The sequence below is a fragment of the Hylaeus volcanicus genome, chromosome 4 (genome assembly GCF_026283585.1).
Source record: "Hylaeus volcanicus isolate JK05 chromosome 4, UHH_iyHylVolc1.0_haploid, whole genome shotgun sequence".
Lineage (NCBI taxonomy): Eukaryota > Metazoa > Arthropoda > Insecta > Hymenoptera > Colletidae > Hylaeus > Hylaeus volcanicus.
In genome coordinates, this window is record NC_071979.1 from 9,930,342 (window position 1) to 10,002,430 (window position 72,089).

General features: G+C 43.0%; 2 protein-coding genes across 3 annotated transcripts; both read right to left on the reverse strand.

Moving 5' to 3' along the window:
* Nucleotides 1-12,346: 12,346 nt before the first annotated feature.
* On the reverse strand, nt 12,347-22,795 carry LOC128875284 (putative fatty acyl-CoA reductase CG5065). 2 transcript variants are annotated; one of them, XR_008456776.1, is made up of 6 exons: nt 22,571-22,795; nt 20,541-21,017; nt 18,743-18,970; nt 14,805-17,057; nt 14,474-14,739; nt 12,347-13,802 (listed from the first exon to the last, which is right to left on the reverse strand). XR_008456776.1 is itself a non-coding variant. In XM_054120741.1 (4 exons), the coding sequence occupies exons 1-4, from the start codon at nt 22,753-22,755 to the stop codon at nt 16,724-16,726; spliced, it is 1,224 nt and encodes a 407-aa protein (XP_053976716.1). In that variant the 5' UTR covers nt 22,756-22,795; the 3' UTR covers nt 14,764-16,723. The 2 variants fall into 2 exon arrangements, 1 of the variants encoding a protein (XP_053976716.1); XM_054120741.1 differs by lacking the exons at nt 12,347-13,802; nt 14,474-14,739 and having other exon boundaries at nt 14,764-17,057.
* Nucleotides 22,796-28,036: 5,241 nt separating this feature from the next.
* Nucleotides 28,037-30,425, reverse strand: LOC128875166 (mesocentin-like). Its single transcript, XM_054120540.1, has 4 exons — nt 30,121-30,425; nt 29,399-29,613; nt 28,998-29,279; nt 28,037-28,491 (listed from the first exon to the last, which is right to left on the reverse strand). The coding sequence occupies exons 1-4, from the start codon at nt 30,423-30,425 to the stop codon at nt 28,037-28,039; spliced, it is 1,257 nt and encodes a 418-aa protein (XP_053976515.1).
* Nucleotides 30,426-72,089: the final 41,664 nt, after the last annotated feature.

Sequence of the window (72,089 nt, forward strand, 5' to 3'; positions counted from 1 at the left end):
CATTCCTCTTACGCAATTATTGAAATTTCTCAACCCTACTGTACTTATTACGTAATGAGAATCGAAGGCGGTGGACGACCGATTAACCGACTCGCGTGTCAAATTATCCAGCGATCGTTTTACTTCTACACGGTAATCGGTCGGTCTAATTTTCTTCGCCGTCGAGCTGTTGACCAGCCCCTAACCCATTAACGTAAAACCCGTTATCGAAGACAGAATTATGGTTTCCGTAAAAAGTCACAGGCGCTGAAAGAGTCGCTTCGCGGTAGCTATCGGTGCCGCGTAAAAACCCTAAATTACGCTGGCCGATGTCCGTGTAAACGCAAGCTTTCTCGACGGAACTTTCTCGACCAAACTCCCTTATTTCCTCCGTATTTCTCGATTTTACTGGCCGTAAATTATTTTTCACTAACCAGCGTGTTCAATGAATTACTCGCGCCAGTCCTCGTCGATTCTTAGAGGAACGAAACAAGTAAACCTCTTAAAATTTCATTAAATTCCTTTGTATTCTTTACTCAATTCTTCTTTCTGATGTCGACTATCGTTATCTTTATCGCACTCTCTGTACGCTTTCACCGCTTGCATTACGTGTTGGAGCACGGTAAAATCCGGAGCAACGGAAGCGTAGCTCGATTGCCAAGAGAGAAGCTCCAGGCGGACTCTCGAGTCTAATTACATAGTGTAGATAATTAATTAGTAGGACGGTTCGACGGGGATACAGGTAGAACAGCGTCTTCGATCGAAAGGAGACGTCGAAGGTGACAGAGGTCACGGCTAATCTAGATGTAGTGGTTGATTTCTAACGAGCACGGTGGTCGAATTCGCGTAACGATATTGATGCAACTGCAAATATAATGTGGCCTGGAGTCCTGCCAGATACGGGTCAACGGTTACCGTCCGTAATAACATCGTAAATCTGACAGACGGATGCGAAATTGGGAAAACGCTCGACCGACAGAGAAATTTCGCACGAGGGGAGTTCTATCTCGCGATCGTTTCGAGTTATCGAGTCGGTGGTCACGGTCTTCCCGGAAACTTCAGACTCCGCATCATCGAATCTCTAACGAACCAATAATTTCACTAATGACGCTCGATCAGGAGCTGTTTGTCGTACACCTGCGTTCGATTGCAATGTCGGGAATCTCCATTAACCGCTGGTACACGCTCCTATTCCCGTCCGTTAACCCTTTGACTACGAAGGGCGCGTATATTCCTCCATAGAATGTCATATATATATATATATATCGAAGCAACGAATACGCTCTACTCGAGCCAGAAATGGGCGAGTCCACGGCTTCCCGAGATATCAATCTATCTCGAGGAACAAAGTGCATCGTACTACCTCTGCTACACAGTCATTACACTTAGTGTTTTCACTGGATCCGCGAACAGACGAGTTGCAGGAAAGTTGGACAGGAGCGGCGAACCGTCCAGCATGAGCACGCGATCGCTCGGAAAATTTTTGCACGCGATCGTCGAGCACACTTCCGAGCGAAGACCCACCCAAACCCTCGGGATTCTACGTGCACCGGCACCGCAAACATAATCAGCGGCTGTCACGAAGAAAACCGCGTTACGAGGAATCGTGTGTCTACGTAACGCGAATCAGCTACGATTACATACCTCGAGCTCGAAGAGCAGGACCCAACGCGGGCTTGTTTCTCGAGACGCGTCGAGTTTCTCGTCCAAAGAACCGGACAGTCGCGACGAATGAAAAATTACTCGAACGTATCGTTTATCTTCGCTCTCGTAACATTTAAGAATAGTTAACGAAAAACTAGTCGAGAGCAGGTGTCGCTTGTAACGAAGCTTTCATACAGCCATTGAATTTCTTCATCGCGACTCTTAAATAGGGACATACTTTGCGACACAGAAAAATGACCGAAATAATTAAACTTGTGGAATCTCTAGCGTATTAAACAGTCGCTCGACTATCCTATCTTTCTTCTCATCGTTGCTATTTTAGTTATTAAAAAGTTGTCTACATCGAAAAGTTTTCGCCAGTCGAGACAACGAAGAAACAATCAATGGAATGAAAGAGATTCACTTTGATTACAATACTCTAGAAACGAGTGCATCGCGGGTTGAGAAATCGACGCAAGAAACAAACATCCCACCTTGTATTTTTGTCGAACGAGAAACGCTTTACCTTTAAACGAAAGTTTCGTGTTAATTTAATTATCGAACGTTTCGTTAAGAGTGAACAATTCGTTAGAGATTAGATGTCGGGAAGGCGCTAAAAACGTAAAGGATCGTAAAGGATAGATTAAGGACGCTAGGAGGGTGAAGGGAGGGAGAGCGTCTCGGAAAAGGTGAAACTGCAGAAACGAAGAGGAGAAATAGTCGGTACCCTTTGAATTGCTCAAGATTACGTTTTGCAGGCCGAGCAGTTTCTCCGGTTCCGTGGGCTTGATAAATGCTCGAAGGAAAAAAACGATGCCAGGACCTTTAATTTTTCACTGGCGCGGAAAAGAACGAGGTTGCTCTGAATAACGCGGTATACGACTCCTAAGAGTCGCATGGCGCGGCGCGACCGCGGTGTCCAGGGGAAAAGAAGAAAGAACCACGGATGAGAAAAATTCTCGCGATTCTTATAAATCCCGCTAACGACCGAGCATCGATTTTATGTTCGTCCTGATACGAGAACTCGCCCTTCTTCGTCTCGTGGGGATAGAAGACGCCGGATGATCGCCGATGTTGATTTTTCATAGAACAAAGAACGCTCTGTTACATTGTTACGCAAAAACATCGCTTTGATTTTTCCAATATTTTCTCCACTTTTTTCTCATTATCTCTGATGAGATTAGACCCCTCGGTTATCGATGAAATAATGTCGAATTTAAAGCGCACAGGTGCCCCAATCGGTAACCTTTCCTCTTTTATCCTCGCAAACTAACAATTCGATGATTACTTTTTCAAATTCTCTGTGTTACGCTTCAAAAATTCTGTCACTTTTGTCCTTTCGAAAATTCTAAAGGAATCGATGCAAATATCGTGGATCGGTTCAGCATCGAGGGGAACGTCTCGTTGCCTGAGCATTTCAAGAAATTCGAGAAGATAAATTCCAGCCTGTGCAAGAAAATACAACTTTTAAAGAAACGCAAAGACGCGACGAGATTTCGCGAGGACTCTTGGCACGCGTGCAAGAAGGCTATTGTCTTTTTATGCAAGCCAAAGAGGAAACAGTTGCGGCGCGAGGTGGCCAGAATGGAAGAATTAGAGATAAAGTGGCTGCAAGGCCGCGGACAGTGCAGTGCATGGAAAATAATGGAACGGAAGGTGCTCGCAGGCCAATCGAAACAACAATTTACCAACGGCTATCTTTATCTGTAATGGTCGCAGACGGAAACTCCGATAGAACGGGAACGGAACTACTTCTATCGCCGCGGCTTCTTCCGATGACGACAGAAATTGTGTCCATTCCTGGCGCAACGATACGGTGCTTCCATTCTCGTCCCGTATATATAAAACAACGAACGATACGAAACAATTTATGTTTGTTTTTTAAAGTGATTATAATTCTAGATTATATGTATTTACGAGATACATCTTCCATGTATCGGAAAAAGAACGCACGAATATCCTTAAAACCGTTTGCAAGATTTTCAGGCTTGACCAATCCTTTAAATTAGAAGCGATCAAAGGTTCCTTTCCACCTTTATTTTTCAACTCCTTTTTTTCTTAGTGTGGTCACGGCATCATCCTTTTTATGGTCCAGTTACGAATTTTAACGATCCAAAGTCTATAGCGACCACGTCTGGTTCCTTCGTTCCTTTCAGACGTTCTTTCATCTCTCGACAAAGTCTCTCGCACACCATGTATTCCGTGAACCTCGCACTCACGATGGATCTTGGAGCATAGGTAACTGAGAACGTCTTTTTCAATGGTTGGTCGCATCCTTACAAATGTAAGAGATTCCACGCGAGGAGAGATTGTTTTACGTCTCGATTATCCATCGAAGCGTTGTTTGTATTTATCGTGATTAGCAAAGATATTTGCAACTTCCATGATTTTGCTGTGAAACACGCTGACGGTAATGTACATTACAGTCCAAACGATAACAAAGCGAGGGCAACGAATCGTTGTTTCCAATCTGCTGAAAGAATTCCTGTGCCTCGTTACCTTTTTATCTGCTTTCCGCTTGAATCCACGTTTCTGCTTTTTGAGCGCGAGACAAATCGCGAGCGGCTGATTTATCACCAAAATCCCGGGGCAGTCGAACGTTCCAACTCGCCAGGGTGCTAAATTAACTATTTTCACGGTGCGCCAGCCGAAAATAGCTGACACTCGATTTGCTCTGCTCGAGATCGAGAACCGAGGACACGGTCGAAGGTATGCGATAGTACGTTCGACCTCTCTACAAACTTCCGTCCTAATATCCGCGATCGTGAGAGAAGCGCTTCCGTACTTTTGCGATTTACGTTAAATGATCCGACTCGCAACAGCTTCCTTTCTCGCGTAGAAAAGCTCGTAATAGAAACTTCACAGCTTTCGAAGATGCGGGCGCTGACATTTCCGGATTATTTTTTTAATAAAGTTTTGTGAACTCCCTCGCGTCCACTTTATTTCAATTTATTCGAATTATGTATTTATCGTAATTGGTCCGAGCGATTAGCTTGTAAATCGATTAAGGGCTTTAACGAAAACGTTTAATATACGAGCAGAAAACATACGTTGCCCATATCCCGAGTTTGAAGCGCTAGAAAGTCGGAGCAAAGTTCAAAACAGAATCACCGGAACAACCCAGCAGACAGGCACGAAACTAGTTTCACCTACTTTGCCCGGGAAAATTTTGCAAGAACCAAGTTGGAATTCGTGACGGTAGAAAGCGTTTGAAGGGTTCGACTCGCGAAATCCTTTCCGTTTTCATACATCCGTGTTAATTCGATGCCCGTATCGATGCATCGATTACTATCGAGTGCTCGTAACGCTGTTATTTTGATCGATTTTCCCATATTAACAGAAAAATATCAATAAATGGTTCGAGAGTTTAGAGTGGATCCCGGATATCGTGGTATCGATATAGCGACGAGGCGATTTAGCTCCAAGGCGAAGCTTCCGTTGCGAGAAGAATAATACATCGAGACTGTTCGAACTCTCTACATCGACGTTTCATGGAATTAGATAGGATATCCAGCTCTGTGTAGGTTCCTTGATCGAATGTGTGTGCTCGCGCGTGTGCATTGCCGTAGATCTCGTTCGGAACAATCGTTTCTGCTTTGACGATTCGTTTGGTCTTCCACAGAACGAGTACAGGCAGCCTTGTGATTTATCGTTAAAAAGCCCCGCTCGAAGAAACGATGCAGACACGCTATACTCGATTGTTATGAGAAAAATGCCCGTAGCTGATATCCGAATGCTAGAAACGTACCGTACTATAATATTTGCACAAGTTATTTTTCCGCGTCTGTTTTCGTCCCAGAAGAACCAAAAGTAGATCGATCAATTTATTTATCACCGTTTCATTTATAAATGGAACGTTCGTTCTCTGTTAATCGATAACGGATATTTCCAGCACGAAATCAGGACGTTGAAGGGACAAATTCAGAAAAGAACCAAGTCGATTTAAAAATCAATTCGCTTGGAATTGTGTAATAGAAAGTGAATCGAAAGGAGGGGACGATGGGCTACTTTAATTACGTTTTTATGCGAATAACGAATACTAAAACGCCTCTTGGAGACATAATCGTTAAGCTTTCCCAGTCTACGTTGGATATACACGTAGGTACCGTATGCACCTACACGCTATGCATGTGTAGATAATGTTATATAGTACATCTAACGGATGCGCGACTGGATGCATCCGATTTCATCTTCTCCTCGTTTCTGCTCGGATAGACGCTTCCGTAAATTCATGCCCCATTCGCTCCATTTCGTTATCTTTTCAAACCCTTCCTCCCGTCGACTTTCTTCGAGCATCTTTCAAAACGAGAAGACAGAATGTAGCAACACGAGAAGACAGAAAACTGGAGCATTCCACCAAATCGCTGAAAGTAAGATTAATTTATTCAACTGATCAGATTTCAAACTTAAAAATGACTACAAGATGGAGGTACCGAGATAGCGATGGAACTGGGGCGAAAAGTTCTTTTATAGCGACACTTTACTCTGTTCGTCGAATCGCTTTCTTCCGCGAAATCGAGTCGCTCTCGACAACGAGAATCGCTAAACCGGGAAATTCCGTTTGCTCGTTAATCGCGTCTTCGCGTCTGTAATTTCCGGGCTCGCCGATAACTTGCGCCCGCGACAGCCTCGGAACAAACAAAGTCGCGACTCCTATAACGGGACGTCGCGAAATCTCGCGGTAATTTACAAAGCTCCAACGGGGACGCTATTTACAACCTCGTAGTTGGTCGAACGGCGTAATTTCAGTTCCGGTATCTAAGGCATGCCCCGTAAATATTTGAACGCGATACGACGAAACAGCGTTCGCGGGGCCAGAAATCGAAACCGGTGAACCGAGAGCCAGACTTCTATCCAGGCACCGGTACTCTGTTTTGCCGAGCCAACACGAAAATACGTCTGAATCTTTAACGACCCCACCGACTCGGGGATCGACTCGTTCTGGCATTAAGACTTCTCTCCTTTGCGTGCGCCGTTTGCACGCCAGGAGCTCCGCAGTTCCACTTAAGTGTAATGATACACGGTTTGTTGGAGCTTCGCGTATTTAAGACGCCGAGAATGCGCAGCCGCTCCGAACGCGAATTGCTTCGGGTACGTCGTTTGAACTCGTTACAGCGGCTAGATAGATCGTCTAACATCTAACGAAGTTCTCTGCAGCAAAGGTAGAGAGATCCGTGGTAAGAGGCAGGAGACGCGAAGGGATATTGGTCAAATATTTAAATGCAACTACCGAACGTACAGGTACCAGTTTATTTATTACACAGAGAAATCAAAAGTCGGTTTCTATCTCTCGAATACTACAACTGATTGCACTGTAATGGATTCCGATTCTTTAAATAAAAGAGTTGAAACGTTCAAGTCCTCGAGCCAAAGGTGTACAAGGTCTTGACATAGTTCTTTGCGGTCCCTTTGCAAGCAGAGCTTTGGGATGGCCGCAGATTTATGCGCTCGCTCAACCACAGTCGCGCGCTCGTCTTTCCTATGTAAATACCGAGCCATCTTGTTTACGCGAAGCTAAAGGATATCGCAAGGTAAAACACTGTATTTTCGGAATCACCCTGCTCTCTATGCGCACTCGGGGGACGATGCTTCAGCTCGAATCAGGCCGCGTTCGTTGAAATAATGCGCTTGCGTTGTCGCTTCGGATGCTCGACAGTTCACCACGCATGAAAAACACTATGTTTCTTGAGCTTTGCGAGAGACTATTTATTCAGAGCGAAGATCGATGTTTCCTTTCTTTATTTATGACGCGATTTTCGCGTGACTCGAGAGGGATTACATTTATTTCGTGGAGTCGCTTTTGACAAACAATTTAACTTTAATGTTCGCCACGCAGGCTAATGATAAAAATATTCTAAAGGCATGTAACCGACGAAATCCCGAATTGATTATCTCGTTTGATGTTATAACGACGATAAAGCCCCTAGTGCTTACGCCCTTCTGGCGTCGGAAAGTGGTTAGACCAGAACCGAAACTTTTGATTGCTATATTAAAATTCATCAAGCTTGGAACTTTTGTATTCGATTAACACTTACGATGGTGTCGGTTGTCTCTGCGATATCGGGAACTTAACGATTCCAAAAAAACAGTTTTTTTCAGAATTTGTGTAATTTTACGAGTTGCAAAGGACTGGCAGCAATGTTTAAAATTGCCTAATAGAAGGATAATAGAAATATTTGTCAGCGGAGCAACATAAATATTCGAGACTATTCGAGAAGAAAATGTTACGGCTAATGGATTACACCGTGAACCGTGTTACACAGGCTGTTTAACTTGCGCCAGTTATAAATGAAGCAACTTCTCAGGAGACAGTTTGGGAGGAGAACCGACTCCGGGGCTGTTGCAGTGAAACTTCTTCTAAACGCCACTTTGAAAAGCAAACGAACAGTGAAATATGAGCCTCTCGGTTAATTTTAACGGTGAGCAGATTTCAAGCGAGTCAACGACAGGGAAGTAACTTCCCTGCATACATATATACATGTTAGTATTGTACGTACTGGACAACAACGTATTCGACAAGATAAAAGTATCAAACTATTCTGTGAACGAGAAGAGTGGTGTAATCGACTTTTGCACAGGAAAATTGCTTAATTTATACTACCTACTCAAGGTGCCATAATAATTATCATACCTTTCTGCAGTCCGAAAGATTAGCAACGTGTAATGGAGGAAAAGGGTGAACAGAAAAGAAAAATCGATATCGAGAGAAAATAGCGTCGAATTAAGTGGCTCACGGGTATGGTCTCGCGAAAAGTGGGCGTGCCGCCTCCTTTCCGCTTCTTCCACTCCGTTGAATTATTAAGCGGCTCTTTAACGAGCAGCATTCGGCAGTAGGAATATTATCGTATCGAAATTCGATGCACGCGATGCATGGCCGTACTTTGAACGCGATTCCTACGGAATGAAATGATCTCGTTAAAAAATGGGAAAGGATGCTCGATACGAATGAGGAGAAATGGACAGCGCTCGGTTCGACCCAAGTAACCTCGAAACATTAACGAGATCGTGGACATCGAGGAATGAATGAAATTGTTTGGTTGTTCGAAAATAAAAAAAAATTTCAGCAATCTAGACCGCATACGAACCAGAGGAGAGAAAAAAAGCGAATTATATGGATCGATCAACTATTCAACTAATAAACACGTTAATATTAAAATTTAGCATGAAAAAATTAACGTGATAGGTTCAAGAACGATTCGGAAAGCTTGCTTCGCACGGTAACGGGACGAATTGGAATGTACGCTACTGAAATGTCAGGTCCGATGAACCGTTAGTAGCGGCATTGATATCAAGGTGCGAATTAAACGACAGCTTCTGTTTCATCTCCGAGCGGAAATTAATTTCGCTCACCTTGCTACCTGCCAGCTTGACTACGGATTGAGCGCATTTTAACGAGAACGCTACGTTCCGTTTTACGTTCCGCTTCGACAGATTAACGGTAACGAACGCTGCTGTACTCCTCCCCCGCCTGAATTTGCATTCTGAGACCGGATCACTTAATGGTCGCGTACTTCTCTCTGTTTTCCTGCATCGTAATATCGCGCATCAAGCGAGTTAATTATATTCGCTTCCTGTTTAGTTTAGTATCGTACCGCGGACAAGTATAGTATTTCTTATGCTCGGTAATATCCAATGAAATAATTCGCAACGAAATATAATTTTCTTATAATACATACATTCATCGCGCGAATAATCGACAAAGTAAACCGAGAAAAAGAACTACTTCGAGGATTGTAGCAAAATCTGTAGGCGAAGTCGAGCGCGTCGATATCAGGGATGGTTCTGGAGACGGTTGTGACGAAGCAGGGTTAGTTGATAATTCAAACGTTATCGGAAGGGGACACGCGCACTCGTCGCGTTGCCAGAGACCGTGTTCCCGTCTAGGCGAAAAGACGGCTTTTCCACGGCTGGTGCGCCGCATAAATGATACATAAACACTGGCCTGTAAATGTGTACATAAGCACGAAAAGCGCGAAGCCAAGCGTCGTTCCGCGTAACGAGACGCTCCGCGAAGCTGGGCAAACACATATAGAAATTGGAGCCTACCCTTGCGCCTCCCTTGACTTTCCTTCCTTTGGCCAAATTAGCGTAGGTTCCTCCTTGCTCATCGACGGACCGAATTTATTCACGGAATACATTTATAAACAAAGAAGATGTAAAATGTCTAGTTACGTTCTTTCAAATAAAAAAATTAATTTCACAGATATCTCTCGTCGTTACCAAGCATATATTCTCACATTTTAGATGCGCGAAGTAATATTTTTCCAGGGAAAAATGGCGATTTTTTTTATTCCTTCTCCGAATGAATTACAATCTCGCGTGTATAAGCACGCGGTACACAGTCGCGTCAGGCGTTCGTTACACCTCGATTCTGGATATGTGTTCTTCCATTTTGATGCACGCAGAAAGATGCACTCGGTTGGCAACGGTTTTACACTATTCGTAGTAGTGTTATATGGAAAAGAAATGAAAAGCAGCGAGTATAAAGGACGCATTGACGTTCCGAAACTTGTTTTGCTTGTTTTTTCTTGCCGCTTCGATACTCGTGCCGCATCGACGGGGTTTTCGCGAAAAGAACTACAGCCCCGCGCTATCTGAAAATAAAAAAAAATTTTACCGGGATGCTTTTAGGTATGAAATTGCTTGCTCGAACGCGCAGAGACATCTTCTCGTCGCTGTTATTTCTCCGCTCAACGACTCGACTGCCGCTCGTTAATCGTTCGATACGTTCACGGTACTGGGGCTGTCTTTGGCAAACCGTTTTGTACTCTCGATCGATGAAAAGAAGTTACCGATCGAACGAACCTTGCACAGCGTTTCACCCATACTTTTGGAATGTCTTTTGTCCACACCTGAAGGAGAATGGGTGATTCAACTGTTCGACACGGGTCGCACGCGTACGAGAACCTTAAATTGAGACAAAAGAAAACAGTCGAGTATTTTCGGCGATCTCGTACTCCATGATTCGGTAACGAGTAACTTTGGTACAGAGAATACCGTAGGCACGTTTCGTCTTAGCCTTTCGTCGATGGGAAAACATGTATGCACGAGCATCGAGAACAAGTATTCGAATAGGTAAAGAATAGGAGAGAAACAACGTCTTGTTTAACAGAGTATCTTGTACCTATACGGAGCAAGGATCGTTGGAAGCGACGCAACGCTTCCCAGCTTCTCGACGACCCGTTCGGATAATACGGCAGACAATAATAATAATTATTCGCCCCGCAGTGCTCGTAATTGCCGGGTGTAACTCGTGATTTCACGATGCCCGCCGCATGTACGAAGTTTGCCGGTGTACGCCGCGAGCACAGAAACTTCCTCCGTAATGCGGTTATTCCGCGCACTCCCTTTCCGACCTCGTCTAGAAGTTGCAGATGAATTAATTTTCGGACACGTTTAATCGGTTGTTTTGTTTTTCTTGGTATTAAGTATTTCGTATCGTTTCAACGAGTTTCCACGGTGATTACAGTTGGAAGACGGTTCTACGAGTAACGTTGCATCGGCGAAGTATAGTATTTCCTACGGAGCCCTTAATTACACCGCGAAATCAAAGTTTATATAATCTTATTAATTATGCAGAAAACGTTTGCTAGCGCGCTTCAGCGTCTAAGAGATCATCGTCGTTGAACCTCGGATTATTCGAAATCTGAGCAGCATACCTACCCGCTACTTCGCAAGTTCAACCGAAGTAGAGCACTGTTTATTCACCCAAGATCGTCTGTTTAACGCTGAGTATACCAGAATTCGGAGTCACTGCGTGAGAAAGTTTGGCCAGCAGCCGTAGTTATAACTCCCGTCTACAGAACTCCGAAACGGTTCACGCTTAACGTAAATGTTTTTTTTCCCAATCATTTACTCGTAGGTTAACGATCGCTATGCGTGGACCAAGTTAACATATAGAGAAACAAGTACTGATTTTTGTTTCGATCGCGATACTTTTCTCCCTTTTGCATCGTCTTGAGACAAATTGAGATAGCAAAAGGCAGGAGGAGCGAAACTCTGTCTTGGCCATTGAGTCCAACCGCGTAAAGGAGGATTTTCAATTAAGGTATAGCGGCTTCAGAGCGACTCGACGGAGAAAGAGGGAGCGAATGCAAACGGTGTTCTCGTTGACAGCCGTCGTCTGGATAACGAAAGAGGAAAAGAGACCAGTAAAAAAGCTTAGCTTAACGCGGGGAGGGTGTAGATTAACTGACGCGTCCGTGGCTCGCACGCGGCACGTTCCGGAATGGGAAAAGCTGCTTAGTTGCTGGAGGAGTCTGCAGCCTGCACCCTCTTCGGTTTCGCGCAACTTTGCCCGAGGGTCTTACACAATGCCAACTATAACTTATGCGCCACCCCTCCATACCCTTCCACTCTCACCCTCTCACCCTCCTCCTCCTGTTCCCTCCTTCGGTTGAGAGTAGTGGCTGCATTACTCTTTCATACGCCTCAACCCTCTCGCGGTTTACCTTTGCATACACGCTCGCGTGCCTTGGTTGCGGTCGTGTCTATTCGCTTTTCCTGTGCGACGAGTGCGGACTCTTTCAATGATAACGCTGTTTCCCAAGTCGTCTCAACTGGAATGCGTTTTCGAAATCGGTTCGGGATCCAGGAATAGCCCAGGGATCGGCAATCTTTTTCCAAGATGGACCAAATAGCAAATATTTTGAAGTTCGTGGACCAAGAGGTCAAATCGAGGATATTACGTATACCAACGCGAGATGAAGAAATGAAATTGTAGAATTTTATTTGTATAACTTTTTCGAAGATAAATCTAGTAGCTCGATTACCGATAAACGCGCAAGGAAGCGTAATCCGTTGCAAATACTCCAAATCCTCTACCGCAAGTTGAGAAACTCTGTTCCGGAGAGGCGTACGGTCGCAAACGCACTGCTTTTTCCGTAACAGTTCCTACATTCGTATTCATGCGAGCTTTTTATCCGCTTTGTCTTCTTTTGCTTCTGCATGGGGGATCATGTTCCATTTTTCTGGCCCTTCTCCGTTTCTCGCTGCATTTCTTCGTTACGTCCACCTTCGTTTACCTCGTTGTTAAATAGAGAACGCGAAGAAACTTGCGTGAAAAGCGTCGTACAATAATATTTTTTGCGCAACAGTCATTCAGAATATGAAAATATATTCTCTGTACGGTAGGGGTTTTAACAATTCAGTATACCTGCGTTACAACTAACGGGTATCTATCCTCTATGCCTCGCAGTGTACGGATCTTAATTAAACGGGGTCGCGAAACTCTCCACTTGGAGATCTCGAGTCGCTAAAGGTATCGAGAATCTCGAAAGAGAGTTCTAGAGCAAAAACATTAACGGGATCTTTGAAGTTGGCGAGCTCGTTGCGTTAATTTCGATAAGATCTTCGACGCTATTAATTCAGCAGATCGGCAAGATAACGCCGATACTCGGAGCATGTTCTCGAGGTAGCTCGCGGCTAAGTCTCTGTCGGATACCTTCGTCTTTGTTTCCATCCCTGAAGTCCCGAGACACGAGAGATTTAACGTCTATTAAAGTCGAAATGAACGGAGAATTTGTCCGAGAACTTGGAGAAAATGTGTTTTCGAGAGTAACTTTGGTTCATACACTGCGTTACCTAAACGTTTTGCGACATTTTCTTTTTGAGATAACTGAGTTTGACAATACACGGAGATTCTGTGCACGTGTATTGTTCCTCTGCTTTGTTTGTGATCCGATTTCTTGCGAGTAACGAGGAAGCGATTACCAAATGCCGCGGCCGTGCCCGCGCCGGCGCCGTTCCGAATTGGTTGGCTGTTCCATTGTAATTGGTAGATTAATCGTGTCAGCGGCGACACTATTTCCTCGAGAACGTTGAAGGAACGGCGGAAGAGGAAACAAAATGGTCTGCCGTGTCGTGGGATCACGCGAAACGGGTATCGCAAATAATAGAGACACGTAGCTTCAGCTTCTTCCAATTAATAGCGGCGTGGCCAAAGTGGGCTGCGTCGTCCTGGAGATACCGAAACGGGTCAACCAATGGAAAAGGCTTGTCGAAGAAAGGACGACAAAAAGGCTGAGTTCTTATTCTTCGGTTCGAGTCGACTCTTGGCAAATCTCCCCTTGGTCTGTAGGACTTGTCCATTGTACCTTTTAAAGTCCAGGGAATAACGGCTCTGTCCGGACTATCCGGCGCCTCTTCTAGGAATAGCTCTCGCCACGGAAGCGTTTAATCTGAAAAGGTAACGGGCGTGGATCGCGACGATCCTACTGTTTGTCTACTCTAAACATTTCGATGTACAAAAACCATCTTCCGCTGGTGCAGACACTGCAACGTGTTCAATCTTCGGAAACGAATAAAAGTCGGGTAGCGATTCGCGGTGCGCTGGTCCGTATCGAGGTTAGGCTGAATATCTCGAACGGAGAGACAATTTTAAAGAAGCGACTCCCTCCGTAAGGATCCGTCGAGTTATGATAATTTCCAGCTTGGAACCGATAGGCGAACAAAAGTCACGGTGTCGAAGATAAGACCGGGAAGAGCGGAAAAATCGTTTTTCGTCGAATCACCGTAGCCGCGTGTTATTCCTACGCGGAATCCCGTGAGAAAGACATTGAATAAGCGACGCGTTCATCCGGGAAACGCGGGAGAAGTTGATCGACAGGATGCGCATGGTTCAAGAAACGGACGCGGTTAACGCTCGCTACGCTCGCTAAAATATTTCTATGGAAATAAAGCGAGCTGAATGGATTTGCCGGGGCTGCTTTGATGTTCCTTTGCTGGAACGTGGGATTTTGTCGTTGTAGGCGAGTCAGGGTAAGCTACTTTTCCGGAGATGCAATTCGTATACGTAAATATATATGTATACATCTTATTCATTCCAGTTGCAATGAAATTGAATACATACTTTCACCAACGTCCTTTTCATTCCATCATTTTTCAAGCTTTTCGTGCCTTTTGATCCGTCCGTCTACCTCGCCCTTCTTCGCCCCATATTTCCCTTATTCCTCTTCATATTTTGCTCTCCCTTTCTCCGTCTCACGCTGTTCCTGTTCCTCTGTTACGCAGCCAGCCAGCTCCTGGAAGTTCGTTTCGTAGAACAGACGTCCCGCAATTATTATTACAGGGGCACAGTTCCAGCCACCGCGTCCAATTATATCTCGCGGAACTAATCTGTAAGTTTCTTTGTTAAATTTCGCGCTCGCAACTGGTAACAGGATTTTAAAAGCATAACTCACCGCCGCGCCTTCCGCTATGTGCAGTCACGCGAACCAAGTTTCTGTTGGGAAAAGGGCCGCGCGAAACGATCCTGGTTATTGCTTCTTGGTTACGTTGATGGGAATATTAAGGACTGCCATCCTTTATGATTAATATGTAACCTTGCTCGATTCTACGGTACCGATCATACTAGACCGTTCAACAACGGATTACGTGGCACCATTCTAACCATTGGATAGGTAATTACTTTTAATGTTTTTCCTACTTCTTGCCTTATCGTGTATTAATTCTATATTTATCTTTAAAGAAATGTTCTCTAAACGACTAAGTAACGAGAAAAAATATTTTTGGTATCACATTGCAACGCAAGACTTTCGTAGCGGTAGCATCAAAGGAGTGGATCTCGTCAAATGGTAAAGTTCTCGAAGTAAGCATTCCAAGCGTCGCAAAGTCATCGATGTATCCGTGGAGAGATTCGAAACTCATTTACCAACCAAGACAAGTTCGTTTGGTATTTTTGAAGACAGCGGGATCGACGAATTCGATAAACGCAGCGCGGTGTAACGCGTTACGTAAGGGGAAACACGCTAGAGATATATGTTTCTTGGCTCAGCGCGAAGGCAAGAGGATGTTCTGCTACAAACTTTCACCAGAATAGCATTCTCTCGTGTATAGGCGGCTTGCACGATTCTCACGAATATTTGCCATGCACTCCGCTCGACTGCAGTCATATTTATACATTCGATACTTTGAATACCAACGTATTCGTCAAATATGTTTCCGTACGACCTCTTGCCATCGATTGTTGAATCGGCTCTCTGGTATTCGCGGATTCACCTAATTTTCTTCCTAAATTCGCTACGCTATTTTTAGTTCCTTTTTGTATCGATCGGACTGCAGTTTCTGGCCGGTGAAAAATAATTTTGTTCTATACCATTCCATTAATATTGATCAATCGCGTCCTATCGCACGGTTCTTACCGTTAGAGACAGGACGAGTGTCTGCGAGCTATCCCTGTGACAAGGATAAACGCTTGAAATTAAAACTGCTCCTGTCTCCGTATTTGAAAATTACGGAAGCATCTTGCCCGTAGAGATAGCCGGAAGTTCTTTCCAATTTTACGTTTCTTGCGAACAATCATTTGTCTTTAAAGTCGGACAAAGTGTCGTAGATCTAGAGCTTTAATTCAAGGTGTACCGGAGACTTAGCAAAAACTACATAAGAGAATCCAAGGAGAGCAAAGCTTGCGAGGAATCGGTATAAACGTTCAGGAATGTTATACCGAGTGTCTGGGCGGACGTCAACCGGAACGAATTAAAGCGACGCGTTCGAGTCTTCTTTTTAAAATGCATAATTGATCGAGGAAAAAGAAGGCAGAAAGCGAAGCAATGAAACGACGTTCCCGCTTCCACTCCTATGCAAACTTTTCGTTCAATTATTCGGCCAGCAGCCTTAGCAATACCGTTGTCCGTGGTCCGCAAGAATAACATTCAAATTAACTCGTTTGATCCTAGCGTTATTATACGGTTATATTTGTAGCAGGGTTTCAACTAAGGTAGGGGAAGAAAAAGAAATCGGACTTCCGTTTCTAAATGATGTTTTCTTTTCACAAAAGCTGAACTTCCTCGAGAGGAAATTACTTTGCGTTTTACTAAGCCAACTCGCGACCGCTGGCACAGTTTTTCTTGTCGATTTTGTGGAAACACTGGTTTTGCTGGAAATGCACTTTTAGTCGCAGAATTCGTTAGGTGGATTGGGTTTTCATTCACGTTTTACGAATTCTTCGTTTAGGGGACATAAACTCACGTTTCTTATTGTAAGATAGGGGCACAACGAAGGTCAAATTAACGTGTTTTAATTATTCCTATTTAAACGCAAGGATTAAGCGACCTTCAGAATTTAGTATAACAATAACGATTCTTTCGAACTCGGAATTCGCTTACAGTCCACGTTGTTTCACGGGCATCTGATGTCTGTAGAAAAAGACGACGTAGAAGAGAACAAGAGTAACAACGAAGAAGAAGAACAGTCGAATGGCTCTTAGGAGTCTGACATTGGCCTCGCCCACGCAATGCTTCCTGGTGGCAGCGGCAACGCAGAGAACGTAATTCTCGATGTCGATTTCCGCGGTAACCGGAAATGCATCTTGGTCTTCTGAGGTGAGATGTCGCTGAAGCTGGTACACACGATTCCTCTCTGCTGACCACGGCCTCGATGAAATTGACTCGAGGGATCGAAGTGCATTACGAACTCTCTCGTGCTCTTGTAGAAGCCTGCGGAGAAGCAAATATTTTTACCATCGCAACCGATCTCTCCTTTGCTCTCCTAATGCCGTACTCGCTCCAACTGTTACTCCTAACTCCTTGATTCGCATCCATTTCTTTCGATCGCATTTCTCCCATTTTTGGTCTGGTTTTTCTCCAGCTCGTTTCATTAGAAATATTCACGTATTTACCGCGGTCACAAGATGCTACCTCTCGATTTCGAACGTAAGACAGCTGAAACGAGAACGTGACTCGAAAGCGCGGGAAAGCTGCAGTTATCGAGTCGCGATCGTTTCAAGGTTCGGGTCTTTGGAATCGATTCTCGTCGATTCCAACTAATTAAAATTTCATTAGCCTTCGTTAACGAGTCCCTTGTGTTCTCTTCGAACTCTTTCTTCATATTCTCTATTCTTCTCATTTAATTTCATGAAATAAAGGACGAGGCCTCTCGTTAATACCATTCCCTTAGCAGGACGAATTCAATGCGTACCTACGTCAAGAATTATAATTGAAAACTACTTTATATGTCGGGCTATAAACTAACGTATATGCAAAAGAGTGCATTGTTGAGAAACTTGTATGACGTAACGTTGATAAGCTGACTGGGACGAATTTACAATTTTCCGAAGAGAGGTGAAACTGACTTTACAAAGAAATTACCATTAACGATTGATATGCAAAAAAGGTAAAGGTACAATCCCCAACAATAAGATAGCACACACTATAACTTCAGTTGAATTATATTTCCAAAATAATTTATTCGAATAATTGGTACACATTTCGTCGATATTTCTTGGAATGTACAAATTGGAGATCACTGTGCTCAACGTCTACGAGCAAAACGCACACGCGGTTACAATTTTCTTCGATCCGTACAGAATCGTGGCGTGTGCTATACTTTTGTCGTGACTTGTATCTTAATGAGAGAGGGAGAAAAAAAAAGAAAGCGAGAGCTATCGCGGGTTTTCGTGAAGTTTTCTCGGCTTTAAACAAAATTCGCGATTTTTAAAATCGGAGAGCGAACCCGCGAATCTCGCGCAAGGAAGCGAGTTTTCTTACGGCTATTCGTCCTTTTGCTTTCTTTTACTCGGCCCTCGCGTTCTTTTCTTCCTTCCATCTGTCTGGTCGAATACCGCGGAAAACCTGTTTACTTTGGTATTCAGCTAAATCGTAGTTCGAGATAACTTTTACTTTTTTACGATTGCATCGCATTTGCCAAGTGTGCCGCGTCCCGTTCTCAGCCTCGGCTTCCGCGGAGTGCATCCCTTGCTCCTCCGCGAACACTGTGATCAAACTTTTCTGAAAACCTTCTTCGATGGTTCTTTCCTGAAAACTTGGCCCGTGGATTTCTCCTTCCCACGCTGGCTCGCGTTAGATAACTCAGCTCCTGCACTCGCGAATTCTTTCCCGAGAATTGCTTTCGTATAGCCTCGTGGAGCTTTGTCATTCATTTTCATATTACCGTAGAAGCATTTACCTATATCGATTAGTTACAATAATCTCTCGCTGTACTCTACTCGCCTAATTATGTTTTATTCTTAGAATGTTTATTCGACAAGGATCCACAACAAAGGTCGATACGCAACAATTGGAATATGTGCTTACTAGGGCTCTCGTATAAGAAATTGTTTTTGCTTAACAATGCATGGACCCACATCACCACCCGGATATCGTAAATTTCCAGTTCGTTATACCTTTTCTTCATTCCAAACAGGCCGAGAACCGTGTCGCAGAGCGTGGATGGCAACCATTCGAAAAGGAGCACCAGAACCCAATGGAGAGCTGCTACGGACGTCATTCCACGAAATCCAAAAGTCGGGTATGTAAACTTTCGGTTGCCTCGTCTACCCTTCTTGATCAGCTCGCCCCATGTGCATCCGATCGTTGCGGCGTTATATACTACAGGTCTATCCACGTTTTTCCTGTGACAAAAAGAAGGCCGTAAATCTGGAAATATTATATCAAGAGAACAATTCGACGATAGTCGAAAAAAGTATTTTCCATGAATTAAACAAGAAAACGAGATCGTGAGATTCGATTTGAAATAACAAAGATCGTCGACAGTGCTTTGCTTGTATTAATCGATAAAAACGCAAGGCTATTACCAAGAGTTAGGTAACACACATCGCGCGTATCATTTACTCGTTTCGTGATCGATGTAAATAAAAGTTGGCCGTTTAAAGGGTATATTCTCCGACACGAACATCCCCACAGCGAAGGGAATGCGCGAATTTAAAACTCCATTCCGATGTGGAGGATTAAATCATGGCCGTTATGTTCTACCTCCAGCCATAGCCGGCTCGCCTTTAAAAAACGGAGTTGTCGCCGGGCAGAGCAGCGGAACAATGATACGTTCTTTCATTATTACCGTCATATTATCGTCCGATTCCATTTTAGAGTTGCATAAAAGTGGTCGTACATTTCAAACGCTCCACCGCACGGACGAAACAATTTGCATTTTCTTTTTTCCCCGACTGGATTTCTTTTCTAAATCATCGTGTAACGAACTGCAAAATAATTATCTGCGCGCGGCGAATTTTTTAATTAATATCTTTCTTTCGTAATGATAGGCGAAATGTTTTAATTCTAATTTATTTCACTCGAAACCCTGCGATAATCTACGAGCGAGATTATCTCTAGGTGGACTCATCCGGTAAAATGTGTGCGCTTATAAATTTATACATACCTATGCGTTGAATACATCGATCCTTCCCCGTAAAAGGTTAAAGGTATAACTGTAAACACGCTTTATCTTCCTCTGTTACCACATAATCTGCAGAATGGTATCAGTTCCCGTGCGTAATACCTCGTAGAACGATATCCAGAGCTATTCGAACCGGTAAACCGCCTTAATACGACTTTCCACCGCCACTACTCGTTGCTCCAAACGTTGCGCGCTCCGAATTGTTAACTTTTGCTAGTACACGCAAAAGAGACCCGCACGCCGTCGAGAAACGAAATTGCGATCGTTTGATGTAAACTTTAATTGCAAAGTTTTATAATCCGTCTCAATCATTTAAACGGTCCGCAGAAGAACTGCCATAACATTTCGTAATATTTTTACAACATTCTTCAAAGATACGCTCGAAACTAACGATTGTTTCTCCCGTCGATCATGATGCCTGTGTGCTGTTAAAATACCGTTTTCTCTCGCATCGGTTAACTTTCTCCGTTTGTGTGCCAGATAAATCGATAAAATAGAATCCAACCGCCGAGAAAGTATATTTAATCTAGGTGTCCGGAGGAAAGGCCAGTTTTCCAAAACACTCGAGGTAAACCTCGAATTCCTATCACGATGAAATACATCGTCTTCATCGTTCGATGACCATTCGGATCTATTCAACGACGAGTTTGTCGTCCGTGAAATTTCTTGAGTTAGAAGTCGATACGTTCTACTCGCGTAAGAACATTTAACCCGAATCGTATCGCATTAACGGAGAAGTTTGATCGTGTATGGCGGGGAGTAGTAGGAAGGAGGAATAGAGTACTTACGCGATGCCTCGTTCCCAAGCAACCGCGATGAGGGTGTTGACCGTCAGGTCGATTGGAATGATTTCCGCTTGAAACTCAGACTTGCCCAGGGCGAGTCCCGAGCCTACTACGAAAGCTGTCGATCCGTTGAAGACGTCGACAAAGCCTGGCATAGGCTCTCGATATGGTGGTCCAACCAAAGGCACTCTAACTAGAGCCAGTGGTATGTCAGGCACTCGTTCGTTCTGCAACGTCTCGGCGATTTGACCCTTGTGACGAAAGATACTCGAAACTGCTGCCACTGTCTCCAGTTGAGGCAACTCCTGACAAAACTCAAACACGGCGTCGTGAGGACCAGCCGCGTGAAACACCACGCTGACATTCCGCAACGAATCCTTGTCTTCCTCGGATAAACCAAGATCATCGAACAGCAAATTACCCTCCAACGCCTTCACGCGAGAAATCGCGTTTGGTTCCTCCTGTCTTAGTCTATCGTACCTGTAGCAAAAAAATAAAATACTGGCTGGAAAATACATATCGTAATGTAAACTGCATTGTGTTTGCATTGTGGAGTTAATGGAATGCAATAATCGTGTAACGTTTACGCTGTTTATATTGTCGTAACAGTGGAAAAAGCCACGGACTCTTCCGGAGAAAGGAGCAACAGTCTCGATTGGGGGGAATGGGTTATATTATGAATAAGTAGAAAGTGGACAGCCACGCGTAATTTTGCCTTACGAAGGCTGTCTGTGACCCAATACGACTCCAGTGGAAAGTGTTTTTACGCTGAACACTGCTTCTCTTTATACAGTATTTTATAATAATAATATAAAGGTTGCGATTATCCACACGTCCACGCGTAGATTTAAATCGTACCAAGTTTTACACGCAAATCAAACGATGAAATTTCTCCGGGGACCGTCCATTCGCGGATTTTAATTTCGTGAAATTTAAAACGCGTCGACGAATTTTCGTCGAGCTCGTAAACGGAAGATCTCACGGCGCGGCGGTACGGAACGCGCTTTATAATCGCGCCGAAAGGACGTCGACGAGGAAAGCATGCTAATGAAAATAAATTTCCCCGCCGCTGGAAATACTCATCCCCTCGTAGCCACCGTCGAGTTTTGCCTCGCGTGTCTTACGATGCAACCCGGGTTCGTTACGTTGGACGATCACGTAACGCTGCGATCCAATTTATACGTCTACGCGCGAAAATATGCTATGCCCGTACTTTTTTCGCGTTATCCTATCATGATTTCCAATCAAAACGTTAAAAAAGGATGCGTTCCTACGAAGGGGAGTAATGAAGAGTTCGCGAAGCTTGCTTTGATAATTTCGGAAATAATGTTATAATAATAAATTGACGCGAAACCCGCGGCAACCGTCGAATATCTAATGAAAAGCTCATCCGCACGCGCCGTTGCGTCTAATGAACCCTTGATTAGAATGGAACACCGCATCATCTAACGAATGGTTGATTAAACTCAGACGCGATGTCTAACGAATACGCAACGTAATATGCAATGCTGATTACCACGGCCCGATATTATTCGCAACCAACATATCTAGATGAAACGGACTTGACGAACGGATTAACGAATGGATAGCACGCGTAATCTTTGAAAACATTCTCTAATTTCCAATGCATAATTTGACGATGATTTGAAGCACATAACTGAAAGGAATAGAGATCAGTTAATATGCATTGCAGCATCATGTCTTCCTTTACAATCGCCGTTAAAGACGACAAACGGATTAATTAACTAAATAAACACACGAATTTCCCGGAAAGCATACCATCGCTTTGTGCTCATTTACTGCGCCAAATTTGAATACTATTAATATTACACACGTAATAAAGAGGCCATTGGGGAACCCGTGAATCCCGGCTAAACGTAACGAATTTGCATACGCATAGTACCAATGTAACCTGATTTTCACGCAACAGAATTCAAAGCAAGTTCGAAAATATCTAGAATCATTCGACGAATTTCACGTAACATCGATTTAAATAAACGATCCTAGACGAAAGAGAAAGCAAGTGGTCATACCGTGACGAGAAGAATATTTTCTTGATCCTGTCGTCTTTGTTGACGTCGTCCCGCGATCTGATTACAGCGTACACCTTCACGTCAGGGAAGGAACGTAGGATCTTCTCGAGGAGCGCTCGTCCCACATCACTGGTAACTCCTGTTAGGAGCAGCTCGCGATTCGCGTACCAGTTGCGTAGAGTCATATTGATCAACTGACCGATGGGAAACGAAAGGAGTACCACGCTGCACGGCACATTCCACTTTCCGTCGGTTATGCTGTGCCATTCCACCACTGTTGCACTCTACCCAGGGCTGAATTAAACTACAAAGTCTGGAGAATACGACTCCGTCAGATGAAGGACCTCCACAGATTAGGCGAATAGTCATTTCATTTGTAAAAGTAAAGAGTAAAACATTGAGAGCCTTGTTTGTTGCACGAAACCGATAGGTGAAGAGAAAGTGGACAAGTAAAGTTAGAGATAGCAGCGAATATACGATGTGCAGGGTCTAGAAAATCTTAATCCGACACTGATCTACCGCTAGATCCAAACGATCGCACGACCAGTACCTGGCGAAGACGAGGAAATTGATTCTCCGAGGTCGATGCTCCGCTGACGCGCAAACAAACTGCTTCTTCGCTGGAGCGCTTTCTCTTTACCGAGACTTCGGATTTCGGAGATTCGATCGGAACTTTCGATGCTTCGTTCGTTCGAAAGTTTGCGGGTAACAAAGTGGAAACAGCGACGTACTTCTCGAGAGTTCTCGAATGAAAATAGTCGAATTACTCGAGACGGTTTTTTTTTTGCCTCGCGTAACATTCGCGAATGGAGACCGCTAATTATCAATATACAGTCAACTGTATAGTAAGCAGCTGTGTAGTCGTTTTGTATACCGGTTTAATTCAATCTGTGGCTTAAGATGTTCTCTCTACAGGTTTCCCTTTTAAACACGATGTGTCGCGGTCGTTGTTACAGTTGAACTGATGACGACAAACGGGGAACGGACGGTCCTTGATCGTGCACAGACGCTTCGCAGACTTGAGGGACATCTCCATGTAAATGAGACTACCGGTACGGTTCCCAAGATTGCCAGCATCGCGGAGTTTGCATGGAATCGAGCCCTCGTGTTTGCTGCTATGAAGCAAGACTTCGAACGTAACGCGTTCATACACTCACAAATGTCTCTAACGTATATCTAATAGCGAACTTCGAAGGATAACATTACCGTCTTAAATTGGGGTTATTCCGGTTTTCGTTTCGCAGAGATTGCTGTGCGCGGCAGGAAGTGCGGTAGAACTCCGTTTATTGGAACTTGTCGAGGAACAAGATAGTTTGGATAACATCCTGGCTTATTGTAGCACAGCTTTACCGATTCTCCCTTCTACGAACAATATCTCGTTCATATAATAGAGAGACGAATATTCTAAAACAGAATTCGAGTACATTGGATTCGTCTAAACGGAACAAAGCTTCTTTCGGGTAAACGGAGAGAGAATTAAATTAAACGAGATTCTATTTCAAATCGTGTCAGCTACAGGCTCGACTCTTTCTCGTTTCCATTCGAATTGCGCATCGTGGGTCGTGAAATCGTTCAAAGCAGCTGCTCGCGCGAGAAAAAGGAGACGTTAATAGTAGATTTCGCGTCAACGAGGGTATCAGTGTTCTTCCGAATAAATATTAAACGGCATGCCGTGGAATTTGTTTACCACGCCTAGCAGGAGAATTCCAGATAAACGAAATAATCATTAATTTGCATTTAAACAACGAAACGCATAGCAAGCGCACGTAGTTGTATAATTCTAAACAGAAGCATCGGTAGTCTGGTTGGTAGCTAGTCCTCTCATCTTTCTATTTGGTCGACGCAAGACTCCTCTATAAATTTCTCGTCAGCCTTTTCTCTCTCTATCGCTTTATTTCCATCTATGAATATGTGCATCCTTTTCCACGCCCACGCGTGCGTTCCGCCGCACAGCAGCCTGTTCGCACTGCCCCTGAACATGTCAGTTATAGACTTGTTGTTTGCGAATATAAAATCGGCCCAATTTGAAAGAAAACGTGCAGCCGCCGAGGCGAAAGATGCGCCGACGCTCTGATGGACGTTCGTTATCAAGGAATGTCGATATCCATCTCTCTATCGATGCCAATGTTTACTTCCCGTCACGAATCCGTTGCAGTGTGCCACTCACTTGCGTGACGTCTTTTTCGATATCGGCGTATTTTCGAATCGAACGTTGATTTTCCCCGTTTCCCGTTTCCCGCTTCCCGTTTTCCGTTTTCCGTGTTATCGCGAATTGCAATATATTATATATGCGTTTCATGGATACATCCTGTTAAGGGAGTATACTCATTTAGAAAAGATAAATGTATGGATTTTTTTTTTTTAGGTGAACTTAGCTGAGAGATTTACAGATAGAGAAATTTTAGAATTGTAATAATAGTAATTTATATACGAGTACAAACCCGCTTGATATTTTATACACCGTACATACAAATACGGACCAGCATATGATTAAGTTTACGTACGAGTTCAGCGGATGCGCATTTGCGTAGAACTGCTAAAACTGAGTTACCGTGCGAGAACGTGGTGCCATGGAACAAGTTGTCAGAATTATTAAAGTCATTTACAGCTGGGCGCATTCTGCGAATGTAATTTTGTTTCTCTAGAGAAATCAGCTATGGGGAAATATAGAAAAATCTTCATTTTGATCACGTCTATATTAAAGTGATTTTAAGTACATGCATCTGACATCAGTGGTCAGTTGGCAGTAATTTATAGCTCGATTTATTATTGACTACGTCAAATAATTCCCCGATGCGCACATGGCGAATTATTGCTGGAAATGTTCGTTACAGAATGGGGCGACTCATCCTAGGATCCCTGTCACAATCATCGTAAGCGGTTTGAGGATTTGCAATTCCGATCGTGAGTTCGAGTCGACATCGATTACTACTTACTTAATAGAACGCTGCTGTTGAAACGCCGACCGAACAAGATTGGAAAATCGTTGATTGAAATAAGCGATCGAACTCATAACGTGTTTAATCATCATCTCACGTTTTTACTTTGTCTAATACTCTACATTATATCGTGATCGTTCCTCTTATCGAATTAGTTACTTCGATAACTGGACACCGTCTTCGTAGCTTCCAACGATATTATGGTGAACACGGTATAGCGGTTTGTGTTAGACAACGCGCAACGGTGCAACGATGTAGCAGTGCATAGAAATGCACCGAGTTTCAAGCAAGATTAGAATTTTAAATTGGCCCGGTGTATGGACATTTTGCAAGGAAATTTTTAAAAATTATTACTTTGGTACGACAGTGTCGTATATTAACCACGCGAAAGTGTAATTAAGAGCTATGTAATAACAAACAACTGTCGATCACTATCGATTACGTAAGTACTTCCAGGTGGAATGGAAAGTGTGCGACTGCTACTTCGTCGACGCGGTCGTTTCCTCGGGTATACGTAACATCGGATCGAGACGGTTTTCTATAACTTGTAACATGACCCAAACTGAAAAGAAATATTTATCGAAAACGATCTTTGGATATTTAATGCATCACCTGTACTTTGAACGATGTTAATTCTACGAATGTGCAAGCGAAAATTTCATATAACATGTGTATGTTACAACTTTCAGTAAAATTAGTTAAAACTGTTCACAGTTATCTCGGTGGAAACGTACACAAAATATCCTACAGCTATATTAATGTTTAAAACTTTCTTGATGGACTGCACTCGCGTTAATGAGAAAAATGTGAACGTTTAACATTTCGTATTCGTTTATTACAGAGTAATTGGATACAGTACCGTATAATATTGCTCTTGATGAACATAAAACAACAGCAAGAATGGTATACAAGAGACTTGTATACTTCTATTTATTCGCGTCTAAATTGAGTTTAAATTAGATTAATAACAGCTATAGCTCGTTACCTAACAACTTTCTGCGCTGTAAACGTATAGGTGTATCACAGGTGTTTATGAGATTGAAGATAAACGATAATATGTGCAACGGTACACGGAAACACAGATGCTTCGCGTAATTTTAATTTCTAACGATAAAGTTGCTAATAATATTTGACCCATCAAGTAAGGCGGAAGACCAATTAAACTTTTAACTATTCGAAAAAAGTACATAAAAGTTACGGAGGATTACATTTAACGAGAAGTTTTTCGAAAACCGTGAACGTAGGGCGAGATTTTAACTTGATGGAAGCTGCACAGCGCTTTAGTTAGATTAAATCTTTTTATAAAGGCAGATGTGCGCGAAACACGAAGAACAAACTGCCAGTTAGTTAAAGAATTTCCCAAAGAATAAACTCCAGACGGTTAAAATTAAAAAGAAAAAAGTATTGCATTCAGCTTGATATCAAAGTCGAAGCGTCTTGAGAATTTCTCCAAGACGAACGAACGAACGAACGAACGCGCAAGCGAGCGAGCACCTTGGGTTTTAGATAAATTTTCCAAGGAAAAACGGTTTACGTGTAAAATGATTGGATCCTTTTCGAGCTTTCTCGCAGAGAGAGCTCGGAAGCCGGAAAAGGCTTAATAGCGTACAAAAGTGACGACGTCTTTGAACCCAGCCACGCAACGGTTGCCTAATTCCGGAAAGTGCTCTGCCCGTAGGTGAGATCGGTTTATTAAACGGCGCGCGGTTACATTCCTTTTGCGAGTGTACAGTACACTCTCAATAGATAAAACGCGACATAACAGTCATCGTGTATTTATAACTAGTTCACTGAGTAACAAACCATTCATTTAATACGAATATTTTTATCACTCGCAACACGCATTAAATGTTTTTGTTTAATGTCTAACATTTCTATCCGCGCCTATTATACTAAATACCGCAATCCGTGGTAGAGCATCGTTTTTCCGTTGGCAGGGCGAATAACCGTCGAGATGGGCCATTTGCGATAGCGTACGAAACACATGGAATCGCGCTATTATGCGGCAAGATTAAAATTTGAATTGTTACGAATACAAATTTCAACGTTGCGCTTCGCTCTAAGTATCCGGCACTTTCCAACCGGCAATAATGCAGTTTACGGAACCGGAACGCGTTATCGTGTACACGCTGAAGCTAAACAATGGTTAATCCAATCGCGCAAACAGCGCTAATTTCCCCTCCTACTAATTAAACTTTAACGAGGGGTAAATTATCGCTTTTAATCAAATGGCGTCAACACAGAATGAAGGCGCCCTTCAACTGTTTCAAACTTTGTTATATCGGCTTCCTCTAATCCTTTATTTGATCAGTGCAAACAGCTTGTTCGAATAGCAAGTTTCAAGTAGCATTACACGTGGATGTTTTCGTTTAACAGAATTCGAAATTGTTTTCATTTTACTCTGTATTGTGTAAATCAATTGGCGCCTTTTGCCGTTAATACTAAGAATAATAATAATAACTACGATAACAATAAAAAAAACATTCCTACCGATCGATTGTTGCATCGTAAGAAAAAGTTTTATCGTTCATCTTACTGCTGCTAATATCCAGAAACGCGTAGAAATGACCAGAAAAACAATCCTACAGTCGTTAATTAGACGATTGCCCGTCGACTTCGTGATCGTATCGACAATCGTCTCGAAAACGCTCTTCGTCTTCGTAACGTTGGCGTCGATCTCGCTAGCCGTCAACATGTCTTCCACGGCGGAACTGAGGACACACGATCTCTGTTCTGGATCGTAAACGTAACCGAATCTGCAAACACATTCGTAACCACCCGGCATATTGATACACGTTTCACCATCCTCCGAGGAGCAGTCGTGTTCACCCCGGGTGCATTCGTTCACGTCGATGCAAATGCCGAATCTCGAGGACCATTCGTAGCCGTGTTCGAGACACTGACAACTGATATTTATTTGATTCGTTATCAAGCTTACAAAGTCGTGATTCTCTTGTCGATTTAACGAGCATTCCCTCCGCACTGTAATAATTAAGAAAGAAATACGATCACTTGATTTACGAAACGATTACATTTCAAGGTGTTTATCATGACATACGTGCAGTAAATAAGCAGATTTCCATTGGCAATTCGTTCGTAAAAAGATCGACGTTTCCTCACATTTATAGCGAATACATTGCGAAAGCAAGGACAACAACCAAGGAAAGCAAATAACATGCAAAAGGAGAGATCGAAGAAAAATGTGATTGAAAACGAGAGATTAATTAATTTGACTCGACGGAAACAGCAAATTTAATTATGAAATGCAGCTTAAATATTATTGCCTCGAACGAAAATTTAACTTGTATGTTTGAAATTTACGTGAAAATTAATAGGCATACATATTGTCGAGACCGTTAATGATCGCGGTAACGAGGTACACGGTCGAAGTAACGCAATCTCCCCGAAATGAAATTAGCTAAGGTATTTAATCCTGAAACAGAAGCAATCCTCTTAACGACATAGGTATTAAGGTAGTTTCTACGCACTTGCGGTGTTCCCAGAGTAGCAAGGATTGAGAGGCGACTGTTCGCAATCAATTGTGTATCGAATGTGCCTCATGGGGCAACAATGATCGGGGCAGAAACTATAAAGCGCGCAACCGTACGGTTTCGTGTCATCGGCTCGGGGATCACCGTTGTCTGCTCCATATTCGATCTGGCAGTTTGCGTGATTGCCACAGGACTCTCCGAAAATACTCAGCTCTGGCACTCCGAGCATCGTATACCAACACATGTAATAACTCACGGTAGTTCGCCACTGGAATCGTTCTAAAACAGAGCGAATTAATTTTCTTTTAAGGTGCACAGATGATGATCGAAGCGCGAGGATAATATCGTTATTCTCTTTTCTTGATTAGAAGAGTCTCGAGGAAGGTTTGGGCGCTTGCCTATTGGACCTTGGAAAGGAACCATGGTTAGATTGTCACGCCTCTGGGCCATCTGACAAGCCTTTTGAACGGACAGAAGCTGTTTGGTATTGTTCGCAAGATTCCATTTCTGTTCTTTCATGATCGTGACGGTGTCGTCTTCTCGCCTGAGGGCGGTAAGCTTAATAGTCCTTTCGAGATATTTCAGGCACTCGAGGAAGCTCGCATCGCAGTGCCTGCACACAATGACACGCATCACCGATACCAGAATTCTTGCAATTTCTGTGTCGCGGTCGTGTTTCGGCATCTGTTTCGCGGAAATTCGACATCGGCATCGACATCGAATAACATCGTTTGATACCAGCGAGCGTGTGCCACAGCCAATAACAAACAGAGAGCAACGTTCTTTAACCCAGGAAACCTTATTCGATATACATTAATGCATATTTCGTTAAGTGAAAATAGGTAACTCGTACAACCGATGGCAGTTAGTTCCTGAAACTGACGCAAACGATTCGTTCCGATATCTATTGTAAACGAACTAATTAAAGGGTAATCGAGGCCCGCGAATAGAATATAGATTTCTCTTTGTTATGCTAATTTAGAGTTTCGCATATTGTCAAAACATTTACGAAACCTAGCAATTATACCGAGGAATCGACAAACACGAGTCAACGATGTAGTTATCGAATAATTCTACATCCAACAAAGCATTCGAACGGAGCACGACGTCGAGCCAATACCTGCGTACTTCCCAATGCAAAGATCTCAAAGGTGGTTTAGGGAATTCCTCGTAAAGTCTGCTCGGTGAATCCTCGAGGCTCCTGTAATAACGCCGATCGAAGTCCTGGAATTTGTGCGCTCGAATATAGTACGCGACGTCTCGGATAACCTTGTTCTTGTCCCAGTTAGCGTCCCACTCTTCGGTGCCATATTCCACGTCCGGCACGTCGGTTATTTTTATATTGGGATCCATAACCTGTTCCGTCATTGGCACGGTTTCGATTTCCCCGTCCTCCTCGTTGCTCTGCGTTTTCGTCGATGCCATCTCTGTCGTCGATGCTGCAATCACCGATGAAGGCGTATCGTTAATGTACAGATGAAAAAGCGCAAACAATATTATGTTCATATTGCGTCGATCATGTACTGTTCGTTGTAAAAGTCAAGTACAACCTTTCTGTTTCAACAACGATCGCGTGACATCGAGGTCGTCGCGTTTTGTCGCGCGATGTCCTTTTTTTTTCAAAATCGTTCGCAGAGAAATTATGGATGACAGCTCGATTTATTTCGAAATAGATACCTAACTGTATTATGAAACTTTCGTCGAGAATCTGTAAGCAAACTTTCGGAGAATCTGGACTCGGAAAGCAACTATTCTCCGTGGGAATGACTGGGCATTTCTGAGCTCGATTTCTAAAACGGATCGAAAATATCCAAGTTCCGGATCGACAGACGGAGCCCATTTGGTCGAGTCTCGCTCGACATCGCAGAGGCGGTCGGTTCTTGCGGACGTATTTCGTTCTTTTCTCAGATTGGCGAGCAAATGTTGACCTAGTTTCAGCTTCGGATTGGACGTTACTCGCTCTTCCGAAACTGCTGACTAGAATACGCGATGAGCGAGAAGTTACGATGGTTGTTACGCCGTCTTTCTCCCACGGGAGGACCATCGACCACCCGAAATTCATGCTGGAAATACAATTCTCGTATCCCAAACGCTTTCCCTGGCAAGTTCATTTTTATCGTCTTCGGTTTCGTGCGCGAAATGAAACCGGAAAATAACCGAGTCAACCTGTTGGCGATTGTTCGTACTACGGAGTAGAATTGTAGTGGTCCGTACGAAAAGTAATGAAAACGTTTGTAGGATCGTTATTCGAAGTTCCATTCGTTACGAAAACTATGTACTTTGCCAAAACTGACCACTTGCAATTTACTCGAGCAATGGTGAGTAACCTGTAATTTAACTAGGAAAACACTGAAATACCAGCGTTGAAGCTGGAAAATCTCGACTATCGACACGGGAACGTACACAAAGACGTATTTCTGTACAAAGTGTTACGGGAAACGTGTCGCTTTCAAGCATTGCGATAGGTCGAATCGCTCTTTAATTGGCAATTTGAGATAAGATTGAAATACAGCGCGCGATCGATGCGAAAGGAAGCGCTATCTCGGTAACGTCGAAACCAATCCAATGGGACCGTGCAAAACCACATTGAAAATTCGATAGCAACGGTTCTGCCGTACAGTGCCGTGTGACAATAAACTAAAACGAGAGAAGCGGTTTATCGTCGCGTAAAACTATCCGCGCTTTCTATACGAATCGCATGCGCAAACAAAGTACTCTTCTTAAACGCGCCTTGCACGTTGCACACGGGACAATCAAATCGTTACTCAAAGCTTTCTCGTCGTATCAAAAATATATATTTTAACACAGTTTGCAGGCAGTTCTTTGCAAACCTAAAGTATGATACTATGTAGTTATGACACTAGAAATGGAAAGGGAAACACGAATGACACGGTTCTTCGAGTGTTTCGCGGAAATAAAAGCGAAAGGAAGGAAAGGGGGACGTACAACCGAGCGTTGCCGCAGCGAAATCCATTTGACGATTGGAAGCTTCCGCGCACCTTTGATCCACTTCGTCTCGCGAAACGATGAACCATAATGGAGAGTGCACCATTTTCGTCAAATGTAAGCTCGCACGAATCGTGCGCCCAAGTATTCTTCCGGAAGTTCTCGTTGTTGGAAGAACAGACCTCCGTTTAAAGATTGTTCTATTTAACTCTTGGTCTTGGTCGGGAGAACGTGTTCCTCTCTGGGAGATTTCGAACCGATGGCTGAAATAAAACAAAAACAGGATGGACGGGGAAGGTCTGAGAAATCGTCGAGCACGTTCTTATGCGAATTATGTTTCCGTCGCTTGGGAAATTTCGAAATTAATGGGCTGTAACGATCCCGAAGGAAGCTACACAGTGCCGAGACAATTCCGACTGTTCGGCTGTTACTCGGCCAAGAGGGAGGAAATAAAGCGTTGCCGAACAGCCTCCGGCAACAATGCTGAAATCCATTTGGGAGATGACGCGCGCGTACAGCCCGAGAGAGCAGATTTATCGAAAGCTTTTGTATCTTTGATTCCCTTCGAGTCGAGACCCGATAAACTAATGCGGAAAATGTTTATTCGCCGACGTCAACTGCTGTTTGTTTATCGACAGGAAGAGGTACGCTGCATTCCGTGTTTTCGATTCTTAGCCCTTCGCGATCGACAATGTACGTAATACGTACGCGATTTAAGAGGGAATTCCAATTATACTCAGATTCCGAGAAAGGACTATTTTACGCGTTCGATGTATAAACGAGTCGAGTTCTCGACCTTGTCGCGATAGACCGAATTAGACGAGGGTAAAGAGGTAGCTTTAAAGCCAACCCTTCGCAGAGCCCGTCGATAAGTAACGGAGGAAGCCGCGGAGAAGAATGCAGAAAGGCCGGAGAAAAAGCTCAAAAGGAAAACTTTAATTGCTTTCGAATATCGACGAGTATCGCGAGATGTCCTTTAATTTGAAAGTCAATCGTGAGACGTGAAAGGCGCGAGCAACGGCCAATATTATTTATTCGAGCACCGAGTGAGAGAGGGCTCGTGCTAGGAAAAGAGTTCAATCCTCGTAACTCTGCCCAACGGCTATGTAAAGACATCGATCGATGCTATATAGTCCGATGTTGTTTTCAACGACTTTTTACAATGATAAATCAGTCGAAGCACCTGGAATGCGCGTTGTACCCTTAACTCGTTCCTCGTTTTCCTTCTTGTTTTCGTTCGGAATATAGTTACACGAATGAAACAATCGAGAGATTACTTATTTCGTATTATTACTGTTGTCAATTAGTCATTTTCTTCATTGCGACATGGATGGCGAGGCTGAATGTCGTCGTCGATATTGCCGAAGCTGCCTCGGGCGTTGACGAAGAAAAACAGGGAACAACCGTAGCCCCATTATTGGAAAACTTACCAGTCGTCGAACAATCCTTCAACCGTGCACCTTTCCAGACCGCGTGCTGCTTACCGCTATCGCTCCTTTATTTGTAACCCGAAAAATGAACGGTTTTAATGACCTTGATGCGGAAAAAGGAGAAATGTGACCACAGCAACCCACATTTCAGTACCAGGAGAGGAAATAAAGAGCGTGAATCGCGAGAAGAAAGATGCTTGCCATTCCTGCCTGGACCCCTCCAAGAGGACTCGTTTTTACTACGTTCAAAGCGCGACTAATTTTTACAAAAAACTTCCAAGTTTCCAAGTTTCCTCGTCAAGTCCAACCTTTCCATAGATGTTATAAAATAGAACGCTATTTGAAGTCAACGAAGTCGTCGTGTTTGAGGAAATTGCTAGGAAGAGCGAGTGAGAGAGAGAAATAAGCGAATCGAATGTCCATTACTAATCGCGTCACGCAGCAAACGCTCGAGGGATTCGAGTCGGTGAACCGTGGCATCCGAAAACGTGGAACGAGCACTTGCAGCCCAGATGTACCGCGTGAGATGCAGAAGCCCGGCATAGCCGTGGCTAGGTACTGCACGACGGACAGCCATGACTTCTATGGGATGTCGCGCGTCCCTGTACTATTTTGTCGGATATTAATGGAAGCCAGCTTGATAAATGAGCTGGTCGTGGGAGGCACGCGAAAAGATAGGGGTGACTCTCCGTACTCCCTTCATTCCACGACTACCGCCTCCGGGCTTTAGAGAGAAAAGCCAGTCTGCTGTCCTCTTCTTTTGTCACCCTATCCCTTGGCTAACGGGTGTTGGATAAATCCTGGATTTTCCGCGCGCGTCTGGGAATCCGTGATTGAGAGATATGATAATTTTATCGGATAAGCGTGCTCGATCGACTTATCGCCATTTAAGTGAAAGCGTATTAAAGGGTTCCAGTGTCGAAGGGTCCGATAGATTTATGGAGAAATAAATGGTGTCGATGCGCATAACTGATAGTATTTCAACTGCTTGGGACATGTGTCAAATAATTGGCTATCGTGAAATACGGGTATTCGTTACCTGATAATTGACCAGTGAATGGATCGTTTGAAAACTCGTTTCAATCCATAGTGGAACCGCGAATTTCAATATTTCTTCATTGAGAAGCCCATTTATTTAATTTCACGTTTTACATTCATTAGTTTTTGATACGTTTTTCACACGGTCGTTGTCATTTCATTATTAACTCAAAATTTTGTTACTTTCCGCTCGTTATTCTTCAATTGCAAACGCATCGCTATCGAAAGTAACACAGTGTTTATGGTAATTCTTTCCCACGATTCGTCAGACGGTAAAAAATGTATGACAGACGTAAGAAGTACGCAAAGTCCCGGGCAAGTGTGTCGCAGATGTTTTATCCCTAACGTCGCGTGCATTCAAAATACTTAAACCGAGGGATTTAGATTTAGAGTGACAAGTATTTTCAGACAACTGTACATCCTTCTGGGAAGTAAGAATCACAACACACTTCCAGTTTTCATCGTTACAGAGCTATTACTACTATTATTTACCGTGTTACGTATTTATTCATTCTGTTCTTCCAAATAAGTTGGCCTTAATGACAGCATAAGTAAGCCTCACCTTCCGCTCCGTATACGTAAATTTTATTCGTTGCGATAAAAACATTATTTACACCAAACACGCGAAAAGTTCGTTAACTTTCACGCTATCCCAACGATTCGCCGGACAGAGCCGTTCTTTTTTTTATTTTTGCACGAAGCGTAGAAAGCAAGAGACGAAATATCGTGCGAAAAATGTGAAACACATGTATGGAGAATTTTCAGATTCCAACAACCGAGTGGAAAAACACGGGTTAAATTAAAACGCCGATATTCGCATTCACGAAGTCACTTCCGCTTATTTCATTCGACAACTCGCGCACGTACAGCAACTGTAATAGAAATTGATGTAGATGCGTGACATATGCGTCGCGAAACGCGCACACCATCCGGATGAACTAATTACGCGTATATCGAGTAACGAGACAAACCCGTTTATCGATTCAAATTAGCGAGAAATTCTGAATTAACGGAACGAATCGAATGGGTGTCGGTTTCTCTCAACTTCCCTGCTCGAGGCGAACGAACAGCCAACAACGACGATACATATCCAGAGGAGAAACTGAAAAAGGGATGGAGACATGGAAGGAGACGATATTTCGCGCGATTCGTCGATTCGCTCGACTTTTTAGCGCGATCGGCTTAATTAACGACGAAACGACAATCGGCTCTTCGATATTAAAACAAAATGATCCGGTACCGTAGCTGTCGTCGCTACGGATTTTTGTCGTTAATTATCAATTGCTGATTCTTCGAACGATCTACACCTCGCTGGAGTGGAGGGTGAGTCGATTTGCATGTTAATCGTGCATCCCATCGACGTCGAACCGTCGATACGGAATGTCGATAATTAACGATGGGTTTTCAACAATTTTTCCATTGGCTCGAATGGATGAACCAGTCGGTCAGATGGAATAAAAACAAAGAGACAGATCCGTTAGCTACGCCGATGACGGGAATGATTAACGATATAATCACCTTTCCGCGTCGCGTACCACAGACCCGTCACGCCATGCAGGCTAATTTTCAAGTAGCCGAAACTATATCCTAACCTTTGATCGATATTTAAACGACAAATCGAAACATTACGTTCTGGCTCGAAGCGAATCTATCGCATTCATTTATTTACATTTGTTTTCCTCGAGTAAAAAATTGGATCGATTTGTCAGTTTTGAAACTATCGAAAGTACTGTAATACTATCATGGATAACAACGTTTTCATTACCCTACGCAAGGCAGAGTAAATATGTGTCGTAACACGGAGTCATCGCATTAATGCACGAAGGCGAGGTGTAATAGCCATCGGTTGTTTATCAACCTAGCCTCGAATGTCTCGGATTAGGGTCGCGACAAGTGACACTAATACAGAAAGTGGACAAACAGATGCAAATCACAATCGTAATTCGATTTCTCTCATTTAATAGTTGCGGTGGTAGAACTTGTATCGAACCCCCTGAACATCATTAACGCCTCTTCAGCAAAGTCCCTCGCGTGTCTCGTCCCTGTGGATTCCGTTACTATACCCTGACTGATGAATATATTAATAATGCCAGGCACTGGTAATTTCCAATTTAACCTAACGTTCGTGTCTTGATTACAACCTAACTCTCGATGTACACAAGTGTTGTTTTACAGATTGACAGTCGAAAGCTCCGTCTAACAATCCTGGACGGTTCGGTTAACCATCGAAAACATGTGCCGGTTCGAGAATACGGACAATGGCCGGCATTGTTGCTCGCAATCAAGGATGTTTTGAATAAGCTTCGACGAAACATTCGTTTCATTTACTAGACGCATAACAAGTAGAAGTTGGAGAGAGGAATCTCCGTTGCATCGCCATGTTCGTAGACGGCGACCAAGTTCGTTATATCTACTACCACTTCCAACTATTCGCAGAAATTCACCGTCAGCGTGTTGGCGCTGCTACGGGGAATGCTAATCAAGTTTTCAGGTGGTTCGTAATGGGAAGGGTGGGCTAGGAGAATTAATTCCAGCTTCAATTAATATCTACGGAATACCGCGCTTAACGATTTCGACATTCCGATATGACGAGCGTCTCGATTGTTTCCCGAGGAACGATCGTGTATCGGCTATCAGCTTTCCCATTTTTCGATCGAGGATCGTATCCTCTCCGTGTCACCGATATGAACGTTATCTGTAATTCTATCGTAAAAGGAAATCACGATCGTTAATCTTTATTATGATAGCATCGTACGCAACCGCTCTCTGCTACACCGCTTCTTCTTCTTACGTTATACGTTGACACTCTCGTTACAAACTAAACGTCTGGTTGTTAAAACGAGACCAACGTCGGTTTTAACGTTATCCTTGCGAAATATGCGGAAAATCATCCCAACGTTTCCTAAGACACGTTCCTCGAAAACAGCCGTCTGTTCCAAGGAAGCGTTGTCGCCTCGGAAACCAAAGCGACACGATCTTCCGAGGTAACGAACGCGGGACAGAATTAACGAAAGCCTTAATCGCGAAAAGCTCGGTTGCCAGTCTTTCGTGGTGGAAAGGAACGCTCCTATTAGACGGGATAGCGCGATTATACGACCCTGTCGCGAGGAACGTTTTGTGAGCGACGGCATCAGCCCGCTCCAATTTGGCTGTCCAGGAAGGAGCGTGGCGCGGTAATACCCTGGACAAGCTGGAATCGTGCTTGTCAGCTCGGTTACCGCGAATAATGGATGCGACGGTAACTCACGTTAATGAAGCGCGCCATTTACATCTCCTCCACCTTCTCGCGCTGGCAACTGCACGCTTCGCCCCGTCGCGCCTTTGATGGCTGCGGAAACGCATCCCCCTACGGTTTCTGCGTTCTATTCGGCGTACCCTCCGGTCCAACTACTCGCGGAAAACCGACCGCGAGTGGTAACTCCAGTCATCTCCTGCTCTATGCATCCTTGCGAGGATCTCAGGAGTCGTGCACTGCTTTTTACGCGGCTGACTCTATTACACTGATTAGTTAGCGAGAACGAGATGGAACGGAACTTTCAATAACGTTCGAACTGGTTAATTTCTTTACCATTCGGACTAATGAACCTACCATTTCAGAATATCTGGTACAACGAAGTACTTCGATCTTGGTACATTTTTATTTCGCGCAAGACATGGAAAAAGCAAGGGAATTGAACGACGCGGAACAACATTGCCAAAATGTGACAAGAAATTGGTGAAAGGATGCTCGACTCCCCGTAGTAATTCTGCTAGAAATCGAGGACAAGAAGATTCCTTTCTTCGGAAACAAGTCAGGAACACGAGCCGGAGGTGACCCTGCGGCCACCCTGAAACCGTGAGCACGAAATGGGTGGGTGCGAAACGGAGTAGTACGCTCCCTTTTACTCCCAAAAAGCCTCGAAAAGAATGAGAGCGAATAGCATGGATCCCATCTTCTTTCGTCCTTTGAACGAGCAAACTCGCAGACTGGTTGGGTGCTAATGGCGTCTTGGGACGAACTACGATTCGAAGGATGCGGTCTCGGTCGCAGTAATCAGATAAAAATTTCGCAGAGAGAAGAATAAACGTATCGTACGTTCTGATTATTCTCATCATTCTGATTATTCATTAAAACCTTGATGATGCCCCTCATAATTGCTCACTGAAAAACCTGGAGCAACCCGTGTTTATCGATCTTCGAATGAGACGGAAGGACACGAAAATATAAAACAAGGTTAACCTAGCGCTTGACCGCATTCGATCCCTAACCCGGATCATGGTAACGTCGAGAATATATGTATAGAAGGTCTGGGTAAACCTAGATAGACCAGCCCATACGTCACCTAGACATAGGTAATACATAGAATGCATGCATGAATCTAGGTAAATCTAGTTCATATCCGATCTAGATGCAAATATTACATAGAAATATGTATACAGGGTGAGATACGAACCCCGCTGATACGTTGCGTGATACTTAAGTAAAGACTCAAGAAAACGACTGCAACATTCTCAAATTTACACAAAATCTGAGATGCCACTCCATTCGGTGGAGAATCTTTCCACTCTTTCTCTATCGAGAAAATAATAGTATTGTAAGTAATTGATTTAACTGTTGATAAAAGAACATGTTCTAAATATACATAAAAAAAAATGTTTCTATAAGAATAGCTCTACGCTTCGAAGTTTATCGCGCGAACTGTGTTAATTAGAAAATGTAAACACTTCTTGGTCCACGAAACTTTATCTAAAACTCGAATATATGCAAATTACTGAACTATCTTGCGTAAATTTAACCTCGAAAGTTCTGTATGTGCTGGAATGCTATGCGCGCCAACCGAATCATGAATAAGTATACGATTCAAACTCGAAATACTCACAGATTCGATAGCGCGTCGTGCATTTCATGAATAAATTCGAAATGTCTTGCCTCGCACCTTTTCACACGCCATGAAAAAATTGTAGTACCGCAAAGCATCGTAAACTCCTCCTCGGGGTTAGTTTTCTCTAAGCTAAAATTTGCGAAAAAAATGGTTCGCACTCGTTCGGTGACAACCGCAAAGTACCGAATAGCCGACGTAGCCTAGAAAATACATTATCGAGACATGCAATTCGCCGTTGGCACGATATCCGGAACAGGATGTAAAGTTAAACGCGAAAATGATCGGTTCCCATGGTACGAATTACCTTCGTAAATCAAGAGATTTAGTTGTAGCAAGATTCCATGGGGAAGTATCGAACGGTTAAAGGCATATATAACCGAGCGACGTTCGCGTCTTGCGTCATTCGTAACGAGCGGAAGCCGTTGGCGCGGGCGGTTCGATCGCGAAATTATTTCGCAATCAGTGCCCGACCGAAGATTAATTCGAGCTTCGGGTTCGACCGCAGTCCCCGAACTACACCCACCGCCGACCGTGAAAACAGAGGAAGCATCGTCGAACAAAGCGGAGGGAGCGAGAACTGACGAGAACCGGAAACGCGGAGACGCCTACCAGCTAGCATCGTGATGTATGTGTTTTAATTCCGCGGCGAAGCCGTCCTTTATTTATTGGCTTTCGTTACAGGATATTGCGACAGACTTCGTCACTCTGCGCCTCTCCGTTTCCTATATCTTTTTTTTTTTTTTTTTTTTTATTGTATTTTCCTACCCGACCCTTTATGCCCTTTTTACTCGTAAGCGTGTACTCGTTGCCTGTTTTTCTGCTTGGCGTACCGCACATATTCCTCTTCCGATGTCTAAATTTTTTCTCTGTCCCTAACCGATTAATTCCGGTTTCGCTTTGTCCCCGCTGTTTACCTTCATTTTTTTTGAATTTCCAACGCTTGCAACGGCAATTGACGAATCTAATAAGAGTCGTAATCGCGATCCGTTTGATCATATATTGTTCGAATCTTAATTTACGTACCTCGCGCAAGAAAGCTTTCGACTGCGCACGCTCGAATAATTTTACGACTCGCGGTAGCTATTTCTCTTCGTCTATCAAATTCTTTTCCATCTCCATCCGTTTTATTTCGGTTTTCGCCGTATGCCTTTGTACCATCTCTATTTCTCATTACGTTGAAATGCTTTGCGCTTCCTTGTTCCTTCCTTGAGCCGTGCCGAGGTGAAAAAGTGTGAGCCACCGGTGGTTCGCGCCGCCCGATGGGACATCATATAACCTCTCAGGCAAGACGCACTATTACAGTGGCTCACAGGTACACGTACTTCGCGATGACCTCGTGCAGTACAGAAAGACAGACCCGCGCCGAAAATTCAGCCGTGCCGAGGTGAAAAAGTGTGAGCCACCGGTGGTTCGCGCCGCCCGATCAACGAGCTGAGTAACGATCAATTTTCTCTTTTTTCCCGACGTTTGGTCTATTCAACCATCAGCTTTAAGCTTCGTGGATTAATGTTACGTTGATTTCAATATTTCATTTTTATTCTTTCAATATTATCATTTACATTTTAGTATTACCAATATTACGTTTAATAAAGACAAGTGAATGCATTCCTGCGCCATTGCATGAAATTGACACCACTGTATTAAATCTGGTAATTTATATTATAATTAAAACAATATGAACGTAATCATTTTTTTTATGCTTCCGAGAATGAGTAAAAATTCCAGAGGATGTGAGAGAACATCCGCGAGGTCTTTCTGAGGCGTCGCGGAAAAGCGAACGCGGTGTTTGATGCCGTAACATCGTTTTAAAAAAAAGCTCGCAAACAGATTGCCATCACGAGTCTCGGCACGTACGCAAGGCTAGAACATCCGTAACAAAATTACTACAGGAAAGGTACCGCGGAGGTTTTATTGTTTAGGATACAATGAAATTTATAGCGGATGATTATTGTCATCCACGCGACCACTTAGGAAACGGTACGCACGCGACCGTTGGACAGTGCTCGTACTCGTTGCACTTTGTTCAACAGTTTCTGCTATACTCGTGGCAAGTATCGACCATTGTCCAGCATTAAAATTCTAGTACGATATCCACGGCTTTGCACTGACAAAGGATATCGCAATTTCGATCGTTCTGTTCAAGTTATGAACGTTGCAGTTATGGAATACGGTTCAAAAACTCAACGTTGCTAAACTAATTACGGAAACGTGAGTGTCTCGAGCATTAAAAGTAAAATGCAATCTCAAGGAATACTCGAAACTTTTAACGTTAATTTTATCTCGCTGTGTTAATACAGAGACGGATGAAAGGATTCAGCGGAGACGCAATATATCGCTGCAAAAGGAATCGATCGATTTCCATTTTATTCGAAGTAAATGTTCGAGGTATCACTGGGGAGTATAACGACTTAATTGCTTTGAAGGTTTTGAGAATGTTCGAACAGAGGACAGAAATAGACAACAACGATTACAGTGTCGAGGATCTCGTAAAAGTGGTTAACGTAATAATGTTAGAGCAATATTTCAGAAAGGGAGCTGATGATAGCGCAAAATAATTTGCGTTTAAATGTCGTTTCGTGTATAGGTAATATAATCGGATGAATTCAATTAGCGGTGAGTGTCGAAAAGGGAGCTCGGAAGTTGACTTCGTTTTGTTTTTTATTAATGACGTGTTAGGTAGACTCCCCTCAAGATCAAAATTACATTTAATTGTAGCGTCAAAATTTGGTAATATATTCAAGATCGATAACCACCATCTCTGGAATTTTTATTTGATCGTTGATTGCACAAGTCCAAGAGAGAGTTTGCCTCTGGAATATTTATACTTTTTCCAGTAAGTTTTGTAATAACGTTTATTGCTTTCACTTCAAAGTTACCAGAAGTTGATCGATCAAAAATGTTACGCGGTTATATCGTCTACACAAATTCCTCGCTTTTGCTTGATTTACGTTCCACGATAACCGTCCACCGATGTAGAACGGAAACGTCTAGTCTTTGCGAATAACTCTGACCCGCTTTCGCGTGAAATTAATTTTAATTGTTCGTTAATTAGTTCGTACTCGAACTATGCGACGCGATGAGCAAGTAATTAGACCAGAGGAAACAGGGACATCGATTCACTGCGTCTCTGCTGATATCTTTGTATCGGTATGCAGGACAATTTCGAAGCTTATCCATGAGATTCGATACTCGCCGAATTAACAAAAGGGAAGAATATTTTCGTTACTAAAAGTATATCGTTAATAAAATATTATTGTTTCGTGGATACAATATGTAGCGAAACGACACACGATAAACGATTCGAATTTGCAACATTGTATCCAGGTCTGTTCGATCGTTATGCTCTGTGCGAATGTTCCACTGAAACGGAACAAGTAGAAGAGACGCGAGAACCCCGTTTTCCGAAAGTTCAAAAAAATAAATGATCGAAAATTGGAGGAAATCGTAAATCGAAGTATCGAAAGGGTGTCTCATTGTTGTCGATTAAGCGATCGACTGGGTTCCTCTTTGGTACCGGAAGCTCCTCGAGAGAAGTTTCCCGAGCGTTCAATTCGGGCCAATCTGGACGCAAGACGAGTCAAAGGTAACTCGGACTGATCGAGATCGAAATTAAGTTCCGACTCGATCGACGTTCAGGCGATGGTCCCAAGGCTTTATATACGAACCAATTATATTCTTCCTTATGCTTGTCCCCTTATATTCCTTTCGTCGTTCGTTGGCGAACGATGCTGCGAGCCGCGCTGGACCGTGCGGAATCTGGAAATAATAGCACTCTCGTTTCTCCTCGATTTTCGTGACCGGGTTGCTCGCAGGCATTGATTTTGGATAATGTCCAATCTGTTTGTTATTTATGGAGAACGAGGTAACTCCGTTCTACCCTTTCGCTCCCGTGCTTTCACCATTTCGCTTCGGCGTGCCACCCGGCAACCAATTTTCCATCTTTTTCCCTCGTGGCTCCTCCCGTTCGTCGTCTCGCTCTTTCTCTCCCCCTCTGTGGCTCTGAAAGGAGCGACCGCGTGCACCACACTGGGAAATCAATTTTGGGGAACAACGAAATGTGTCCGCCCTTTTCAGTCGTACCGCTGCGCCACGTCACGCTGCTGCGTCGACGTTTCGTCCGAAACAGAGTCACGTTGCGACAGATATCGCATCGACCTAAATAATTAACATTTCATAAGCTCGGTCCAACAATATCATCGACGTTCGACGATAACGGTCTGCTTAGCGAATCGATCATGTTTTCAAAATTTCACTAACAAAGAGCTTCTCGGTAATCCTGGCTAAAAACAAAACGTGCGCGTTTTTCAAACAACAAAATTCGAAACAGTTAGACGCTGGAACCGCAGAAGCTATTTATGTATCGACACGAGCTTCCCGTCGGTTTTCGCACGCTGTTAACATTCGATTCGCCGCTATCGGGGATTAAATATTCATGAACCCTGTACACGAGGGTTGTCGGAGATGTTACCAGGAATTCGAACCCCTTAGGAGATATTGTAAGTTTTATTGCAGCTGGTACATTTCCGTGTTCGATTTTCGAACACACGCGTGATTAGCGAATAACAAAACTAAAGCAGGAAAATTCCAGGCTGCCGTTGGGTCGAACGAGAAAGAAGCAGCTGCTTGCGACGGATCGCAGACTTTTAAAACTACGTTTCCGTCTGTTATTAAATCATGAACGATTAGTTAAGCCGGGGGCGTATTTATCCAAAGCGCCGTGACCGTCTATAAAATCGATTTCAGAAACCGTCGAGGAAGAGAAACTACCCAAACCTGTGACACACAGTTTCTTTGTCGTCGTCTTGCACGTAATGTAATGCACCTGCGGCCTCAACGTTCCGCTATCTATGCGTATGCGTATTAACGCGATAACCAGTTTAATATCCTTTTTATAAAATCTTATTTCAGCGCAGCCTAGAACTCTCGATGATTAAAATTTTCATTAATCTCCACGTACACCGCGGAACCTACGGACCACAGCCGTGTCTCACCGCGTTTCTGCGTTTAAATTAGATCGAACGTAACGTAACCAACGGTAAGTGCGCGCACCTGCGTACCCCTGACATACTCTTAATCATTTGCTAATATTCGAGACCAAGCGCTCGACAATGTACGAATTTAAAAGATGAAGTACCAAGTGCTGCTCGCCCTCTCGGTTTCGCGTGTCGGAGCTTAAAACGTACGATACGAGCACGGGAAGTCGAAAACGGAAACGTGGACAGAGAATTTTGTCGCCTTGGCTCGAAACAAAAACTTTCTTGATAAAATTCGATATCATACGAAAAACTCTGTTGCATTCTAATCCCAACAAGGTGAGTCGATACATAATTCTGGTAAGCAACAATCGCAGGGTTGCTTGGAGCGAAAATTACGTTCGATAGACGGCTAGGACACAATCTCTGAAGGCAAATGATGTATGCCACGGAAAGACGAGTCGCGAAAGATAGATCGTTAAAATGTTAATCAGGACTATAAATTCTTTGTCGCCGCTATCGTACTTTATATACCTAGCGTGGACGGTTTTTCGCGGGCGAAAATATCTACGAAGATAAGACCAGGGACGAAGTTCGGGTCGTAAATCAGAAAACGGGGCGGTCAGTCGTGCCGCTGAGCTTCATCTCGTGCATGGACGTGATTTATACGGTCATCGTGTAGGTATAGTCGACACTGCAGCTCCAGCAGCCTTCACAGTCACCTTAGAGACTCCACTTCCGTTTATTAAGCCACGCTTCCAAAAAAGGAAAAGATTCGGTCAGGTTACCTGTCTTTCTAACCAAAGATATTTTAATTAAATGATTAGATTTTGTAAAATGTCTTTTCGACCAAAAAGTACCTGAGCTGACGTTAAAAACGATTCCACCATTCGACGCGGTTAGAATATTCGATGAAAAGCGATTACCGTCAACGTTTCGTTGCAGTCTTATTTGCATTCGGGTTAATTAAGAATCCTACCGATGTCGTATCCATTCGAAACTCGACCTACATTTACCACCTGTTTACCTCGTATTTCACGGTACATATGATATCGTGATTGGGTACTCCAAAATAAACCATTCCAGGCAACAGACCGGGCGCACCCGAGCACACATGGAAACAAAAAAGAAACAATCGATAGTACGTAAAAGTGATAAACACGAAATTGAACGTTCTACGTCAAATTAAAGAGGAATCAAAACTCGAAATGAACGAAGAAGCAACGCGAAATGAAATTTCGCATTCATGACTGTGGAAAATCAACATAAAATCTCATTATGAAGCTATTGGAACTAAATATATTTCGTTGAATGTCGTTCCGAACATGACAAACTATGTTATGTTATGTAGAGATAAATATGGATGAAAGCAATGTGAAACATTTTCGATTAAACATTTTCCGTAATGAATTACAGTGGTAACCAACTCGATAAGGAGCCTCGCTTATGCGACGGCGAACGCCTCTCCGCTACCTATGCTTGACCTCTCGTATAATCGTCGAGCTCTTATTATCGATCCAGTTTTGTCTCAAATGGAAAATGTTCTCTTCCAATATCGCACATTGCCAAGCGACTATTTCTTCGACTTATCGACGCAGTGCAAATATCGCGGTTGCATTTATCGAGGTTTAACCGTATTTCGAAAAGTACCGCAAGAGAGAAGTGGATATGCAGCGACATTGGGAAATGTCTAAAACGTTTCGAGTAGCAATATCCCCAGGTTATGTCCTGCGGTACAAGGAAAGAAGCTTATCCCAAAGATGCATACCCCGGCAGCCGGCGCATCTTGCGTACTTAACGCCTTGACTGCGCGGCGATTTTTACTAGAAATTCTAAGGGACTCGAACAGTCAAATTTTAAACATATATCACATTTATTTTTATATCTAAACATCTTATTACTATTTTCCAGTCGATTAAGGAAAATTTGCAGGACTAAAAAAATGACGAATACGTTTCTGCCTCTAAAATGTTCCATATCTGTGTATATAATTGCTGCACATCGCAGATTTGAAAACAGTTATTTACCTAACTGCACGGTGGTCGAGCAAACATTTGCTCGGACAATTTCGCCGAGAATGGCGCACTCGTTTGCAACGATAAAACGAATCGCATACGCAAAATGTGGAATTGGAAAGACAACGCGAAGTCATTTTCCATTTAATCCGGAGAATGTCCGCCGAGATGACCCGGTTGCCGACACGTTTCGCGAACGACGCGAGAGGGTGGTTGTTTCTTATCGCGCAGTGTTCCTACGTTATCCATTCGAGGCTTCCCGAATTGTTGAAATTCGTGTCCCGCGAGAAGTGACGGCCGAGGTCGATGGCGAAAACTTGGACGAATATTCCGGGGTCTTGTAGTTTCTGCAGCTCCGGCCAATAGGGGTTGTCGGGGAATATTGTCCATTGCGAGGTCCCGCGAGATAACTGCGTCGCTAACTCACCTACTCGTACACGTATTCACGTGTACGCGACTTGACTCGTACAAGCGGTTACCTCTGTATACCCTGCGCATACATTCCGGTAAACTGGAACGTATAATGCGCGGATTTCTCTTCTCGAGGGTATCCAAAAGTTCGCGGAAATGTCGAGACCGCGCGGCACCAACCGCTCATTTATCGTTAACTCGAACTCGAGGACTGCACCGCCGCGCGGCGCAGCGCGTGGCAAAAAATCATTGCCCGTCCTCGAACGCGTTAGCAGCGGATTACAAACAGTAGACATTTACAGATGTCGACGATGTCAATGTCAAAGGGTGTGTCGACGCGTTGTTGATGGTATTGACGTTAAAGGACGCACCGGTAACGCATCGATGGCGTCAACGTCAAAGCAGATGCCGGCAACGATCCAATGGTATTGCTATTAAAGAAGGTACCGATTGCATGTCGATGGCATCGATGTCAAAGGTTTGTTGATGGCGAGAAATTAGGGTACCCGGGAGGACCGGTGCGGTTTACAAACTAATCGAATGCAGGGTTAATACCTTCTGGTTGTTTAACATTGCAATTATATAAATTTAAAGAATTAATGCTTTAGATCAATTTGCGTTTTCCAGTTAGGATCCTATCAGTTTCCTGATTTCACAGCGGAATCGTATTAATTCATCCAAGGATTACGCAATATCGCTTAAAAGATGTAATAACTTGGGAACTAGAGCAGAAGGAGAGGATACGAGATAGTTTCGCGATGAGAGTACGTATACCAACGAGTTTCCGGTGCCAGACGTTTCAATGGGAGTGTAAATTATGGATAAAGTTGCGTCGATATTTTCGCGAAAATTCCGTGAATACGAATCAACGAAGAGTGTACTTGGTACAGTCGACGGTACACCGAATCTACCTAACTGATTTCCAGCAGAGAAACCCTCACTTTTTCGCATCGGTAAGCTCGTCGTTGCGATAACACTACTGTGTCCAGCAACGTCGTGCGCGAAGCTAATGTAATCTGGCTAATGCCCTGCGTTAAATCTATTTCAACGATAATGTTTCGCGTTTAATTAATGCTCTAATTAATTGACATTAACCGTTGTACAAGAGTTACTAGGCGTTTCATCGCTTTACTTGAACGATGCCTCTTTCGACCACTTAGGAATATACACTTATACATTCGTTGCTTGATTGTACTCGTAAAATGACGAACTATATTAATTGGATAGTTGAAAATTAATTAAGCAGCTATGGTAGTATAATTTTGAATATGGCGAGGAAGATATACGCCAATTGTAATGGCTGTCAATTCGCAATCATCGCGTTTACGAACCAAAGTGTAGTTAATTAAAAAGCAATTAATTGAACAGTGTAAACTAAAATACATCAAAAGGTTTCTGGCGATATCGTGTTTGGCGCCGCATGGATAATTATTAGTTTTAATTAAAATTGATTGTATCGAAACTTGTACCATTAAAATGGAGTTAAAAATTTCATGAAATTCTGACATATTTTACGATAATAATTTTGAAACAAGATGAAATTGGTCATATATATATATATAGTTTCTAATCATGTTTTCAGCACCAAATGTCATCCCTTGAACGAGCTCCAACTCGGAATGATTATTCGAAACGAGAACATTTTGAAACACGTGTTTCTTTAACTTTCGTCTTCTTTAACGCGAGCGAATAGCTAGCCAATGTTTGATCAAACCTTTTACGTCCACCCTCTAAGTGGAGCTAATGACCGGACGAGAAAAAAATAACCGAGTAAACATAATTTCAGCGAGACAAGGAGGAAGGAGAAAAACGGCAGTAATCGATGCTTCATGGTACAACGCTCTCCCATTTGTATTCAAGCAATAACGAGAAAAAGCTGCGGGTTTTTGCCGACTACTCGTTATCGTTCGCGCGGAATTTTCGTTTTATGCAGCGTCGGCAGCGTATACGGACATTAATCTTTCACCGACCTTAAGGATTGTTTCATGGGAAGCTGAACATGCGAATTAACCGAGAAACGCGACTGTTTCATTCGACTCGAACGTATTGTGCGAACTTGTGCAAATGTGATTATCGTCTTTCGAATTAAGTCCAAATTATTTATACTCAATATTTTCAAATGCTGTGGAAAGTTTATCCCATATTCCTAGCGTATAAAACCTTAATTCCGTAAGAAATATCTATTTACGTAAAAGAGAATAGGGATATCATCGCGAATAATGTCCAACGAAACGAACAGTCGATAGGGTATATCAGAGCGACGCCGACGAGTCGATGTAATCGCATTTCAGATTTAATGAAATACCAACGTTGTCTTCGATTGGTACTTTAAGTTCGCATAATTAGCCACCGACGCCGCAATCTTACCTTTCGCATTATTCAGAATAATCTTCCGTTTCCAAGCATAGCGCGATCGAAGAACTCAAAGGTGTATTATAATACTCTTACCCGGAGGGAGTTCTCCGTAATAAACACTCGGCTTTTTAGCAGGGTAGTAATTTGCCGATTGCCCGTTTGAATTCTCGAAATGGTCTGTGGATTTTTTTCCTTTAAAGGAACGAATTCATTAGTAGCCGCGGGTCGGACGAGGTCAAAGGTGCAATCTCAATTTTCCACATCTCCTTCAAATTACATCCTCGAGGCATTAATCTCCGCGAAGTGGGGCCAAACTCCAGTTTGCGCCGTGATAAATTAAAAAAATTCCGCGTTACACGATTGATTGGGCGTCGACCCTTAAAGATAAAAGATAAAATAGAACGAAAATTAAATTTTATTACTTATTTTTTGACGCGATAATTTTTCCATGCCTAGTTCCCCTCCAAACGTTCGTCTCGATTATGCAACAATCGATTCATGGTAACGTCTCTGTAATTTGGACGGTAGAGGATAGAAAATTGTATTAAATACCGAAGTAATACCGCTGAAAAAGCCGCAAATTATTTTAATCAGACACGCTACGGAAATTTCAAGCAGAAAGCGCGCCGCTTTTAATTAACGACGCGCCTCGAATTTACCCCGTAAAGAGACCGAATGAATCTCGAATTCAGCAGTGCGCGTCAACGCTGCCTCGAAACTAATGCATTATTACGCGGTATGCATTCCATTTTTACACCGATACAAAGCTCGTTGCAATGATCGCTACACTAATCGTATTTTACAATGAATTTGTTACCATTATTATCATGCCAAATAAAATATAATACGAATAAACAAACGTGTGCACTGGTTATATATAAACAACGGAAAACAATCATCGTCCACGATAAACAAACTACATAATCGTGGAAAAGTTTTCGGTGAAAATGTTCCGAAATGGTGAAAGATCCAATATCTCTTTTAGTATCGATAAGTATCTCTTAAAGATGCTGGGATTGGTTTTATCGGAAGCGACGAGTGTTGCGGGTTGCGCTCTAATGGAAAGGCAGCAATAAAGAGAGAGGGTTTATCGGAAAAATGGGAAAACGGGAAAGTTCGAATGGGCAGCGTTGCGCGGTGTGCGTACAGATAACGGGTCGTGCAACCGCTAATCAGCTCGGAATTGGTCGGCATTGTCGAAATTTCCACGAGTCGATGCATCGCACCATTGCATTTCGCCGCAATGACTGTGCCCTTCCGCTCGGAATTTGATGACACCATCTATTCGCCAAACTAAAACGTCAGCGCCCGATGAAATATTCGATCGATGCTGTTTTTCTCTTCGAAAACATGAGACACGTGCTTGAAGAGTAAGAATATCGCGAATGATTGATAAAAGAAAGCCAATTCGAAGCGGTAAGAGCGAAAACCGCACGATAAATGGAACGATGACGAGAAATGGCGTATTCCAAGGATGGCAAACTGAGAGGAAGAATCGCCACGCAGAGGCACAGCGTACGTCGCGATCGCGCCGCGGGAAATCCGGCGTTTCGGTGGTGTCGCAAGCTTCTTAGCATCAACGGAGAATAAATCGCTCGGGAAGAAAGCGGAACTCAACGGTTGACGTTGTCGCGAAATAATACATCTCTGTGTAAAGAGGTTGCATAAATAAAAGCTGCCAGAGCCGAGCCCAGTCACGCCAGACGTTTTGCATCGCTTCAATTTATCAACGACTAACGCGTTGCGCGAGCTGTATCTTTCTTTAACCTACCAAGGAACTATCTACATCGAATGGTAATGGAGTCTAAACGATGATTCACGCTATCTTAGCTCGCGACTACGTTCGTTCGTTCGTACCTGGTATTTTTCGCCGAATTTATCATCCGCTGTTTCGCATTTGCGATTACTTCCTCGAGAGTGGAAACACAAACGAGTATCGGGGAAGATTCGATTCGTTTTATAGCTCTGCGAGACGAAAACCGTTCCGGAGAAACGATGGGTACGAAAAAATTCAAGAGTCGATGTTGAGGAAGTTCCAGAAACCTTTGCTTGAACTAGATCGAACTACTAGTTACGAGTTACTAGTAAGCCAAATTATCTTTCATGGCAAGGTATTTTCTACAATTATATTTTAACTAATGCTCGGACTCTACCTTCTTCGGCAATAGCAAAAACCCTGATTTTTACAGTGTTCGTTTGCAACGCGTGCGACGAATAATAGGCATATATGCATAGCCCGTGCAGAAAGAAGCATCGAAAAGAAACGAGGAAACGCGAGGGGAAAACGGTTGAGCGACGGGAATGGCTCGTGGATCGCGGCACGTATCTTTATCAAATGCATGAACGCTGGTAGAATTTTGCGAGATGTTTCGCAAGGGTAGATAGATGATGCACAGACCCGAGCATTATTTTTCCTCGGGCGTGTAATGCGGAGCTATAAGAAATTAAATCGGAGCCGTCTGCCGGGAGGCATGCAGGCAGGCGTTTCACGGCTCGTTCTATTTTCTTGGTTGCAATTGCAGTTGGTGCAGTTGCAACGCGCGGCCGGGCCATCTGTTTTGTACGCGAGCGGGTTTCGTTATGTCGCGCTACCCCGGATGACACCTCCCGTATTAAAACAATACCGAACGACGCGTGACGCCTGTAGCCACGGGTAAAATATGGTTTATATGCAAATTACTGCTACTGGCAAACTTCGAACTAACACGCGTTCTTCGAGGGACTCGATGGCATTTTTCATTTGTACGCATTGGGCGTGCCTACATCGAATTTCGTGCATTTACGTAATCAGCTTCGTTCGACCGGAAAAGTGTCCAGATTCAGCAGCAGGCGGATCGAATTATTGTCAACGACTGTCGATATTTGTATCGAAAAAACGATGGTCTCAACTATTTCAGATCCGAAAATCTTCGATGGTGTGATATTCTATTGATTTCGAAACCAACAAAATCGTCCTACGTCGCTCGGGGCATTCGTGTTTTCACGTTACACTCGATAAATCAATATTAATGGTAATCGATCATACCGACGCGTCGATGGCGAACAAATAAATTTAAACGGAAAAATGGGAGGGAATCGTGACCCGGAATACCAAGCCAGACTCTTCTCGCGGTGACGATGAAATTGGTCTATTCCGGCGTACAATTTACTTGATCGCGGAATCCTTGGTCGCGGGATTGCGCTTCGGTATTTTCGGTGGGGTGATCGATTGGACGCGAGTGGTCGTGATTTCTCGTCACGTCCCGAACTTCTCGGCCCGCTGGCAGGGAACATTTTTAAGACAGGCCCTAACTTACGTCCAAAGTTCGCCTTCTTCTATCCGCGTTTACGAGCGTAGTCTCGTCGTTCGAATTGTTCGATTCTGCCGATTCTGAATCTTGTACCCAAGATGCGCCAAGATGGCGTTTGACGGAGAACTACATTTTTCGTAGTTTCTTTAGAAAACACTTTCCTTAGAATAATCGAAAACATCGAGAACCACCGTCGCGATAAATAACACTGCTCGAGGAGAATCGTAAAGAATTAGAGACGTTACGTTTGAAATGTTACACGTGATACCTGCAAAGAGGAGCTTGTTACATCAACGGAGCATGTTCTCTCGACTGGAAGTTCGATAATGCCCATTAGCGAGCTTTAATTTCAGGAACTGACGCCGAGCGTACCGAGTCGAAGGTAATTCGATCGAACGTTCAATGAAATAATGCGCTCTAGTTATAAATGCATCGCTGCCTCCGTTAAGAGTATACATTTTAATTATCCGTAACCTTCTTCCAACCGACTAATTATAAACTTTTTTCATACCAGACCTAGATAATAATGCATGTGTACTCACACGTTGCTCCTCGTGCATATTCTCGCGATATATGATTCAACCTCTTTTCGGGTCGAACATTGATGTTATTCAGCCGTTTGCATTAATATCGAGTAAATAAACAATAATTTGGCGCTTTCAAATCGCAAAACTCGAAGTCACCAAAAAGATATCGTGGATAGAAGTAACCAAGCTCGTGCGTTGTAGGAATTGTTGGCTTGAAACTCGCAATTGGGATATATGATATCACTTAAACGCAAAGATGAATCGAAACGAAGAGCTTTATCCGATAAACGCATCGATAAATTTGTATTCGAGTATGGACAAAAGAAGAGAGGGGATAACAGAGTGTAGATCGAGCGAGTTTCACCGTGATCGCTCGATCGCGTGCATCGCGCAGTGTTGAAGTAAACAAGGACCGTCTTAACAAAGGTGCGGTAGCGCGCGAAAAGGAAGGGAGCGCGAAACAGTAATCAATTTCGCAGTGCATCGAGCAGCTGGGCGCGGAAACGCGGTTGCGGCCGCGGCACAAATGGATTGAACGTAGAAGCTGGAAACGTCTGGTAATTACGCTTCGTAACTACATCGCTGGCGCCGCGAAGATTTAACAATCTCTATCGAGTCAAGATTGACCGATGGCTCGTCAACGTTCGATAATTACGGGAATTAAGATGCAATTGAGTAACGAGACGTAATTTTCGAGAGAAGATGCGGCTCGTAATACTTCTCTCGTGGATAGAGCCATTTGACGTGTAAAGCCAGAGGCGGCTTTAAACGCCAATAAATCGATCGGGTCCCATTCGAAGACTCGTTATCGCATTTTCTCATAACGAGAGGGCTCAAGAGGGAAGAGATCGTCCGTCTAACATTCACACCGTCCGGAAACAACTTGGCGCGCTGCGAATTGCTCGGGACATTATCAAAATCTGCGGCAACTTCTCGAGATGCGAGCATACTAAGGGAAACGGACAATATTTTAAGTTACAGAAGCTTATCCTTATCCAAGTTTCGACTTATATAGGCTCATGGTACAAAATGCTAGAAACTAGCCAGCTGGTTTTCGAACCGATACAACCACGCTGTCATGGAAACTTAGTAGCTGCATAATCTCTGAAAAAAGGATGCAACATTTCTCGTTTAATTACGCAAAATTGCTTCCCGTAGTAATTCGATTTAAAGTTTCAAACTCTGTGCCAAAGGACACGATTAAAGCTACGAGAGGATTTTGCTGTAGATATCGCTCTCATTTGCCCACGCGCGTCCCTGGAAAATTGTTCCGAAACACTTCCGAAGGGTTCGACCCTTATCCGTTAAAAATTGTACGGACTGGCCATTTCACTCTTCAAACATCCGAAATTTATCAAAAGATAAAAGATCCCCGGAGAGGGGTGAACGAGGATGAAAAGTGCGGCGAGTTAGCCAACTACGATATACTTTCTCGAGCGAACTCGACGCTTTGATCCCTTTACCCTTGCTAACCGTGTCCTAACGCGAATCGTTGCGAGAGCACCAATTTCAACCGTAAAGGTATCGATAGCGTCGGGGCTGCTTGGTGGAATACTGCCACTAAGATAAAATACCTTTTCCTATCGAGAAGCATCGTTCATCGCTAAAACTACTTGTTTAAAATTTGAAGATCCGAAACCTAAAGGTATAATCGTGTCCAACTAATAGTTTTAGTTTTGGGTAAATTATAGTTAACCACAAGGTTGCGCAGGAATGCACACAGCGATACCGCTAATTCGTAGAAGACCAAATTACATAATTACTCAATCTCGGAATTTCACCATGGTCTGTTACTACGCGTTGCCGTCTATAGATATTTATATGAGTGGGTGGTTGAAACTTTAGTAGAGTTGACCGCAGAACAGGATCAAGGGATGAAGTTCTCAAAGAGAAACCATGGTTGGTACACTGGCGTAGCATTTGTATGCGTTACATTGGATGTTTCGGTGTCGGGTTAAGATATTCGGCAAATATGCCAAATAGGGGACCCCGGACTTGCCCCCGGACCCCTATTTTTTACTGTACCAGTAAAGATCTTGGTATAGGTAATATATATATGTGTATAGGAAAAAGGTAAAGTTTAAGTGGAAAAGTGTCGTCTGTAACCAAAATAGTTATCAAATTTTTTTTGTTAATAACTTTTTAATAATCAGTGAGCGACGGTTAAGTTATTAGAAAAAGTTACTCAGGAAGGTGCTCTTGCCAACATATTTCAAGGTCAAGGTCATAGCGGCGGGGTCCCCTATTCGACATTTTTACCATATATTCTCTCGTATGACGCTTCTCGCAGAGCGTTCAATCTCTGTGAATTGTTTTCAAATAACAAACTACGTCTGATAGCTCAATTTCCATCTATTGCAGAGTAAAACATTAAAATAGAAAATTCTTTATCCTCCACCCTAAGAAGATCGTACTATTTATAACTATAGCGAGTTGATTTGTCCACCCTTTCGTTTACTCTTGAAACACGATTTCCGATCAGGAGTGTATTTACGTTCTTTGCTCGAAGCTTTATGCCCCGGTGAATTATTCGGTTTGTCGGAACGTAACGTCTCGAGCAGCGTATTCGAAATTTGCGTTTCCTCTTTAACATCGTCGAATCTGGTACCTATTGATCTTGGCAAGAGAATGCAAAGCGTTCGCAGATTCTAGAATTATTTCTCGAGTTCTGTACAAACATTTGATTATTCGCACTTTATCCACTTTATCAATCGCAGCAGGTTGTTAAACGTAGCCAATCGTTTTATGGTTAAACCGTGCCTGAGGAGCAGGATTCACCGAATGGGAATTACCGGAATATTCGACCAGCGGAACTGGAACAACGTCAACGGTGTCGCGAAAGGAAACGACTATTTCTGTGAACCAATTGTCTCGATTCACACGATGGTCTCTAGTTACTATTCGGAGCAAAATTTTCAATTACAAGTTTCGGCTAGGAAAAAACAAAATTTACTACATTTTACTTTCTACGTTGCATAACAAACGATTACACCGACTATACGCGAACAGCTAACACGGAGTGAAAGTAGATTTTAACTTTGAATGCGCGAGATTAAAAATGGACGTTACGACGCGGCAATTTTTATAGTTCCACGCGTGCATTTTATGGTCGAGCGTCCATGACTTCGATTAAATTTACCGACAGGGACGCGTTCTGCGAAGAACGAGCATATATTCTGACAGAATTCCCCGACTAGTGCCGATTTTTCGTGACAAGAACTGTCGATCACTCGAAGGGGCGTTAGACGTTATTTAGCAGGGAACCTGTATCGATTCGCAACGACATTATCAACGACGGAAATTCGTGACGCGCTAATAACGGCGAACAGCGCAACATCGAATAAATATGTATGACGCGGCAAGGTTCCATTCATAAACAAATCGCTTATGGCGTCCGTTTGTTTGGATTTGCAATACAATGGCGTACAATAAAGTACAATGCGGTACGTCATCTGTACTTCGGGCTGCACGCTCGCACGCGCGTAACTCCCGCATTTGTCGATACGCCTCGACAATGCATTGCATTACACGCGTACGATTCTATAAAATTGTCGATCGGTCTGATTTTCCGTGGTACAATTTAACAACCAGTGGCTATTTACACCATCGATTTTAACCTCCCATGGAAGCAAACGGTTTCACAGAGTACGCGGCCAGGCACAAATATTAAAAGCGTGTAAATACTGTGTGCGGCGACAAAACTAAGGTAACCAATCAATTCGATTTATTCGCTGAAAAGTGTTTATCGAATTGTAAATGATAAATTTCATTCTTTTTCTTTTTATACAATCAATATGTTAACAAAATACATGTTTTTGGTGTTAAGAGGAGAACAATTTAAGAATCCTTTAAAAATACTTAAAGGTAACGTATGCAAGTGTTTGAATTTCAATCTAAAACAGACATCTAAATACAAGCAAATTTCCCAACATGTAGCGAAATGAGCATTTAATCGTTCCGAAACGATCGTTTCATTCGTTTCAGGAGTCGCAAACATTTGAACCGTTTGGTTGTTGATGTTCCGAGGATTTCGTACGTAATTTTACACGGACAATCATTCCTATTGGCGGTGAACGCGTTCACTGTCAATTTATCATTCTCGAATAGAGGATCGCCGCAATGCACCGCTCCTGTGGGACCGTACCTCGTGACGAGACGCTAAACACACGATTATCTGCCTCTATTATTATGCCACCCAAACATATTGACGCCAGCAGCCCTCGCGTGCGCGCTGAAATCCTCGCTTTGCCATCAACTCCCCTCTTTCCGTAACCTTCTGTTTTTTTTCCTCAATTCTTCCCTCAGTTCCCTATAAGTCAACGATGGTTTTATTGTATCGTTAATTAATTGAAAATATTTTTTTTTTTAAGTGACTAGCTCGAATAAACGTTCATCAAATATTATTTAATACCCGTCTTATTCCATCCTGGTTTTGTACCATCATCGCTGCATTCCCGTTTTCCATTCTATTCTATTTCCCGACCCCTTGTTGTTCCGCGCCTCCTCTTTCTAGCGTATGTTTGTACGAGGGAGCGATAGATTCTGCGAGATGGTCCATTGTCAACGATCGAGTTTTTCAACCCCCGGGACTCGAAGTGGATCACAGAAGGTATTCACGCTCGGAGCCGGGATGGCTCTATTCGCGTTATTATTCATCGTTGAAACTTTGCGAAGCCGTTGGTAGAAATCGAAAAAGTTTGGCGGCTCGCCTTGCGCATCGACCATCGTTAGTAATCTATAACCTTTTGATTATCTCGATAGTTATCGTCGGTTACTTTCGACGATACATTCGATAAAATCAGTTCAGACCTGGATAGACGAGAATTTTCGCGCCAGACTGGACAGAAAACGGAAGTTTTACATTTGATCGTTTTACACCCAGTCGATCAATTTCTGTACCAGAAATCGCGGTTTTTTATGAAATTGAAATATATTGTTGTTTACGTGCAGCGGAAGCTTTGAATCGTCATTTGGTTGGTTTCGAATTTGTTACAAAATAACGAAGTACACGGATGAATTTTTCTCTCTGATACTAACAACCGCATCTGGTATCATTTTTTATTTTTCATCGAAATGGGTTGACATATCAAAATAATTTTTTTTTCCGTTGAAGGGTTACTTTTACAAAGTGGAAATTATAAAGAAATTTTCATTTCGCACATTTTGGTTTAAAATCTCGTATATAAAAACTCGAAAAAAATATTATCGATAATTTTAAGCTTCGTTATCTTGTACTTTTTAAACAAATTCGAATCTAACAACACGATGATTTAGTGCCCCTAATTTTGCGTGGGCTACGAGGAATTGTACTTCAACGTAGTCCAAGTTAGCGTTAAACCCACTTGCATTGTTACTTAAAAAATATCCTCATTATTTCGCCTGCCTGTTCGCTCATTTCTGCAAAAATGGATCGTAATTTAATTAAATGAAACTTTAATATGCCTGTTGTTACGTGCAAGTGACATTCATGGTAATGACATTCCAGTGTTCTCTGTAATGTAATTTCTCCAGGAGATTTTCCTTCCTCATCCGATTCGCCCGACCTCGTTTTCGCAGCCGGTAAATATCGACCGCTCCTCTCCCTCCCGAGACAATTAAAGATCTTATCACTGATAACTCCAACGGCATAAAAACGCTTCACGTAAGTATTTCGCAAACTGCTTACCCATGTAGATCGGAATTATTTCCTCGTTGCTATCGTCGCCACATTGGAATATCGGATCGCTGACTTTAATTGCTTCGCGAGAAGGAATTTCATGGTAGATGTACAATCGGTGGAAGTAATTTTAATTCGACCTGATATTGAAAATCGTCCTTAACGACGCGCAATTTGCTGCATCGTGACTTATCATCGATATTTGCTCGTCAAAAGATGACCAATTATATTAGGCTGTCGCGTGAATTTGGAGTTTTTGCAAACACGAAAGTTTCATCCCCTTGATCTCGTGCGAATATTAGACAAAACACCGTTGACGTAACGGTGAGCCGTTTTTTTTTTCGTACACCTAGAAAAAAATTGCCGCTATAGATCTTGCGCCTTGACGCAAGTACCTATCTCTGGATAGCGAATATTCTCGTTAAGAGCATTGTACACGAGTACTAGATCCGACGTTGATCGATGATCTTCTGGAGTAGAAAGCCCGGTACCGAGGCAAAGTAAGATTATAATCGTGACACTTAGTGCGATCGTTGAATATTGCCACAAGTAAAGGTTAAGCCATGCTTGATAATTTGAAGAATTTACGTTAACCTTTTTATGCAGCAGCGTCACCTTGATTCAATAAGTTTATTAGATCGTCGCAGCCGGCTGAGAATAGTTCCCGAAGCATTGCGAAAGAAAATATTCGGATAAGTAGCCATTCCTGGCAGATTGGTTCGAAAGGTTCGTCATAATATTTCGTGGTTTCTATCGTTCCGCACCTGAAAATTCCAAAACCTTATGGAAATGTCCCTCGAACGGGCGAAAGCCGTTTCGTTAAACTGCCGCTCCTAGCGATTTTTAGCGCGGAAAAATTTAGCGACTTCTCATTTCCCTTTGGCTTGATGTTCCTCTCTTTCTCTGCTGTCGGATTTCCTCCTCCCCTCGACGTTTCTCGATTCCATCTTAATAGAGCGTCGTCGAGGATTCTCCTATCGTCACTCGGAAAGCCAAGAACCCGGTCTGTTTCGGCGCTATATATTCCAGTTTTATGTTTTCCTTTCTTCTCTCTCTTTTCACCAATTACTCGCTCGCGCCACCGCCGTCACAATTATGGGCCACTCTCGTCGCCGTACTTGCCGCGATCGTTGAAGGGAACGTTTGACGAAAGCCATCGTATTGTTTACGCTTTCGTTGCTCGACGGAACTCCTTGTTTATACTCGGATTTTTAAATACCAACAATAAGTCAAACCTTAACAACGTATTCTAATTACCGTAAAAACACAAGCCGGACCTCTAGCGATATTCTGGTATTTTATACTAATCCAGAAGCTGCCCTGTCTGTTATTCATGAAAATCGATCGCGCCTGCAGGATTGTTAGCGACACGAAGAAAGAAAAAGGACGGCGCGCGTTCTCTCTGTCTTTAGGGAAAAGCATCGTCGAATTCACCGATTGGGAAACAAACAGTACGAACGGGCTTTACGGCTTTCACGTCAATCTCCCTGGCTGCCTATGCCAGCGATAGTTCCCACCGACAAGTCTCCTCTGTATCTACCGTTGTTCTTTCTTTTTTTTTTATCGCTATTCAGAGGCGTGTACCTGATGTTCGAAGATCCCGAGTGAATTTTTCAAACGGAGATTTCGATGGTTCCTTTTTTCAAGCCGAGAAAAAGTCGGGGCACGCCAATTTTTATTTTTTACTCTTTTCTGGATTCTCTTCCAGACTCTTGAACAAACTTGTTCAAAGACTCGATGCGCTTTTAGCTTGGTTCAAATATTTTGTCAGTAAACAACAACAGGATGAAGTCCTTTGGTCGCTGTAATTTATGTATCGCTCGATGTAACCGCTTAACGTTCTAGCCCAAGTATACTCGAATACATACATAACATATTTTTCCGGTAACGCGAGTTAAGCCAGGCATTTCAAAATATAACCGATATGAAAACTATCAAAATGAAGCAAATAAAGTTGGATTCCAACAAAATTCAAATTGAAGAATTTCTACTATCTACTAAATAGCTATCATCGTTGTTAGATACTCTTAAACAATTATTTTTGTTTAACGTGCGAAAAGCCCGATCTAGCGACAACCGTTAAAACGAAGGAACACGAGTGCCCATTTCTTCGATCGATATCGCCTCTCGTGTGCTGGCTGCGTTAAACTTTTACGCTTACAGTTTGATAACCGGCGTCTGATAAAACTATCCGTCGCGTTTTTCTCTTGCCGAATTTTCGTCTGGCTCATAGATATCGCACGGCTCGGAAAAAGTCCGAACAACCAAGCCAAGCTTCCCAGAGGAGAAGCTTCGAAAATAAGTTCGGAATGACCGTTTCAAGAACTCGAGCGACAAGTTAGCGAGCTTCCGCAATGTCGTCTTGTCAGCAAACCTTTTACCTGTTCTCCTTCTACTCGACGAATCGTTGTCGCGCGTTCAAGTAACACTTTGATTTTCCGTCGAATTCTCCGATCCATTCCAAATATTGTTACAAACGTATTCCTTCCCGATAGACACATTCCGATAATGTATTATATACACGAACAAACTGTAAGTTTATTTTGAAATGTACATACATAGTTTGAAAAAATGCAAAACAAAGGGATTCGTTCTCTTTATCCCAATGAAGTAGAAACTCGGACAACGTAGACGGCAGAAATGAATTTAAAGGATAAAGGTACGTCAACGTTTTGAATACAGCTCATAGGGTTCGCTACTCTAAAATTCCGCATGTTTGCCGATAGGTAACGACATAAATAAATCATGCGGCCATGTAAATCAGACAAGACAAACCCGTTTCCGCTTTATAGTAAGTATACGTATTCTTTCCGCGCGAGGCGACCGCGTACACTTTTATCGATATTATCCGTGAATCGACTACGCATGAGCCTCTATAGACCGTCCACGTGAGAGAAGAAAAATCGTATACAAGAAGTCGCTCGTTAAACTTTCCACATCTTTGAGAGGAGCGCGCTCGCTACCGGGAATACTAAAACTAAACTTTGCATACGAATATTAGTTCCTTCGAGTATCGATAAGGTGCCACGGAAGTTGAACAACTTGGGTTACCGGCAATTCCATACTTGGATCATGCCGAGCGCGGAAGAGTGTGTGCAAAATCTCGATCTTGCCAGCGTTATTCATCCCCGTTGCAGGTCGAAGGGTATTAGGTTGAAAAATGTTGAAAAACAGCGATGTGAACATCCGAAAGGTTGACACTATGTTGCTTTATCGAGCAGATCGCGAAAGCTGCAAAGAGAATTAACGTTAAAGTTTGCAGGGTGTCTAGAGAAACGTGCAGAAAAGAACGTGTAGGTTGACAAAGATAAAAATCTCCATTTGTGACGAAAGTCCCTGCCGTATTAACCGATAGCTACGATACGGGGGCCCGGATTTATCGGTATAGCCAAGGTTACTACTTCCAGGCTAGAGGATACTTTTTAGTGTTATGGATCAAGATATCATAAATCCGACACCATTTTTTTCGCCTTATCTTGAGTTACAGCATTTACTCGCACGATATCCAGGAAGCTAGCGTTTTCTACCTCCGATTAAGTAATTTTTCACTTCTTGTCGATAAATGGAGGGGTCAGGACCATGAAAGTTCAAGTAACCAAATTATAGAAGAATCTGCTACAACGTAGTTCACCAGGAATCTGGAAAATTTCATCTATCGTTGATGTGTCGTGAAAGAGACTAAGGACAGACGAAACTATACCTTTGGTTGGTCCCTTCTTCGTTGTCCTCCCGCTTCGTATCAGCTAATGTCAATGGATATGGGTCATCGATAAGGGAATAAAGCGTGACGGGGAGTCTGGGTGTGTCGCGAGTGCTTCGCGCAAATACGACTTCGAATCGATGACTTTTCAGAAGGATAGAAAACGTTCGAGAAAAAAACGTAATTAAATTTTCACCTTGGAAATTTTCGCCAGATTGATCGCCTGCATTATTTTCGACTATGATAAAATTAAAGTTGCAAAGTGCTGCAAAGTGCGAGCGTCCTAAATTAAAATTTAACGCGAACGTGGCATTCGAGTGACCCCAATAAAAAATTGAGCTTTAGCAAGTGGCCTGTATGACGTATTACCTATGCGGGCAACCTCGTTTCTGGATTCTCTCGTAACACACGTACATGACAAAATATTGTTCCGCCGTTAGAAATTATTTCTTATCGTTGGGAAAGGTTGTAAATTTTTAATATCGTACGCATATATTCAACGCGGATAAAAAATTTACCGTACGAGCTGAAATTTCGATAACATCGCCGACAAGTCGCGCTTCGGAGTTCCTAAAGCGGTTTATAAAAGTTTAGAAAAATAGCTGGCCGACGTAGTTTCGCTGCATACCGAAATTTGTATACAGTCATTGGTAAAGTTTTCGCTGTAAACTTTCTTAACGTTGACGCACGAGTAAGGATGGACGCGAAATTATTTTGGAAAATGAATTATTCGCGAAAGCTGGGAACTCGATAAGTTTCGTTATGGAAATTGTACTTAACTTTTAACGAAGCCAACGTTCGCGCGCAACGTCCACAAATTCGATTTATTAATTCGTCGCGAACAGGAGAAAATCGCGTATAATGCGGATGAATGCAAATTTGAAAAAAATGAAGGAGGAATGGAACTTTAGTATTATATTCATTCGAAAGTTCCTCTTCTAATGTTGTTCGAGAACTTACATGGAGCTCGGCAATTTCTTTCGATTCTTACCGAAATAAAGTGGCCAGACGTGCATGCATTTTTCAGAAAGCAAGAATTTCTGATGCACAATCGAAGATTGAATGCTGGCTCCTTTCAGGTCGCATTTCGATCATTACTAGCAAATGGGAATGATTTAAAAAGCAGATGCCACCTTTCATGACATCAACGGCGCCGAGTAACAGGCAATCAATTTCCGCTTCTGTGGAACGTTCCAACCTAATCAATTCTTCTCGTAGCTTCTTTTATATCTCGCCCGGGAACGTAGCCGATATAAATTTCCTTTTACTGGGTCGCGCAACTGAATTCTTTGACGGAAGCTGCCATCGCGAGAAAAAACCAGCACTCTCTGAAAATCTTTTAATCGTCCGTTAATTCAAGTTACAGCATCGCTTTTAATTACTGGCGCTGGTTTTGCAAACGTGACGTCAATAAAGCGACATTTCGATCGCGATGTTAACTGCGAGGCCCAGTGGCAAATTAATAACGGATGCGATACCAAGAAAATGTGTCGAGGCAAAGAATATTCTTAAATTCGTTTCTAACGATGAAAATCTAATAAACTGCTGTTGTTATTATTTTGCAATGATAAATACTTTTTTTGTGGGATTTCTTTAAGATTATCCAATATTTAGGGTACTCGATCTTCGACGAACACGAACACGTATAGCTTGGCTCACAGCTGCAACGATACCAACGATCGATTTGCGTCCCTCTGGAACGTTTCAGCGCGATCAAAGGTCCGTTGCCCTTCTTCAACCCTTCTCGACCTTTATCGTAAAGGTGTTACACGGTTCTTGAAATGACTCTCGACTTTTTCGATAATCCTCGATCCGCTCCAATTTTCCACTCGCTCTACCCCTACCGCAACTGCTGCTATTATTTGTGTTAATGCTATTCCGATGTTGACTCGAAATTTATATTAACGCGTTGACAGCTACGCTGAATTTGTTGAAAATTCTGTAATATCATGGCAGATTTGCTCGTACATATGAAATCCATTACCCAAATAAATGCTTTTCATTGTAGGAATATTAAAACAACACTGTCGAGAGTTAAATGACACCTTCTAGGGTCTTGAAATCTAATAGAGTTACTCGGGTGTCTTTTCTTCTAGTCCTGCATCCTGTATAGCAAAGCTTTCAAGCATTAAGCATGGTTGAGATGTTTAGAAATACTGCTTTCAGAAACGCGTGAGCGTTTCAGAGTGGCTCAGTGGCAGCTGTAAGAGTGTGGGTTCGGATAAGTGTTCTTAAACGCGGTCAGTGCTTTGGCTCCTGTAATTTGATAACGTGAAAAATTGAGAGGTGGGAGGAAGAGCACAAGTATGAAAACAGTGCGATTCATGTTGAAATTGGCTTACCGGACGCGTCATAAATGCGATAACTATTTTTTTTGATCCATGGAAATTCTAAAAATATCGATTACAAATATATATTGTACACTTTTTCAAAATGACGAATGTAAGGCAACTTTCAAGTTCCAAGTTCCAAGTGTCACGATTCGCAGATACGTTTCACGTCAGGCTCGCTCGAGCTACGCTCGAACTCGTGTTACATCTTCCCTGAGAGACGCTGTGCACAACACACCACCGACGCGTTAAGAAGGGATGTATCGAGCTCGGAGACGTTAGCCCCTCTGTGCTAGAATATTTCCTAGGAGTATCCGATCCACAGGTACGCGACGAATACGACGCCGACGTTTCGGGGGAACTTGAACATCGCGCTGCGAACTTCCGTAATTTGTTCTCTTGGTGTATTTCTCCCGGGGCTCCCCATGGTGGGATTCTCGAGAAAGAGACTGGGAACTGCCACGAGTCCCCAGTCACCGCCCTGATTTCATTTACGAAACGCGTATCAAATGTCTATAGAAGCATCCGCCAGCGACAGCGATGAAGCGCAACGTCCTAACTTTGTGTCTCACTCCGATATTGTTTTAATACACATCGCAGTGCTTTCGAGATCCCGAGTTTACTCCTGTTTTCCTTCCGCAATGAGTATTACGCGAGGGATTTCGCAAAAATAGTCCGAGCACGTTGGGTGACATTCGTATGGTCGATTGTTTACAACTGGAATTTCTGCGGCAAGAGCCTCGAGCTGTAAACAACTTTGTTATTTACACACGTTGTACCTCGACGAGTCTACAATTCTCGCGTCAAGGTTAAGGATCGAATCGTCTTACGATAACGTTTCATTTTAAGCATGTTATACGATCGCGTAAGAAAATTGAGCCATTCCTCGTCTCCGTAAAAGATATTTCATGTACGGGAAGTATAAGCCATTATCCTGTTTCTCCGTTATGCGATGCTATGTCGCTTCCTTTCCATTCTCCTTCGTTAGACATGCCTTAACCTGTCGGTTGAAATTGCCGATCCCCGATAGGAAAGTTGGCGAAACAAAGTTTGCTAATAACGTCAGATGTACCTTTAGCAGCATCAAAGTACGTTCGAAAACTTACCACGCGTTCGATGGATACGTAATTCGATGCGAAGGAGAGAAGAACGGATAAAGGAGTAGGTTCGTTTTAAGAGTTAATAAAGACGGAGCGAGGTCGATGGCGCGTAAATTTAGGAGAAGAAGGAGGGAACCTTGAGTGCAAGGAGCGTGCAGCGAGGACGCAGGTAATGCATACTAGGAACGCGAAGTAAAATTTAATCCAATGAATTAATTATAAACTACGCTCGACATCTCGCGCTCGGCTCAGGCAATTACCATGAATATGAAGCACGCCCTTCCGTGCTCTCGCGACGGGGTGGTTCTCTTTTGGGACGATAATATCGGTAATTTCATTTACGAACGTAGCATAAATTCCGATACTTGTATTCGAAAATAAATCTGATCGGAGAATCGCAACACCTATTACCGAGGAAGAGACTGAGAAGTGCCGTTACATTCGTCTGATCGCGTACATTAACATCGGGAATTGGCCCTCACTCGCGAGAAGGCGAAGCTTGTTACCGCATTGCGAACCGAGTACGTCGTAGTCCGTTTCGAGAGCGGAGGTTTGGTCTTCTTTATTTATTCGGGTAGGTCGACGAACAAAGCCGTTCTTCGCGCGAGTTTTGCCGGTAATTGCATCAAGTGCGCCATCGGAAGCGACCCTGATGCGGGCTAATAGCCCCCGTCCCTTCAACTTGAGGTTAAAGTTCCGCGAACTGGTATCGAATCCTAGGAACGTGTTAGGTCTATATGTGTACACTTACGGTCAGAATTACGGAGCAAATGGTGGAACGACACTTTCGGAAAACGGTTATGTCGGACACGAACGACTCGAGTGGTCGCATAATTGGAGATCTCTACGCCGAATCCAGCGCATACGAGTCCTCTTGTCTTCGTCTTCTTATTCGAACGTTTGCATACGCGTGCAATATACGTTGCACTATATGGAACCACAAGTGAGCGTTAGAAACAACTAAAAGTAATGAAACAAAACTTGGGAAAAGTCGCACTCGGATTAATCTATGAGCATCTAACTATAATCAGATGAAAAATCAAAAAATCGACTTGTGACCACCGTAGAGAAGGCTTAAAAAATTGTTTGTAGCAACATATTAAGCAAAACGACAGACGCATGCCCAGGTTTCATTAATTTAACTAAAAACAGCTGTTTCAGTGCTTGGTTGGTCTTTCTTCGTGCTAGTTTCCAATTATAACAATCGAGGTGTTTGCTCTGCCAGCAAGCTACAGTTTACCTTTCTAGGAGAGCTCGAACAATCTGGTAGTGTTATATGCCTGACTTTCAGGAGATATGTATTTCGCGATGTTCGTACGCATGTTTACAGTTATCGTGTACACGTAGAGCTTGAGCCGCGATTTGTGTGCGTGTGTATCTCTCACATTATTTGCGCAGGGCCGTGTATCCCCGGAGGCACGCATAATTGTATACGTACACGCCTGGCATCGATATGTATGTCGATTATTTCGCGTTACATCTTGCGTATATACGTGTCTTTAACGTTGTACGAGCCCTATGATCAGAAAATTAGAACCATTTACTTTGCATAAAAATAACCAAAAAGTGATGGATAAACACAGTGTAACAGGCGATACTATTGATATTGATAGTGGTGGTCCTATAATCGTGATAATATTTTACATAATGGACGTTTCGATACCTATGGTTCGCTCTTTAGGAAAATCACGTTCATCGCGGTAAACGTCAGCTCTGGATCCGGTAATCCAGAAGGGGTGACATTAAAAACATCGTGTTGTACCTTAATGTAGCCTATCTGACCTCGCATAACTGCCGAATAACACGTAAAGTGTACGGCAAAAAATAACGGGCTCTTTACATCGCCGAGTATCTTACATATAGTTATTTTAGTACGATTACTTTCGTCTATGGTGCATCGATGCTTCTACATTTTTTAAACAACAGAAATTACAAAATTTATTTATACTCGTAAATGCAGCGACAGGAAAAACGTCGATGACAAATGCAAAGAATTTTGGAGGCTATGTAGCGGAAGGGTTAATCGAGCTTTAAAAGGTGGTTCGAAAGTATGAATATTCAGTCGTGCAGTCACCATGCATGCGACGTCCTGTACGCAAATATGCAAGTCGTGTACCGTATCGTTTGCGTGGGTCGAGTGCGCGCGATCCTCCTAGACGACTGGCCGTGTATAGAGGTTGTCGTTTAGCCTGTGGTACGGAATATCTCTGTGTAATTGCACCTTTCGTGCTACTAGCGTAGGGCGAATCGCCGGACATAAATCGGTCCGGCCAATTTCGATGCGCATCTGCGAATACAGCAACACGTGCACGATACTAATTGAGACGGAGCGTCCGCGTTACTTGCTCGTTTCGAAACTAATTCGGCGTTTGACGCGCGTCAAATTTCACTTCTGGATCAGACGCGAAAATAACCTTCGTGCCAAGAAATATCTACCTTTCTTTTCTTATAGACCGCAGGTACTTGGCGTCAGCGATTCCACTCCGAAATTCGAAGAACATTTTTGACACGGCGAATCGCTAGACTTAATCGCAAATGTCGCTGCGAGAACGAGTACGTGACTGGGCGAAATTAGTTCCCGTACAAAATTCTAAATATTCCAAGTACCTTCGCCCGGTTGGAGCCAATATCGGCGAAGACAAGAAAACGGCAATAGCGCAGATGTCGGCAGGCACCAGGTGTACCCACCATTGTACAGTGCGCTTCGTAAGTGCTACGTAAAAGTAATGCCTGAATAGTTGGTCGAAATTTTTCATACCGAATTCGTATTACGGCGCCTTGTATTAGCCTTCTAGCGTTCAGTAAAATGTAACGACTAAAGATCGACGTAACGTTAACATTTAAAATACGTAGATTGACTGCAAAAATGAATCGATAGCCCAGCTTTGGATCGTTTGCGAGGGTGGTTACCGAAAATATCATCAACAAAAATTGACAGTGAAAAATAACAGTGGCGCTCGACCATCCTTAATTATCGTTCGATGATAGACAGGAAACGCGCGAGCGCGATATATTCAGCACACGTTTTCCTCTATGATTTATGATGCATGAAGGGACACGATCGTCCGAATTTACAGGGAGTTTTATGGGGTTCCGAGGGTTGGGCCACAGCTGTGCATTTCCGCGTGATGCGTGCAACGTTATGTCATTCTTGCGCGCATAAGCTTGAGCGATGACGTCTATCGGTAATGGCTAATGTCTCTATGGTCGCATCAGAGATCAGTGAGACCGACTGCTATCGCGCCAATCTGAGAAGCGAACGATTAAGATCGTTTGCGACGTCTGTTTCGAGAGAAACGACTTTGCGACGCTTTTCCGTGGAAAACAATTTCGCGAAGTTGCACTATACGTCTTCCGGTCGAAACAGCGAACCGTGGTCGGGAGACGTTCGAAACGATTTAAAGAGTCGTTTCCTGTTGCCGTGCGAAGAATTCGAGGGAATTCCGCCGGGAAAACGAATCTGTTCGAACGCTACGCTCGAGCATCGTAGGCAATTAACCAACTGCTGATTCGAAGAGATAGTCAAGCTATGAAACTAAGTATCGACGTTTCTCTAATCCTATGTTCTCTCGAAACGAATAATACACGATATGCGTACCGAATAGTAGTGCCTGTACCGGTCACCTATAATTTAATTTGGTTTTCCTGGGGTGCGGCAACGATTATAATTTTATTCTAAAAATTTGTACCGAGGAAACGTTCGGTAAAGGTACCGAATACTTTGGTGCAGCGACACGATTCGGTTAAATCTCTTAACACGAGCATCGATTTAATTCTGCATTTTACCATTGAAACACGTGTGTTTCGAGACAAAGGACCCCGCGTGAATGCTCATTCACACGATCCACTCTGCGATGCGACGATACTATTTAAAACATAACCATCAATATCCGACCGATCACCCATTAATTAATCCTTTTCGCAGTCCGCTAATTGGACTTGTGCTTTGTCATCGCTATGTTCGTTATAATATGTCAACTACAAAGTCGCCGTATACAATTAATTCTCGATTCGCGTAACGACCTTCTCCCTCGGCAGCTTTTGATGTCGAATCAAACGCCATAAGAACGCCTCAATGTCGTTATTAAGTTACAGAAAACGAATGGAAGTTACTCGAGCGATAACGTCGTTATTATTAATTCCGGTGTAATCGCAGTTCCTTCAAAGACGAGGGGGATGAAATTTATCATCGAGAGCGCGTAAACCGTAATATCGATCTTAACGATTCGAGGAGTCGCGTTAGTCGGATTTCCAGGCAACAAAGCCTCGGCGTCTGGTGGATCTGCGCGTGACCGGATTGACGAACGATCGTCGCGACAAAACTTCTCGCGGGATGAAATTTCAGACCGCGCCTCTTGTAACGAACCGCTATTATCAAGATCGCTGCGATTCAATCAGGCCTCGAGTATAATAATAAGAATTAAGACGAGAAGCGCACTCGACGCGGAAACGAGGAATTGAATGCAATTCCGTGACCAATAGTACTTCGCCTCGTTAATGGTAAACGGTTCTGCAATCTCTGAAATCAAAACCCCATTTGTCTTGATAAACGGGCTCGTGAAATAAGTATCACGTTTGCGCTAGATCGAAAGACCGTGGATGAAAGTAGCAAATTTAAAGGTATTTTTATTTCTGAAGCCTAGATGTTTCTTCTTGACAGTGTTTAGAAATGTCAGAACTCCAGACACTGTTACAACATAGTTTTCTTACTTTCAGCAACGATAATTATCTCATTTCAATGATCGTATTATGGATCATCCTTAATTGGATCTGATTAATTTCCTCTTTGGTACAAAATGAGTTTCGGAAATACTTACACACTTGGTACAAATAACATTGTGTATTTAGTTGTTATTTCATTGTTTACTTTTCTTGTTTCATTACCGCCTTCTCTCGATTTTTGGGCTGAAAATTAAATCTTTTTAATACGGTGAAAAGTCAGTAACGGTTAGTCTACGTTGTAACACCGTCACGCGGTCGTGTTACTCTGCTATTAGTCCGAAGTCTCCATTAATTATCTCTAGTGAAATAGTACGCCCCTGCAGCCGGTCTGACCTCGGCCAACGAGGTACGTTTCTGTGAAATACATCCAGGTATTTAGGCATTTCGAATAATTAACCGCATCGCCAGGTTGCTCTCGATTTTGCCCGTTTATGTAGTCCATAGTTTAGTTCGAACGGTTTCGAATCTACGATGAAATACAAACATTGTCATCGAATCGTTCGGTAAACAATCTCTATCTACTGTTTCGATTACAAACACTTGATTTACATAAAACGCCATACCTTCGAACGGCGCAGAGAAAATCTATCTCTTCCTACATTAATTTAAAAACCTTTATAAATCTTGCTGATGTAGCAATATAGTTGCAAATGTATTCCAAGTATTTAATACGATGTAATCTCGTTTGCAACAGTTTGAATGACATTTTGCATCGCAACTGCCGTAGCTCGTTTTTCCATTAAATTATGTAACGAATACAATTAATCGTCATTGACGCGATGTCAGGTAATTACGTATCACGAATTTGACGTATCTACGTCAAATTCACGATACACGAGAATAATCATGAATTTTGAGCCTCGATTCGCATCCACGCATACATGAATTCTAAAAAACCCATGGGGTATGTTCGCCCTCCTAGGGGATTTTATGAATTATCGTAAAACCAACGAGTACCTTTTCCCGTGTTTTCGGGCGATCGCGGACTTATGAATTTTAAAAACCCACCAATCCTATCGTCAGGTTTAACATCCTCGTGTGATTCGTGGTCGTGTCATTTACCGCGCGATACTCGCGTTAATATTAATTTTTGCTCGCGCTCTGATATTCATACGATTGTTGCGAGACCGCTGCGGTATTCATACGGGAGAACGCGACGCAAACTGGTTTTTATGTTCTTGCATTTTCATAATCCATTTTAAAAATGCAAATATTTTAATTGAATCGCGCAAACGCGTTATTTAAATTGTATTGCGGAAATTTCTCATCAAAATTATTAACGAGTTTCCGAAATGACGGGTAAATATTTTTTGTATCAGAGGGCATATTCCCTGACAGCAAACAAGTAAATAATACAATAATAACGATTATTCGAAAATTTTGAGGTGAATTTTTTCATTTGTTTTTCTTTTACATAACATCCAGATTTGCGTATTGAATTTCGACGGAAATGCAAACATAGAATAAAGAAAGGTATAATATCTTTTTCAACTACGGGTAGGCAATTGTAATTTTTCCAATTTGAAGAAAATTGTTTCCATTGCTCTCGAGTACACTGTAGCAAGATCGAAGCCACGCTAATTCTTAAATTCCCGTTACATTGACCGCGTCAATTAAAATTCACAGTTAGAATTTCTATTAGATCACAATTGAAATCGATTTTATTCGCGCGTTAAATAGCGGCAGGGATCGGTCGCGTTAGTTGGATTACACGATTCACCCGAAACACGTATA

Coding starts and splice junctions, on each gene's coding strand:
- LOC128875284 (XM_054120741.1), bottom strand. CDS start 22,755: ATGACTCTACGCAACTGGTACGCGAATCGCGAGCTGCTCCTAACAGGA. Junction 21,018..22,570: donor AAAATATTCTTCTCGTCACG/GTATGACCACTT, acceptor TTTTTGCTACAG/GTACGATAGACTAAGACAGG. Junction 17,058..18,742: donor CTGTTTGGAATGAAGAAAAG/GTATAACGAACT, acceptor GCTTCTCCGCAG/GCTTCTACAAGAGCACGAGA.
- LOC128875166 (XM_054120540.1), bottom strand. CDS start 30,425: ATGGCATCGACGAAAACGCAGAGCAACGAGGAGGACGGGGAAATCGAA. Junction 29,614..30,120: donor TTGCATTGGGAAGTACGCAG/GTATTGGCTCGA, acceptor CATTGTGTGCAG/GCACTGCGATGCGAGCTTCC. Junction 28,492..28,997: donor CTACTCTGGGAACACCGCAA/GTGCGTAGAAAC, acceptor TAATTATTACAG/TGCGGAGGGAATGCTCGTTA.